This window comes from Pinus tabuliformis, chromosome 4_1, assembly GCF_031772625.1.
Source record: "Pinus tabuliformis cultivar Carrire ecotype Pingquan chromosome 4_1, CPIR1, whole genome shotgun sequence".
NCBI lineage: Eukaryota > Viridiplantae > Streptophyta > Pinopsida > Pinales > Pinaceae > Pinus > Pinus tabuliformis.
Window position 1 is genome coordinate 169,421,055 of NC_142303.1, and position 72,089 is coordinate 169,493,143.

The window sequence follows — 72,089 nt, forward strand, 5'->3', positions numbered from 1 at the left end:
GATCCCATCGACCCCAAGGACATGAAAGGAGTTTAAATTATTCCTTGTTCTTGTGGAGCCCCTTATATTGGTGAAACTGGTCGCTCTATTAATCAAAGGATCAGTGAGCACGCTCTATGAATCAAAGGATCAGTGAGCCAAGCATATGAGAACTAAAACTTCCGAGTTAGCAGAACATGTGGAGAAAATCAAACATGGAGGTAGTGTGGTTGCTAGAGTGTCCCAATTCCATCATCGGAAATTTAGGGAAGCCCTTGAGATTGAAAAAAGGCCGAACAATCTTACCCTCTCCTCCTAGTCTTGTCTTCTTTCTTTTCCCCCCTTATTTTTGTTATGTTTGTGGTTTTTTTTTTGGTGATTTCTTATTTAAACTTGATTTATTTATAAATTTACTAATTTCAATTATTAATTTAAACTTTTCCTCCTTTTTTTTAATTTAAAACTAATATTTTAATTTAAAATTTTTTAATATTATAATATTTCTTGGACGAATATTCATAAAAATATATATATATTTTTATTATTAACCATTTCTATTTATTACTAACTAATATTTTTTAACTAAACTCTTGGTCTATTAATTTTATTTCTAATTCACATAAAATAAATTTAGAATTAATCTATTTTATAATTCAAAGCTAATTTACTATTTTAATTTTAATATTATAACACAATAATATAATTTTTTTATTTATTACTAACTATTATATTTTTGAAATTAATTTATTTTACATAAACTTTTAATTTAATTCATTTTAATTTATATTCATTAATATATTTATAGCATTTATATATTAATTGACCCTTACATTTTAATTTTAATATTAAGAACCAAAAAAAATAATAATAATAAAAATAATAAAAAAAATAGAAAAAAAAAAAATTTAAAATTAATTAAAATAATAAAATGAATAAGAAATTTTTTTTTATATATATTAATATTAATTGATCCTTTATCTGGGTCAATCTAGCCGTTATCGTTGTTGGTTGTTAACCTTTACGTCATGGGGTTAACTCATGGGATTGTTGGTTGTTAACCTTTAAGTCATGGGGTTAAGTCATGGGATTGTTGGTTGTTAACCTTTAAGTCATAAGGTTAAGTCATGGGATTCTCTACCCTATCTATTTAATGTGCTTAGTAAGATCTGTTCTTCAACTTGTAATGTGCTTAGTAAGATCTGCTCTTCAACTTGTCCTGCACTGGTGGCTGGTTCTTCTATGTGATTTTCGCCAAAAATTCCTCAACAAATTGATCACAGAAATCTCAATTCAATAATTTTTTTTTTATTTCATAAGAAATAAATTTATTTAAGCATTAAAAAATAATAATAATCATAATCTTACTCTCACATGATTTAGACAAAATAACCATTTTATCTATAATCAAGCTACATTTTTATAAGCATTTAAAAATACAAAATTATGATAATTACTCTCACATGATTTAGACAAAATAACCATTTTATCTATAATCAAACTGCATTTTTATAAGCATTTAAAAATACAAAATTATGATAATGTTTTATTTACAAAAATACAGTTTACACTATGCAATATTGTCAAAATTTATTAATCCCTTCCCATTTATACGTACTAAATTATTGCGTATTAACATACTAAACTCAATATTTAAAAATAATGAATTATTTTTCAAATATTTGATATTTATTAATTTTATTTATATATTTTTTAAATATTAAGATATTTATTTAAATTAATATTTATTTTGAATATTAAAATTATATATTTTTTAAATTTTGATGCTACATTATTCGTATTGTTTAGTTTTTGATAGACCCATGCTCGTTGTCCGAATAGGAATCACATAGGATTCCCTTTTGTCCTTTGGCCACTTGCATATAGGCAACACTTAGAGATTAAAGCATGGCTAAGGAAGCTTCAATCTTCTTAGTTTCAATATTAAATATTAAATCATGGAGCCAAAGTTTAGGGCAAGCCTTCATTGTGGATGAGGCAGAATATATTCCAATTATAAAGTAGTCCATCCTCAATTTGATGATTCTTGCCTGGATTATTTGTAGCATTCAATTAATTTTTTTTTAATGGGTTATGGCCATTGGTATCTATGCTTTAGGAATGGGTGTGTTAGACTAAGTCTTCCATTACATAATTTTTTTTATTTGAAGGGTTTCTATGTGGTGTATTTTAAAGATTATCAAAGGGTTTTTTAATCAAGGACCTTGGTTTTGCGGTCCTTTTGGACTCTAGCCCAAGCCATAGTGTCCTAGCTTTAACCATCTTTCTATGTCAGCTCTAGCCACTCCAGTTTGAATGAGACTCTCTAATTTGCTTCTTCAATTACTACATTAAGATATTTTAGCTGATGTGGGTAAGTCACTTGGTAGTTTCATTAAGGTAGAGACAGGCTTAAGAGGGGTATTGTAACCTTTTCTCACATATGTGTTGAAATAGATCTTAGCAAAGGGTTGTTGGACAAAATCCTCTAGGATTTATTTATTTGTAGCAGGTGGATTATGGAAATGTAGTTTTCGAGTGCATGATATGTCAATATTTAAGATCCAAAAGATTCAAAAGGATCTAAGAAATCTTTAGCTCGCATGCAGCAACAAAAAAATTCTATTGGTAATTCAAGTCCTTTAGCTCAGTTTTCCTTTAGCTTAGCTCAACCACATGCATTACCATATCATCCCTCAAATGTTAGGGTCTCCCCCTTAAATGGTGATGCAAGAGACACATCCATATCTTTGCATAGTCAATGAGTGGGCATAAAAGTTCCCATGAATCAGATCACTCCTCCCCTTAAATGGTGATGCAAGAGACACATCCATGATCTTTGCATAGTCAATGAGTGGGCATAAAAGTTCCCATGAATCAAATCACTCTATTAGGGATAAGGAAGAAATCAACATTGCAAACCCCCCATAATTGGAATTGGCTCAAGGAAAAAAAGACCTTTGAAAAAATCCATGATCATTCCTAGACTCAACTAGTATGACAGTAGTAAATGTAGTGGCATTGTCAATTTTAGGCTATTTTTTCTTTTGAGTTTGGTTTTGGTCAATTTTAGGCTATCTTTTCTTTTGAGTTTGGTTTTGGTTGGACTCCCGTGTAACTGAACAATTCAAATTCCTATATTTTCATGTAATCTTTTTTTTTTTTGCTAAAACAAGAGTCATACCTTCTATTCATTAGAAACAAAGAAACAAATTATATATAATACAACTACCCAAAGAGACTTGAGGGACATAGAATCAACTATCCACTCAGGGCTTGGGTACCAAGCCAAAATCTTAACAATCGAGCCACGGGCCCACAAAGTTAACTGCAAGACCTTCAAAATACAAACCAATGCCTAAACCGCCTGATCTAGTTGTAAAGATTTCTCGGATGAGACGCATATCGTAGCCGAAAAAGGCATATTCTTTGATTCCAAAAACAGACCCGATGAAAAAATAGAAACCATACTAAACAGATTTCGAATCCGAATGGTGGAATAAATATCACGCATGTGATCCGCCTGAAATCCACCAATTCCAACCTCAAGGCTCAACATGCACAGAAGATAACAGTGAATCTGGACTCGAAATCCAAATAACCCAAAATTGCAACCCACCCCATGTAGCCCGTGAGATCTCCTATAACTCAGTCCCCGGAAGAGTCCCTTTGATCTGAGTCATCCATTCCGACGCCTTAACACACGGCCAAGGATGATATTGCACAACAAAGATGATTGAAGTTTAACGGACTGCCCCTCCAAGCTGCGCGAACAATCATAACCGTTGATCCATACAGAGAGATCCAACGATAGAGAATAATATCGCCCCGAACAAGTTAACGAGACGTTAGTGTGCGATGGAGGGCAGTTTTCCAAACCCTCACTCTGCCACGTGTAGGATGTTGGATGGGATCACTGCAAAATCATTAAAACTGTTTCCCACTTTAGAGCAGTGTAATCATCCAAATACAACCAAGGAAGCGGTTTTACTCTCTGAGGCCCAAAAATGCAAAGATTTTGGCTGCCGGTAAAACAAGGATTCCTTCCACACCTACTCGACTTTCTTGCCTGAACCTGGACCCCAAAAAAGAAGAGAGGCTCTCCATTAATTAAGGAACTATGGTATCTTCTACGCTCCCCCCCATGAACAGTGATGACCATCTCGCTGACTCTGGGGATATTAGCAACCAGCCATGTTCGTCCCCCCACCAAAGACCAGTTAGCTAGAAATTGATGACACATACGAAGGCCAAAATGTTAAGATCTTGCCTCCATGGCTTTGTGTCTAAACACTTTCATATCCTCTTCCTATTGCTCACATCAAAGAGTTCTCAGTCTGCTTCGTTACAACTCTTGCAACTTCATCGAAACCTTGACCTCTGTACTGCTAACCCCTTGATTGACAAGAAGATCTGCCAGCTTGTTGGCATTTTTGTGAACATGATGGAAACTGACAGTGCGGAGGCTTTGGAGGTGATCTTGAATTCTCTGGAAAACCATGATTAATTTCCAGTGTTTGGAGACTTTCTCCGACGTTGTTCCCTTTTCACTGAGTTAATTACAAGTCCAGAGTTTGCTTCTACTATCACATTGCAGCAGTTATCCCAACTTAGAAAATCTAGGCATTGCTCCAAAGGCATTAGTTCAGCCATTTTATTGGTAGTTGTTCCTAGGTGACAATGGAAGATGAAGATAATACTTCCTTTAGCGTCCCTAAGGACTCCTCCATACCCAACAGTTCTCGGGTTTCCTTTTGACGCTCCATCAATGTTGTATTTCAGATATCCTTCTCAGGGAGGATGACATAAATCCTTCTTCGTGTCCCTTGCTGTAATCTTCCTATCAAGACCTTGAGGAGTGAGCCCCTGCAACCCCAGCTACCTGAGAATTTTCTGATCCATATCTGAGGGAGAATTTTTAGGGTGGTTGCGAATAGTGGTACTCATTGTCTCCTTAAGTTGTTTCAAGATCGTCTCAAGCAGGCGATATGGGGGATTTTTTTCCTCCTTAAATATTCTTTTATTCCTCTCCTTCCAAACATGTTGTATAATGAAGCTTGGTGTAAGGGCCCAAGCTGAGTTGAGAATTTCATAGTCCGAAAAATTTCCTCTCCAACTATTGTGGGTATTAATGATGTTCCCTCTATCCCTGTCTGATTTTTGAATGATTTGGAAAATATGTGCCATAACCAGGAGGTGAAAATGCAGTTATTGAGTAGATGCTCCATTGTTTCTTCTTGTGCCCCACAGAGTAGGCATTTAGAAGGCCCCAAAACACCCCTCTTCCTGATGTTGTCCCAAGTCAAGATTTTCTTGTGGTATACCAACCACATGAAGAGTTTGATTTTCATCCACCCTTGGTGCCTCCAAAGGTTTTGCCAGACTTTGTCTGAAACCTGTGGATCCAACTCAAGGAGAATGCCTTTTGCTTCTTTAAGATTAAAGGTGCCCTCTTTGTTATTGCCCTATCTTAGTTGGTCTTTCCCCCCTGAAACTAAGATCATCCTTTGTTCCACCATTTTCATTAACTCCTCTGCTTTTGTTTTCAAGGGGTTGTCATTTCTGCAATAAATGTTTCTCCAGATTCTCCATTTCTCCATCTGTTGAGTGTTATCCTAGAAGTCCTTTACTTTAATTAATCCTTGGGAATCTGTTTCATGTTTAAGGTCGAGTAAATCTTCTTTTAACAGTATTGGTTCTTGTTGCCACTTATCTTCCCAAAAAATAGCTAGATCCCCTTCTCTAATTTCCTAGAAACTATTTTCTTGAACTAATCTTCTATTTTCCCAGGCTTTGTTCCAGATGTATGAACCCTTAATATTACTTGACATTCTTATAATATCACCAGTTTGCCAAGATCTTGCATCTTTTTCTTTCCAGATATTTGCCCATTGAGTCTCTTGATTCTAAACCCAGTGCCACCAAAGTTTGGCCCCTAAAACCTTGCTGAGTATTTCCTAATTGTCGAAGCCAAGCCCTCCATGGTTTTTGGGTCTGCAAATTTTTTCCCAAGACACTAAGGCCCATTTCTTCCTCATCTCCTCCTTACCCCAAATGAATTTTCTTTGTATATTTCTAAATTGTTGAAGGGCTCCTTTTGGAGCTGGGAGGGCAGATAACATAAAAATAGGGATGACTTGCAAAACAACTTTTGTAAGAACCGACCTGCTTGCAAGATTTAAAGATCTGAGGGTCCATTTGTTGACTTTATCCTGCAACTTGTTGATAAAGGGTTCCCAAATGCTTTTCAGCATTGGTTTCGCAGTTAGAGGAACTCCCAAATATTTTGATGGAAGGGAATCCCTTTGAAAGCCGAGAATTCTAGAAATATTTCTTTGAATCGCAATATTGGTAATAGAACAAAAATTTTTTGATTTGGAGAGATTAAATTCCATACCTGTGGCCATGGCAAAGACGTTAAGGATTTGTTTATATGCTTTAGCTTCTTTGACTATGGGGACTCCCTGTAGCATTGTATCATATACAAATTGTTGATGAGTTGGATCCTGACCATTCACAGTTAGTTGAAGGCCATTAATCTTTCCTGTTAATTTAGCATACTTGATGGACCTACCAAGTCCTTCCATCATGAGAATGAAAAGAAATGTAGAGAGTGGGTCTCCCTGTCTAAGGCCCCTGGAAGGACTAAAAATATTAGAGGGAGAGCCATTCACCAAAATTGAGAAGCTGGAGGAAGTTACTAAGGCCATAACCCACCTGACCCAATTATGATCAAAACCAAAAGCAATAAGTACCCTCTTCATATAGGTCCAGTTATCTAATTGCATGATCATTCCAGCTTACCTTTTTCTACTTAATGAGTGAACCACCTCTTGGGCTTGAATGATGTTGTCTAAAATTTGTCTGCCTTCCACATAACTGGATTGTTCCCCTGAAACTAGGGTAGGAAGCAGAGGTTTAAGTCTATTAGCCACAACTTTGGATATTATCTTGTAAACCAAATTGCATAGAGCTATGGGCCTAAACTTATCCGGTCTTTGAGAAATGTCCTGCTTAGGGATAAGGGAAATAAAGAAGGTATTGAGCACTTTCAAAATAGTTCCATTCAACCTGGAATCCTCCACTACATTCAAAATATCCTGTTTAACAATATTCCAACATGATTTAAAAAAATCCACATTGAAATCATCCGAGCCTAGTGTTTTTCCATTTTGCATTTCTTTGAGGACATCATACACCTCCTCTTTAGAAACTGGCCTATTTAGATTGAAATTTTCCTCTCTAGATACAAACTTTGGTATGTTTCTAGTTACATCACTGATGGACTATTCTTTGTCTGAATTATTTTCATGAGTAATTCTTCGGAAGTGCTGAACTAACGTAGCTTCAATATTCTCATGGGAGGTGAGATGATTCCTGTCTTCATTCTTAATTGAAGATATTCCATTGTGCGTTCTATTTGCCATGGTGGACCTGTGAAAAAAATTAGTGTTACACTCCCCTTCTTTTAGCCATTGAACCCGAGACTTTTGTCTCCAAAAAAATTCCTCTTGTTTACACAGATTATCCCATTCTTGATGATATTTGTCCACTTGGTTACTTTTAACTCTGTCAAATCCATCCTTGATTAGAGCTTGGTTGAGAACCTTCATTTTGTTTTCAACAGATTTTTTTTCCACAAAGATATTGCCAAAACCATTTCTGTTCCAATCCTTTAGTCTGAGTTTGATATGCTTTAATATTTTATGAAGGAGAAACATTCTTGTTCCCTGAATCTGTAAATCTTCTGACCACCATTTTTTAATATTGTTGATGAAATCTCGGTGGGAGAACCAGATATTTTCAGATCCGAAAGGTCTATTTCTGAGAGTACCCAATGTTTGATCTCCAGTTGAACCGGCCAATGATCTGAGCCTCCAAAGGGAAGAACTTCTGCTATTACTTCCTTATTTGTTAGCATAAGATCCTCTGAGATAATGAATCTGTCTAATTTTGAGGCTACCTGAGACTCTCCTCCTCTTTTATTATTCCAAGTAAAGAGGCCAGTATTCAATTTAGTATCAACAAGGTTCATATTGTCTATAAATGTTTGAAACTCTAAAGAGTCTTTACTTAAAGTTTTGATTCCTCCTTTTTTCTCCGAAAGAGATTTGATCATGTTGAAGTCCCCTCCCATGATCCAAGGTATTCATGCATGTCTGTTCCTGAGATCCACCAGTGAATCTAGAAACCTGAGTTTGTCGTCTATTCTCTGAGGGCCATATACATTTGTGACCAGATAGGTGTGCCTATCTTCTACAGGTTGAATAACTACTGATAGATAGTTCGTAGTTGCCTCAGCATCTATTATGCTAATTTTTTGAGTGTTCCAAAGAGTGATAATTCCTCCCACTGTGTCTTTTGCTTTAACTTCTAGAAACTCAAATCTAGTGAGCCATTTGCTATGGATTTGTCTTAATTTTTGAATGGAACATTTCATTTCTCGGATAAATATTATGTCCAGCATGTCTTCTTTCATCCTATTACTAAGCATTCTGTGCTTTCTCTTACTCCTGATACCTCTGATATTCCAATATGTAAACTTCCTAATTAAATATTTGTAAAGGAGTAGCTGGCTAGATCTTTTATCTTACCTGAATCTATCATTAGCTTGCCACACTCCATCAAGAGTTCATTATGCTTTTTCCTGCCACTTTTCTTACCTAGGCTTCTTGTTGCTAGTCCCGAAGTTATTTTCATTGCCTTCACCCCTCTATTATCCTCCTTATCAATATTTTTTCCTTTTTCCAACGCATTAGCCTACGTTTTCCTTAAAAATGACTGTTGTATTCTATTGAGCTCTTCTTGAGGTATCGAATCCACTCCTCCCATAGTTCCCTAAATCAAGAACCCTTCCAGATCTAGGTTTTCTTTATCAAGAATCTCCTGTAGCTCATGGTCCTCTAGGTCCATTTCACTCTGGATCATTTCCTGATCCATCTCGAGTTCTGTTTCACTCATCATGGTTTCTTTCTGATAATCAGTTTCTTGAGTTTGTTCACATTCTTTTTATTTTTTCTTTCCCCCAAGATTTCCTTCCATTGATTGATCTTCCTTTGTAATTTCTTCGTCTTCCTCAAGAACTTGGAACTTATTTTGACTGACCTTTAACCCTTCATCTTGATGTTGCTTTGGTCCTCTTTTGCGGCCTTTTCCTCGATTTACCACTTTCTGGAAGCTATCTATTTCCTTCGCTGTGCTAGCCTTGCTGTTATTTACCACTCTACTGAGTGGAAAGTCGCTAAATAGATGCCCATGTTCATGACATCTATGACATCTGAATGGAATATGCTCAGAGTCTATTGTTTGCACCCATTCTTCATCAAAAACTTCCAAGATCACTTCATCTGGTAGAGCTCCTGATAGATCCATTTCCACACATATCCTAGCAAAGGAAGTGTATTTCCCTCTTCTTGTGGCTTCAGAAGCTTTGACAAAATGACATAATTTAATGCCTATGGCTGTTAACGATTCATTTTTCCAGTAATCAAGAGGTAAAGAATAGAGTCTTACCCAAACCGGTACCGAAGTAAAAGTCTCACGTTCTAGGACAAAATTCATCATCCATGGCCTCATGTAGAGTCCAGCTGCTGCATAGAAGTAGGGTCATCCTTCAAAAACTTTGTCCTTGTCTTCAAGTTCGTGAACACCATAGTGAAGAATCCCTTTGATCCAAGATGAAAGTCAATGCTCCCTTAGGTTACCAGTGATATTTTATCCATGTTTGTAATGCTTTTTTAGTGGCCATAGTCCATAAACTTACAAATAATAGCATATGTCCGCTTGTGATCCTTGTGCACTTGCAGAGCAGGATCGTTTAAAATAACTCTGGATGTGATCTCAGCTTTGGGTTTGTAGGGTCCCTTTTGTTTCTTGTCTTTAGTTCCCTGTTTTTTGTCTTCTACCTCCTTATCCTTTATGCCATTGTTTTCCTTAGTATTGGCTCCTACTGTCTCCTCTTCCATATTCCTTTTCCCTTCCTCCGAAGTGCCTCTAGCATTTTCTAGAGGTTTCTTACGTCTACTAGCAATGGTCTCCTTTTAGGAGGGAGTAGCACTCCCTCCTCTGCGACCCTCCATGAGAAACTCTGTCTGCAACTCGTTGAAAATGTTCGCCTTCGTTGTTCCTGCCCTCCTCATTCATTCTCCATATTGGATAATCGAAAAACTCTTCATGTAATCTTATATTAGCTGGTCAATTGATATTGAATTTGGCTGGATTTCCTTTTAGGCTCATTAATTATATGGTAATACAAATAATACCATCTTTAATTAAATATATATATATATATATATATATATATATATATATATATATATATATAAAATTAATTTTGTTTAATAAATACATATTTTGTTTAATATTATAGAGTTTATATTTGAAAATAACATGTAAGAAAAATAAAAAATAATAAAACCATCTTTATTGATTCAATTTTAAAAAACAAATAAAACCATATGCAATTTTTTCATGTATTCAATTTTAAACCATTCTTAATTTCAATTTATATAATTAGGACCCATCCATAATGTAATTTTATATATTTTTAAATAAATAAAAATTAATAAAACCATCTTTATGGGTTCAATTTTAAACAAACAAGAAAACCCTATGTAATTTTTTCATCTATTTAATTTTAAACCACTCTTCATTTCAATTTATATAATTAGGACCTATGCATAATGCAATTTTATATATTTAGGGATTACCAAACTCATTCTATGTGAATCATAATTTATGTATTTTAATGTAAAATTAATTTAAAATAATTATTTATAAGTATATATATATATATATATATATATATATATATATATATATATATATATATATATATATATATATATATATATATATATAATATGATTATTTTAGAATAGTTTTTTAAATCTTAAATTTAATTATTAATATTTATTAGATGAAAGGTAAGAATTTGATTTTTATGAAATATTTTAAAATATTTTTAATAATATTCACAAATCAGAGATTGAGAATTATCTCTAAAGTAGTTATGTTATTTTTATAAAAAAGCATCATATCAAATGAAAGGTTTTTAGCTTATATAAAATGTGTCATGAAATTAGTTTTTTGTGTTTACTATAGCTATGTCTATTAACAATTAGCAACCATCACTACTACATAATGGGGGATTTTAAGACAATATTTGAGACATTTTTTAGGTATATTGTCTTAACTTGAGACAGAAAAACTTGTGTATTGTCTTAAATATTGTCTTTAAGAAGGTGTCTCAAAAATTATTATCTTAAAGATTATTGTCTCAAAAAATTCTCTATAAAGACAACATATAACACAAGAATTATTGTCTCTCTTGAGACAATTTTATTTTTGTCTCTCTAGAGACAACACTCAGATTAGAGACAATATGTATTTAACACTAGCTATTGTCTCTCTAGAGACACCAAAATTTTTATTTAAAGATCACTTTTGTTTCTCTGGAGACAATATAAAACAATGAATTCATAAATATCTCACCATTGAAATAAATCGATATAAAAAACATTTAATTAAAAATAAACTACAAAATCGTTGATTAATTCATGTTAGCACACAGTGGAATCGAACCACCAACCTCCTGCTTGTAAGGCAGGCACTCTTCCATTGAGCTAGCACACTTTAAAGAATTATGTGAAGAGTTATGGCAATCCTGAAAACTACATTTATAGCCATTGATTCCTCATTCATATTAATATGTCCCTTCTTAAGCTCTCGATTCCTAATATTATGGCCTTTTCCCCCTCGGAAGCTCCATATAGGGGGATTGCAAGGATTTGTTAGTGCGTGGAATAAGGATGGGAATAAGGAATGAACGGGAACGAAATGAACGGGAATAGAATGTGTGCTACAGAATGGAATGAGAATGGCATGTGTGCTGCAGAATAGAGGGAATTGACGGGAAATGTGTGCTACAGACTAGGTTAGGGGCCCAGCTACCTTTAAGTCAATTCTTTGAAAGGGTGTTGGTCCAGCTCATGAACTGCTTCACCGTTCACGTCATCTTGCGCATCACGGCATATTAACGTGAGGCATGATTGGTCACATCTAAAACCTATTCCTGAGCATAAAAGAGTCAATTCTTTTCAGATAGAAGAGGTAAATAAATGAACACGGACTAAGGAAGGAGGATCATATCTAGTGAAATAAGGAGGATACTCTAAGGAAGGATAGTTACCGAAGGAAGGGTTGTACCAGGAAAGCTGTTGTACCAGGAAATATGACTTGCCTTATGACTTGCTATATCAAATGGCAGGAAGGCGCAGCCGCACCTCCATTCTATGAGTTGATACACTTTAGGGGCCTTAATGGATAGTGCCTATAGGAGATGCCTATAGGAGATGCCTATAGGAGGTGCCTTGAGTATGTGCCTATCACATCCTCTAGCTGGTACGTTCATCCGTCTCTCCCTTCTGCGACCTCGTCCTGATATACACTTTTTAGTTCATGGCAACTACTTTATAGGGGGGGAACGAGCCTCTAAACAAGAAGTGACCGGATAAAAAAAATTGTATATTAGTTAGCTGGAGTATGGCTGTAACACCTATAGCTGTACCAGTACTAGTACCTATAGCTCTCCTTGTACCAGTAACTAAGTGTATGTTTGGTTGATTGGGTGAGGTAGGTAGGGATAATATCTATTGGTAGTAGGTCTAGTGAGATGGATAGGGGGGTATGGGGTTAACTAGCTTGGATGTATGGCTTGTATGGTTCGTTGAAATCAGTTCAGGTAGGGAGGTAAGGTGGCTTGGGTTAGGTCATTACTAGCTTGACTTGACCAACTGTACAGTCCATATGAGTATGCTTTGGTCTATTTGGTTGGCTAAAGGTTCCACGCGCTGGTGTTTCACGAGGTAACCAGCGCAATAGCAGCACGAGTGACGTGTCCCAGTGATAATCCCGTAACTACTTGCTTGGTCAGATGGGATCGCTTACTTGCTGTAAGGAGTGGCTGTACGGGCTGGATGGGATGGATGGACTAGCTGGGGTGGATGGGGGATGGTACGGCTGGTCTGGCTGGGATGGCTGTAGAGGATGGCTGGCTGAATGGCTGGCTGGATGGATTGCTTTATCAACTTTCTTTATTGGTTGATGGCTTACACAAAATTCTCACCATAAGGTACATGATAGAGAAATCAACAGTATGATATGAAGCATGGAGAAGCAAATCCATGGCTAATATGAGCTCAATATCAAAGTAACTTTTAAGACAAGGAGTAGGATTATAACTGCACAAAAAAACAACAAGAGTATGTAAAATGATTTATTAAAAACATAACTGTAAGACTTAGCATACAAGTAGGTCCCGAGAAAGGTGCATGGGTTTTTGGTTTTTGGGTGTTGCAAGCCCATGCTTCCTTAAAACAAATGTTTGATGTGATGCTGCAAGAAATTCAGCAGCCACGCATACAAGCAATAGAAAAATTTTATTATAATTATACCGAGACAATGGAGATGCTGACAAAGAGAGGCCAGATCTTTAAATGTCAAGGAGCATTGCTACTTGATACTCACCGAGCAGGTCTCACCCAAAATGTCATCTCTTCAGTATGTAGTGAGGAGGGGCTTGTAAGGTCCCTTAAAACAACGGAGCTACCAAAAATAAATGCTACAGTTTCTTTTATTTGCAAACAACGAGGACATTTTCTACTCGTCCAACAAGCCATCCCAAATGTTAGATCTTTTCAGTATCGGTAGTGAGCAGGCTTGTAAGGTCCCTCAACAGGAACATTGATATACTCTGCCTGATCAGGAGAAAGCTTTGTTATCTTGGCACCCAACTTGGGCAAGTGCAGAGCAGCCACCTTCTCATCTAGATGCTTAGGAAGCACATAGACCTTCTCATACTAACCTGATTTCTTTTTATACCAGAGCTCTAACTGAGCAATGACCTGTAGAAAATGGTAGAGATTATGCACCATTTATGGAACATACACCTATGTAGCAATGGATCATATGCAACAATATAATCAAGGGATTGGTATGCCTAAGCAATCTAGTATGTACAAGCAATGGTTGCAAGGAATTAGAAATATTTACCTAGTTTGTAAAGGAGCAAGACATGACAAAACTTGGGTGGCCAATTGCACAACCCAAGTTCATCAGACGTCCCTCTGCAAGAACAATGATGCCACTGTTGGTGTCAGGGAACACCCACCTATCAATTTGAGGCTTGATGGTAATCTTCTTAACACCAGGGAAAGTTTCAAGGCCTTGCATATCAATCTCGTTGTCAAAGTGACTGATGTTACAAACAATGGCATTGTTCTTCATTTTCCTCATGTGATCTACCATGATGATGTCCTTGTTGCCAGTGGTTGTCACAAAGATATCAGCAGTGCTAACTACATCCTCAAGGGTGAGAACAGGAAGGCCTTCCATAAGTGCTTGCAGGGCACAGATAGGATCAATCTCTGTAACAATGACCCTAGCTCCAGCGACTTTCAAGGCTGCAGCACAACCCTTGCCAACATCTCCAAACCCACAAACAACAGCAACCTTACCAGCAATCATGACATATGTGGCTCTCATAAGACCATCTGGGAGAGAGTGCCTACATCCATACAAGTTGTCAAACTGCAAAAGAAGAAAGAGAATCAGAATCAACACAAACTACATCTCAAATAGAAAAATTTTGAAGAAAAAAAAGATCTGAGAAATCTGGCCCTGGATCTATAATTCACAATAATTCAAAACTTCAATACAAGTCCAATAAGCTTTCGCTAATATTAACCCATCACAGTGAGATAATTGAATATATGTAAAGGTCCTTGATTTTAAATATGAAGATGCTTCTACACCCACCATGAACTCACATTGATTCAGCACCCTAAAAATTGAATTTTTTTTTAATGTAGTGGAAACTAGTGAATCCTAAAATGTAATGTAATGCAAGCTAACTATACCAAAAGCATCATGATGTGATCTCAATGACACCGAAGAATCAAGGAAACTAACAAGAGCAATGCAACTCATAACATCATGAATGAGACCAAAATGCCCCCAAGGCCATATCATATCCAACATCAAGAAGCTAGTATCACATGATTAAGATTAACATTAAGATTAAGATACTTCTTAATGCTCTAAACAGATATAAGATAATACTGTCAAAACTGATAAATAGCGGTCTGAAATTTACCATATTATACTATAAATATGTATAACAGTTTGATGATGAGATCCTAACTGCTTTAAAACAAACACAAAACTCATTGTTAGAACCAAAAACACAACAACTAATCAAGATTCCACATCTCAAACACCCTGACAAGATCTAAACAACAAAAAACCCACCAGAAAAGTGTGAGTTCAAAAAGAAATGAGAACAAATTTCAAATCCAAACCACAACACCTAGACAAGATCCTACTTCAAAGCACCCTGACCAGATCTCAAAAATCATGCATCTACCTGAAAACATCTATTAAGAAAAAACAAGGGGCAAAGAAATGAGGCAAGGATCTAAATCCAGATCACAACATATAAGCAAGATCACATTTAAAAAAACTCTAGACAAGATCTTAACATCCCCACCACGCCCAACTTAAAACATCTATTAAAAAACAACATAATGTTTATGAAAAATCACAGAGGGCATGACTATGACATTAATTGGTGAAAATCGACACTACTATGAGATGAATGACCCACTCCACCATATGTTGCATGATTTTTAATGTAACGAGGCTAGGTACAGGGAATGGGGATTTCTGGCAAATAGCAATGGATCATACACAACAATATAATCAAGGAATCGGTATGCCTGCGAAATTTGGTATTTACAAGCAATGGTTGTAGGGCATTAGAAATATTTACCTATTTTGTAAAGGAGCAAGACATGACAAAGCTTGGGTGGCCAGTTGCACGACCCAAGTTCATCAGATGTCCCTCTGCAAGAACAATGATGCCATTGTTGGTGGTGGGCTCCAGTATTGTAGCAATAATTCTACAACTCCTGGAGCTTCCTATCTCTAATTTTATCAACCCGGTAGTTCGTAACAAACTTGGAAGCGACGGTGCTGTATGCACAAGTACTAGCTCTTGTCGCAGCTGTCACTTGGTCAGCTGGCACAAGTCCGCTAGGGCTCCAGCCAACTTCTATATGTTCTCAGAAGAAGCTTTCTAAATGATGGACGAAGGCTATCTCAAAGGAAAGTAACCTACTTTGCAAGAATGAACTGAAAGCCAACCAAAACATGTAAACCCTAATAACCCTAATCTGACTAGTTTAATCTCTATGATGCAATGGTGGGAGTGCAAACGTCTAGAAATGATGCCATTACTTCTAGTGAGATGAGATGCATGAATTTAAACTACTTTCATTGAATAGAACTCATTTTTGTATTTTTGCTCAAGTGGGTGGAGTTATTGTGATTGTGCTTCTTACTAGGTCTTGACTGTGCAGGGGTATTTCAAAGGGAGGAAGGCTTGAGAAAGGTCAGGAGGGCTCTGAGAGGTTCCAGGGGATCCATCACATCATTCCACAGAAGTCCACAACGTTCAGGTGCTTGGCAACTGTGTTTGCAGGCTTCTACAAGATGTCTGCAGGGGATCCTACAGGAAACTCGGGATTTCTACAGGAAGTCTGCTAACTTCTACAGGATGTCCTACAGTCGGAGTTTTAGGTAATGGAGGAGTGAAGGAACTATATGGATGGATGGGTAAGATGAAAGAGGAGCTTGAGATGGCCTATGGACAGAGAGGTGAGGTGGAAAGAGAGTGGATAGAGCTGGTTGGTCGATAGAAGGGTAGAGGCAATGAAAGGTCAAAAAGATTGGGCAATGTGGATAATAGAAGGGTTGGAAGGCAAATGAGCTGAACAGAGGATGAGTAGGTGGCTTAGGCACGGTTCAGAAAGATAAGAACACGATGAAGTGGGGCTGCACAGTGTAAATGAAACAAATCACCCTTATCTTGCATGTAAACGAAAGTTCACCAACCTATTCTAACTGTTTTATTAGGAATCAAAGAACAACAACGTAAGCCGAAAGGAATTCGTGCATGATGATGAACCAAAGAGTCATTACTCAAGATATAATCGTATGAACAATTCTTCAATCGAAAACATTACATCAATACTTGCATGCATATGTTAAATCAGTGTTTTTTTGGCAGTTGGCACGGTCTACACTTCCGGTCCCCAAACAGAGGTGAAAGTGAGCATGCATTCAACCTTTTTGAACTCAACTTAACTTCAATCCCCCTACGCTAATTCTGAACTAATGAAACAACTGCATTCATGAAACTAACCTACGTAACCAAACCGAAACAGTCAACTCAGCAAACTGTATTTTTCAAGTGCAAGTAAAGGAAAGAAATGCAATGATAAAATAAAGACAAGTAACAATACAAAGAAAAGGAGGTCTATTGCTCTCAGGTTGGGCCCTTAACCTGAGAGCTATAGCTCCCTTAAGAACTAAGAATCGAATCCCAAATCTGACTGCCTTTATTAAAATACCATGATCATGAGTCTAACAACATGCCAAAATTGGCTTACAAAGAGAAAAAACAGAGCTACAGCTCATAATCCAAAATCTATAACAAAAGTTCAAGAGTCTCATCGAAGGTTATAGCCTTAATATTTATACATGATGAGGGCCAAGCTGGCCTCCTCAATTAGTGGAGCTTGGCTGTCCAACTACAAGTAAACTGCTGTTCCTGTAGAATCCGTTGGCTGCCTTCTAGCGCGGTGGTGATAGTTGTTAGAGCTTGGAGCTGGGGTGGAGATCAAGAGGGAGGTCATTCAAAGCTGTGGACAACCTCCCTATAAACTCGCAATGCCACCTTGGCTGTCTCCTTGTCTCCATCTGCGTGGTCTTTGCTCCCTTTAATGCCAAAAAACCTGAAATCATCATGTATTAGCCACATAGACATAATGCCTGCCCTTCTTCCTAGAAATAACACGAATATACTAAGAAAAGATGCATAAGTGATAAAAAAGGAAGGGTTGAGCAAGGTAAGTAGGCCAAATGAGCCCAAATTGTTACCAAAAATTGGGGCTCATCAGTTGGTGTCAGGGAACACCCACCTATCAGTCTGAGGCTTGATGGTAATATTCTTAACGCCTGGGAAAGTTTCAAGGCCTGTCATTTTTAATTAAAGGGGTACTTGGAAGAGTTGATGTCAAGATAGGAGAGTATCTACTAATGGCCATACAAGAAAACAAGTCAGAACGTTTTTAATCTATATTTGAAAAATAGAAATCAATTCTGCCAAATATCAGAGAATATATAAAACCATAAATGCAGGCTTTGCAAACTTAGTTTTCCTGTGAGAGATTATAGAAACTTCAAATGTAAAATGAAAATGTCCAAATAAATATTCTAATTTGACATTCATAATGCAAAATTTAGAGTATCTTACAACGCACTGAGGCACACCAAACCTCTCTGGTAGTGAAATGGCAACAAGTTTGACCTACAAAATCTAGAGCATATAAATTCTATTAATGTCTAAAATGGAGCCCTATAAAATCCTTGTTAATTGTAAGGGAGGTTATTCTTTAATGCAATTCATACATTGTACAAGTAGAAATATAGCACAATACAAAAGCAATGAAGCAAAAGGATGAAGCTTAACTAACATGTGCATTATGATGTTATGGCAGGAGGAGGTTGCATGAAAATTTCACTCAACTAAAAGCCTGGAACAAAGAAAGACATGCGTTGATTTGGATCTATAATCCCTAAATAAAATTCCAGCTAAACTAGATATGTCCACCACTTCTCATATAAGTTTAGCTTCCATCTTCGCGCAACATGAATTTCAGTAACAACAGGCATGAACTCTAGTAAGTGTGCTTCAGTGTATGTAGGTTGGGTTGTGGTCTAACAGAATCTTGATGTGAGTCTACCCCAATTAACCCAGGTTCGATTCTTAGATTATACATGGTTGGGCATCAACAAAGTGACACATGCCAAGAATTTTGCACCCACTAAGGCCAAAATTTGCATAGCCCAGTAATAAAGCATCACAAGAATATTATCAGTTCAGAACTTAGCTTTCGATACAAATAAATCATCTCAAAAATATTACCAGTTCAGAAATCTTTAGATACAAATAAAACATGACAATAATATTACCCATTCACAGAGTTCTAAGTACAAATAAAACATTACAATAATATTACGAGTTCACAAAGCTCTAAATACAAATGAAACATCACCATAATATTATGTGGTGATAGAGGTCTAAATACAAATAAAACACTAATAATATTACCAGTTCACAAATATGTAAATACAAATAAAACATCATAATATTAGAAGTTCACAAAACTCTAAATATGTGTTCCAGGCATGCTCTTGTCATTCCATAATCATCCCAAATTGCTTGTTCCCACCAATCACGTTCCCCCATCAATATTGTTAAATTCCCTAAGCTTTGCATGTCCATACCTAACCTCCTCAACGTTGGGCAATCCTGAATATTAAGGACACGAAGGGTAGTGAATGACCCCACCATACTTTGTAAGTAGGACATGGATACCAAATCCACCCTCTCTAGCATTGGAAATCCACTTGGGCTTTATATGAGGTCCCTCACCTGTGTGCATGCTTTTACTTTGAGAAATTTTAACTTTGGCAATGTCTACAATGAAGGAAATTTTGTCATTTGATCACACCCAAACAATTTTGTTCTCTGTAGTCACTGAAACTCACAAATCCAGTCTGGTAAGTTTACTCCCTTATAGCTGATCAACCTGAGAGTTTGTAGTTTCTACATATTTTGCATACAGTGGGGAAGATGCATGCTCAGCTCTTGCGAAATATGTGCGTTACACTCCAAGGATAAGTGCCTAATTTCAAACAATGTTCTTAAATCCATACCTATTTCATTCTCTTCAGTCCTTGGCATTATAGTTAGAGCAAGCTCTGTTAGATGTGTGAGATCCTTTAAAGGCTCTGAACTTTCTGAATACAACTGTAGCCTTTTCAGGGAAGTGAGCTGAGATATCTGCAGTGGAATCACCAATTTTTCTACGCCCAGTAGGTTAAGATCTTGAAGCCTTGAATGATTTCATACGGTGGGAGGCAGGGATCTTATATAGCAGAAGGAAAGATCTAAAAATTGAAGCCGTGGAAGACTACATATGGTTGGAGGGAAATCACAAATGTGAGTACGACTCAATGGGAGAAACTTTGGAAATGTGAGTTGACTAAGAGATGTTGTCACTAACACCATACTGGTGTTGGAGAGATCAAGAACCTGCAGATATGTGAGGCTGTGGAAAAAGATTTGTGGAACATGACGAGATAATGGATTTTCATACAAGTTTAAACTTACAACTTTTGAACCACTGAAATCATTTGGCAAATCTTCAATTTGATTCCAGTGTAGAAATATTCTCTTGCAATCCCAACTTTGAGCATCTGTAAAGAATAACATGCGGCACTCTTATGTGCTTCAGTTTCCACACATTATCTGTTTTTTTAACATTGCCAATGAGCTGCTTATCAACAAGCAAACCACGATCTATAAGATGCCTTGAGTAGTTGCGCGCGGTGACCATGTCCATTTAATAGGTAGCCTATCTGCTCTTGACAAGGCCTTCAACAATCCACATTCTCATCAAGATATCCACATCAATTTCTTCATCTTCTGAAAACATGGCACAGTAGAGAAAACAATTTTGCAAGCTTGAATTGGAAAAATCATCATAGCTCCATTTTAGTGGCAAATACAGATCTTTATGAACATGGGGATGCATATCTCAAAAATAAGGATCCTCACTTTTTATCAGAGATACATAATTATTCTACTCATCTACAATTGTTTTCCCAATCATAGATTTAGCCAATATAGTTATGGCTAAGGGAAAACCTTCGCACTTGTCTGCAATATTTTGGGCACACTCCTTTAACTCCACTGGAACATCGCTACCTTTGAAAGATACTCTCTCAAACAGTTCCCGACCTTCTTCCATAGACAAGGGCTCCAATTCCAGTGTCATGTACGCCTCCATTAATGCTAGATCTCTGTTGTGTGTATAGAATAAAAAGATGCTACAACGACAACATTCCCTGACACCTACCTCTTCCAGTAGATCCAGGGGAGTCCACATGTCATCTAATATCAAAAGAAATTTTCTATGAAAAGTGTTTGAGAGAATATCATCTTCTGGGTATTATGACTAGAAAATCCTGAGAGGTCTAAATTGATTGTCTCAGCAATCTAACTGTGTAAGTCTGAAATTTGATAGGTTCGAGAGGCTGTGAGCCAAATCACATCTTCAATCCAACTTTGGAAAGGCTTCTAAAAATTGTAGACCTGTTTTAGCAACGTCGTCTTTCCAACGCCAGGTATTCCATATACACAAAACCTGAGAGTTTCCTCTTTCCTAGCTTCCTATAAATAAATAAGTAGATTAATCCTATGAAGAAAGTTTATAAATAAGAAGATTAATCTTATGAAGAAAGTTTATAATGGGTATATACCCCAAATAAAATAATAATAATAAGCTTTCAAACAGTTTAATGGCTAAACTACACTGGCTCCTTGTGCACCACCTTCTACCTACTTTTCCTTTCCATAGTTTTAAGGTCTACTTTATGATTATTATTAATAGTCTCTGCTACTTCCCAACTATTAGTTGTACAATTCCACACGTTTTTTCTACTATATATTAGACTAGGAAACTCCCTCCCCTGTATGATACCGTGGAAATTTGCATAAGCATTTTCTATTTAAGCCTTCTTGAGTTCCTTGCCAAGACTTCCCCTTGGCCTTCCTAGATGCCTTCCTAGTGTTGTTGTTGTGATTTCTGTGCCATTCTATGTTGGGTTTATGGTTTTAGCTTCACTACAAGCCTTTAGGTATATTTTTTCATTTGGGTCTATGCTTTTAGCTCTCCAATACTAGTCTTTAGGCATGCTTTCTGCATAAGTGTTTTTTGTTCTTTGTATTGGGTTTATGTTATTAGCTCTAATACTGGTCTTTTTCATGTTGAGGTGTGTTTTCGTTATACATTTCTCCATTCTTTGTATTGGGTTTATGATATTTTCCTCCCATACTTGCTTCCCAATTCTAGGTTTTAGACAGAAGCAAACTCGCTTGCATCCCTCTATTGGGTGTACAGTTTTAAATCTTTAATTTTTATTTTCTTTTTCCAAAAATTGATATTGGATGCACTTGTGATTCTACAGAGCTGTTGCAAAATCAAGAAGCCTTCTCTGAATCAAATAGCCTTCTCTCCAGAAAATACCAAATAAGCAAGTTGAGCAATTGCATCAGATCTAGATCCTACATCTAGTTCCCCACAATCTTTTCTAAAGGCAAATTCATTTTGATGCTGCAGAGCTATTGCTAAATCGAAATAGCTATCTCCCTTCACATAAGCAGATAGGGAAATTACATCAGATATAGATCCTACATTTAGCTTTACACAATCCTTTCTCAGGGAAAATGTAATTGTGACGTTGCAAAGCTTTTGCTAAATATAATTAGCCTCTTCCCCACCACAAGCGCAAGTAGGACCAGTGCATGAGATCTAAATCTCACGTGTCCACTGCCCATTTTTTCACGGCCACCATTCACACATCTAACTCGACTAGCTGACTGGTCGACGTGGCCAATCGATTGACCATACCACCGCTCAACCCATCCATTTCACACTTTGCAAACATTTTCAAAGTAAAATTCATGCAATTCGTTGGAAGAAAGGGTCGAGACACTTACCTGTGCGGCCGCAACACGATTGTTCAGGCTTTTAGATGACGATGAGTGAATTTGGTTGTTGCTGCTTGATTTGCACAGGCCCGAAGGTTCACATTCATAGGCCGCTAACGATGGATTGGATGCTTCAGCTGCATGCGCCCGCGTTTTCCTTGTATATGGCGTGCACTCTAGCGGGCTTAACTGTTACGGGACTCCTACAGGATGTCATGTAACAGTTTCTTCCTCCTCGGGTGCATGCTACACGACGAAGGAAATGGCCCCACGATCACGCTCACAGAGCTCATGGACGGCTGGGATGGATATGGTATGACATCTCAGCATTTTTTCATCTTAAAAATTTCTTTTCTCTTGATAACTCAATGATCTGCTTTGATGGTGCAGGTAACTTCATTGCATGTCGACGGGGATGGTAGAAAGAGGTGACAGCAATGTATAAGGGTGCCAACAGTAGCTTGCATGCGTCCCAACCGACCCTTGGTCGTTAGATCTCCTCATAAAATGAATTCTGGCCCGTCCCGAACTTCTATAGGAAGTTTCCTGTAGAAATACAGAACTTCCTGTAGAAGGGTTGCCTTTCCTGTAGAAAGTCTGCACCTTCCTGTAGAAAGTCTGCATCTTCCTGTAGCAAGTCTGCATCTTCCTGTAGAAGACTCAAGCCATGATGAAATTGTGCACATACCTTGGAGGAAATGAGTATTCTTGGAGGAGGTGCTGTTGAGGTCTCTTGGCAGCATGATAAGGATCTTTGGCTTTGCGTTAAAAGACCTCCTCTCCTCCATAGAACACCTGCATCCTGCATGCATTTTCACATTATAAACTTGCTGTCCCTATCTTTTTGCTTATTGTTTTTTTCTTTTTCTTTTTTTTTCTTTTTTTTGTGAAAGATAACAGGGGCGCCTCAATGAGGTTTTCACCCTTGCCATCTGCCTTAAGTGCCTCAGAGAGGTTTTCACCCTTGCCATCTGCCTTAAGCGCCTCAGAGAGGTTTTCACTCAAGGATCTTTTCAAATCTCTCTCTCTTTTTTTTTTTTTTTTTGAAAGACAGTAGGGGCGCCTCAATGAGGTTTTCACCCCTACCACCTGCCTTGGGAGCCTCAGAAAGGTTTTCACCCAAGGATCTTTATTATTATTTTTTTTTTTTTTTTTTTTTTTAAATCTTTCATGGTATACCCAAAGCAGAGGCAGAACCCTTCTCTATGACCAATACAGATTTCTCCATAGTTTTGATGAACTCTTGTCTTGAGAGAGGTTTCCTGTAGATCTTCAATCGATGCCCATTGACAAGCATGGGGATAGCTTCCTCATCAATGGTTCGAATAAGAACAGATCCATTGTCATGGCATTTTTCCACTGCATATGGTCCTAGCCATCTGGTTCTCAGCTTCCCCTTGAAATCTTTGTATTTGGAGTCATACAATAGGGCCCAATCTCCCGGCTGGAATTGCTTGTCATGGAGATGTTAGTCATGCCACACCTTTCTCTGAAGTTGAACCACTTCTGATTGAAGGAGGGCCTGCATCCGGTGCTCGTCCAGTCCATTCAGCTGAAATAACCTTTCTTGTTGTGCATGGCTGAGATCTAGATCTAGCTGAGCTGCCATCCTCAAAGTGTTGTACTCGAACTCAATGGACAGCAAAGCTTTCTTCCCATAGACCAGCTCATAAGGTGTGAAGCCGGTGGTGGTCTTCTAGGTGGTGTTGTAAGCCCATGTGGCCTCAACCAGGTGATCTGTCCAATCTTTCCTACTTCTGCTCACCACCTTAGTCAAAATCCCTTCCAACGCTCTGTTGGTGACTTCCACTTGCCCATTTGCCTGTGGATGAAAGGGGGTGGAAGTCCTATGCTTGATCTTGTGGTGAGCTAGCATGTCTTCAATCAATTTGGATGTGAACTGGCTCCCTTGATCGGTGACCAGCTCTCTTGGGTAGCCAAATTTGTAGAAGATGTTTTCTCTTAAGAACTCGACCACCTTCTCTTCTGTTGCTGCCTTGATTGCTTTAGTCTCTGCCCACTTTGTCAAGTAGTCAATGCACACAATGATGTAAGACCTTTGCCTCGAAGGAGGGTTGATTGGACCCACAAAATCCATACCCCACTTCTCAAATGGCTCAAGAGTCACTTGAGGTTGGAGAGGCATCTCATCCCTTGGAGTCGGTTTCCCCATTCTTTGGCATCGGTCACATTGGCTGATATATCTTCTGACATCTTGATGAAGTGTGGGCCAATAGTAGCCTGCCTACAGGATTTTGAAGGCAGTCCTCTTTGCTGCAAAATGTCCTCCACAAGGCCCATCATGACAGGTGAGGAGGATATCAAAGACTTCCTCCTCCCTTACACAATGCCTTAAGATCTGATCAGGGCCAAGCTTGAACAGGTTGCCCCCGATCCAAGTAAACGAGGCACTTTTTCTGATGATTCTGCTCTTCTCTCTTGAAGATAGGTGCGGAGGGAACTGTGCGGAAACAAGGTAGTTTGCTATATCAGCAAACCATGGAGAGAGTACTGAGATAGCAAATAGATGTTCATCGGGCATCTGGTCATCCACTGTTCCATCCTCATCTGTAGACAAATCCAATCTAGATAAAAAGTCAGCAAAAACATTTTCTTTACCTGGTTTGTCAACAATGGTCAAATCAAACTGCTGCAATAAAAGTAACCATCTAATAATACGAGCATTCACATCTGGTTTATTCATTAAATATCTAATTGCAGCATGATCCGTATGTACAAAGGTTTGATAGCCAGTAATATAATATCGGAACTTGTTCAGTGCATGGACCACATCCAAGAATTCTTTCTCGGTTACAGTGTAATTCAGCTCGGCTTTGGACAAGTTTTTGCTAACAAAGTAAATGGCATATGGAAGTTTCTGCTCAACTTGTCCTAAAGCTGCCCCTATGGCTTTGTTCGAGGCATCAGTGTGGATGTGGAAAGGTAGGGCCCAGTTTGGGCCTCTCAGGATTGGGGCTGACACCAACTTGTCCTTTAATTCATTCAAAGCCCTCTGACAATCGTCAGTCCATTTAAACTCCACATCTTTTGCCAACAGGCCAAACACTGGCGAGGCTAGCTTGCTGAAGTCTTTAATGAATCTCCGGTAATACCCTGCTAATCCTAAGAAACTCCAGACATCCCTCACCTTTTGGGGAGGTGGAACCTTCTTGATGAGAGCAATTTTGTTAGGATCCACTTGTAACCCTTGGCAAGAAATGGTATGGCCTAGCACAGTCCCTTCAGTCATCAGGAATTCACATTTTTCAGGACTAAGGGACAAGTTCATCTCAATGCATTTGGTTAGGACCTTCCCTAGATTGTACAATGCTTCCTGGAAGTTGGACCCATAAGGAGTGAAGTCATCCATATAGATTTCCACCGCATCATGGACCAATTCCGAGAAGATGCTCAAGACAACTCTCTGGAAGGTAGCAGGAGCGTTGCATAGCCCAAAGGGAAGAACTCGGTAGGCAAAGGTACCCTAAGGACAAGTGAAGGTGGTCTTATCTTGGTCTTCCAGGCTGATTTGGATTTGGTTGTACCCGCTAAACCCATCAAGGAAAGAGAAGAACTTCTTTCCTGCCAGTCCATCCAACACTTGATCTATGAAAGGTAGAGGGAAATGGTCTTTCTTGGTAGCCATGTTCAGTTCTCGGTAGTCCACATAGATTCTCAACTTCCCATTTTTCTTGGGAACCAATACTAGAGGGGACACCCATTCACTATCTGAGATGGGGTAAATGAATCCGGCATCCAACAGTTTTTGCAATTCTTCCTTGACAATGTCCTTAAGGGCTGGATTCATTCTCCTCTGAGGTTTCCTAACTGGTTTACAACCCTCTTTGATGTATATATGATGGGTACAGACCGAGGGATGGACTTCTTTCATCTCCTTATAGCTCCAAGCAAAAGCATCTAGGTGACTGGCCAACAGGCTACACAGCTCCTTTTCCTGGGAAGGAGATAGGGAGGAGCTGATCTTTAACGTTCTCTCAGGGCCGAACTCCACATTCTTGACTCTGGGAGTGACAGGGTTGGTGGCACAAAGGTCCACCAAGGTGTTGGCTTGGGCATCCTCCACCAATTTCTCTAAGGATAGTGCACTGGAAGGTGGATTCTGGATCAAAGTCTCAATCAAGTCATCCTCGGTTGGGGGGTCTCTTCTAGTGGTATCTAGGGTGCACAAAGGTGTTGAGTACACCTCATCCTCTTCTCCTTCCTCCAACCACAGTGGTAAGTCATGCTCTAAGGAGGGTTGGGCAGGAGGGTATAGGACTAGCTGCTTGGACATAGGACCATTTTTGATGGTCATGTTTCCTGCACGGCAACTGATGTAAGCATTTGCAGTGGCTAACCAAGGCCTTCCCAAAATAAGAGGATATCCAGTAAGCTTTGCCTTGGGTTGCAGAACCAAGAAATCTGCAGGGTATTCCCAAGAGTCAACAGAGACCAAGACATCCTCCACAATCCCTTCGGGAGTCATAGTGGAGCGATCTGCTAGTTGCAGTACTGTCGAGGTCTTCCTCAAGGAACCCTGAAGATTGAGCTTGAGCATGGTATCCCTGGTCATCACATTAATGGCAGCCCCCAGATCAATCAAGGTGTGAGGTATGATGGTGCCATTGATGTGGACATCTACTACAGGACTCCCAGGATCTAGGTACTTTGGGCAGATGACTTATCCTAACATAAGATCAGACAGTTGCCCTAAGACATTGATGGTTGAAGCATCTCTCTTTCGCTTGCCTGGGTGTTTAAAACACTTTTCCTTAACCAGTTTGTTGTACATTGGCACATCCTTGATGGCTTGGAGAAGTGGTATTTTCACACACAACTGCTTGAGCTCTCCCAGAAGCTCATCCTCCTCTGGGTTGAGTTGTGTGGTGGCTATTAGTCTCTTAGGAAAGGGTGGAATAGCCTTTGGTTCACTTTCTTGTTTATCCTCCTCGTCCTCTGGTGGAGGAGGTTGCCGATCTGGAAGATTCTTTCCAGATCGAAGATTGATCTCCTGGATCTCCACAGCATAGGTAGGACATGATGTTTCCCCAGTGTATACCTGTTGGGCCTGTCTATTGTTGGGGTTCGGGTTCGGTTGAGCAGGTATTTGAGGTTGCCTTGGAGGAGCAGGAGGTAATGGCTGAGGTTGAACTGGTGGTGGAGGCAAAATGGCGGGAGGAGTGTTGTACTGGGGCCTCCACCCCGACTGAGGTGCATTCCATTGAGGCTGTGGCTGGGCATGTGAATGATATGAATGAGAAGTAGGTTGAGTAGGGTACTGAGGTGGATAAGACCATGGAGGAGGCATAGACCAGGAAGGATGAGCAGGGGGACCCCAGGAAGGCATAGGAGTCGATTGGTTGGGGTTGTAATAAGCTTGAGGTGCCCCTTGCATCCCCTACTGGTAAGGTCTAGGTCCTTGTGGCCTCCTTTGGTTGAGGTGATAGAGAGGTTCAGTGGGAGCTTCTGTCCCTTGGTACATAGCTTTAAACCCAGGTAAGGTTGGACATTAATTTGCGGGATGGTCCTCCTCACAGACGAAGCACACTTCAACCGAATGCAATGGGCATTCGTTCTTAGGGTGTATCCTTGTACATCTAGGGTAGAAGATAGCCAAGGCCCTCTCAACTTCTTCCTTCTTCTGCTGGATCCTGATTGTGTCTAGTTGCATGGCGATGGTCTGTCTCACCTCACTCTTAAGATCTTCTAATTGATTTGCAAACTCATGCTTGGAGAAAGGAATACCAGCTAAGAGAGGGTTGCCTCTACCTCATTTCCGGGCTGCCCTAGAGTGGTTTCTGAACACAGTCTTGATGTCCTCATAAGGCAGCTGGTAAATATCCCCCCCAGCTAACATGTGAAGGGTATCTAAAACGTCTTCAGGGACTCCTCAGAGCAGGACCAACTTGAGGGATTCAGGGTCAAGTGTGCACCTAGCCCGCTTATAGCTAAGTTGGAACCTCTCCTCATAATCCTCTAAGGACTCATCATTTCCCATGGTCATCCGAAAGATTTCTCCCTTGGTTTCCTTGGACCTACAGTAGTCCCGGTACTTGGCATTGAAATCTTGCTACATCTGAGCCCAAGTGGTGATACTATTCCCAGGTAAGCCCATGAACCAGCGTAATGTTGCATCCTTAAGAGTGGAAGGGAAGAGTTTCAGCTTCTGCTCATCTTCAGTATAGTCATAGGTTCTACAAAGGACAACAAACTCAAACAGGAAGGTATCAGGATCTTCAGTAGTCAGTCCATGGAAGTGAGGTAGAGCGGAGGGACTAATGTTTTTCATTTTCATGTCTCCATTGGTCTCTCGGATGGCGAAGGCACCTTCTATTCTCTCATCTTCTCTTCTATTGTCAGCCATAACTTCAAATGGGATGGTCTCTAATTCTTCTTCTGCTATAGGATCTTCGTATATCTCAAGAGGTTCACCTATAGGTTCTTCTGGATCACTGTCACCTAAGAAGAGAGAAGGGTGACTCATTGATGTGGTGGGGGTATTGGGTAGGAATTTGCCTGTTTTATCTCGGTTCCTACGAGGCATGAAATGGAAAGACTTTTTGATTGCTTTTGTTTTTTCTTTGGTACCTGCAAAACTGAAACAGATTGATCTACAACTAACTATCTTGCTGAAATAAAATGCAGAAAGGAATTGAAAGCAGGAAAGAACTAGTCTACTTTGCTCAAATGAAATTGCAGGAATGAAAATACTAGTCTACGCTTGCAGAATTGAAAGGCTAATCTATGCTTGCAAAATTGAAATTGCGGAATTGAAATGCTAATCTATGAAAGAAGGAAATGTCTATGCTACTTTTGCAGAATGGAAATGAAATAAACTACTTGGCAGAAGGCGAGAGTAAGCAAATAGAAGAAAAGCAACAATTACTAATACTCTGACGCTTCCCCGACAACGACGCCAAAAAGATGGTGGGCTCCAGTATTGTAGAAATAATGCTACAACTCCTAGAGCTTCCTATCTCTAATCTTATCAACCCGGTAGTTCGTAACAAACTTGGAAGCGACGGTGCTGTATGCACAAGTACTAGCTCTTGTCGCAGCTGTCACTTGGTCAGCTGGCACAAGTCCGCTAGGGCTCAAGCCAACTTCTATATGTTCTCAGAATAAGCTTTCTAAATGATGGAGGAAGGCTATCTCAAAGGAAAGTAACCTACTTTGCAAGAATGAACTGAAAGCCAACCAAAACATGGAAACCCTAGTAAACCCTAATCTGACTAGTTTAATCTCTATGATGCAATGGTGGGAGTGAAAACGTCTAGAAATGATGCCATTACTTCTAGTGAGATGAGATGCATGAATTTAAACTACTTTCATTGAAGAGAACTCATTTTTGTATTTTTGCTCAAGTGGGTGGAGTTATTGTGATTGTGCTTCTTACTAGGTCTTGACTGTGCAGGGGTAGTTCAAAGGGAGGAATGCTTGGGAAAGGTAAGGAGGACTCTAATAGGTTCCAGGGGATCCATCACATCATTCCACAGAAGTCCACAACGTTTAGGTGCTTGGCAACCGTGTTTGCAGGCTTCTACAGGATGTCTGCAGGGGATCCTACAGGAAACTCGGGATTTCTACAGGAAGTCTGCTAACTTCTACAGGATGTCCTACAGTCGGAGTTTTAGGTAATGGAGGAGTGAAGGAACTGTATGGATGGATGGGTAAGATGAAAGAGGAGCTTGAGATGGCCTATGGACAGAGAGGTGAGGTGGAAAGAGAGTGGATAGAGCTGGTTGGTCGATAGAAGGGTAGAGGCAATGAAAGGTCAAAAAGATTGGGCAATGTGGATAATAGAAGGGTTGGAAGGCAAATGAGCTGAACAGAGGATGAGGAGGTGGCTTAGGCACGGTTAAAGATAAGAACACGATGAAGTGGGGCTGCGCAGTGTAAATGAAACAAATCACCCTTATCTTGCATGTAAACGAAAGTTCACCAACCTATTCTAACTGTTTTATTAGGAATCAAAGAACAACAACGTAAGCTGAAAGGAATTCGTGCATGATGATGAACCAAAGAGTCATTACTCAAGATATAATCGCATGAACAATTCTTCAATCGAAAACATTACATCAATACTTGCATGCATATGTTAAAACAATGGTTTTTTGGCAGTTGGCACGGTCTACACTTCCGGTCCCCAAACAGAGGTGAAAGTGAGCATGCATTCAACCTTTTTGAACTCAACTTAACTTCAATCCCCCTACGCTAATTCTGAACTAATGAAACAACTGCATTCATGAAACTAACCTACGTAACCAAACCGAAACAGTCAACTAAGCAAACTGTATTTTTCAAGTGCAAGTAAAGGAAAGAAATGCAATGATAAAATAAAGACAAGTAACAATACAAAGAAAAAGAGGTCTAATGCTCCCAGGTTGGGCCCTTAACCTGAGAGCTATAGCTCCCTTAAGAACTCAGAATCGAATCCCAAATCTGACTGCCTTTATTAAAATACCATGATCATGAGTCTAACAACATGCCAAAATTCGCTTACAAAGAGCAAAAACAGAGCTACAGCTCGTAATCCAAAATCTATAACAAAAGTTCAAGAGTCTCATTGAAGGCTATAGACTTAATATTTATACATGATGAGGGCCAAGCTGGCCTCCTCAATTAGTGGAGCTTGGCTGTCCAACTACAAGTAAACTGTTGTTCCTGTAGAATCCGTTGGCTGCCTTCTAGCTCGGTGGTGATAGCTGTTGGAGCTCGGAGCTGGGGTGGAGATCACGAGGGAGGTCATTCAAAGCTGTGGACAACCTCCCTATAAACTCGCAATGCCACCTTGGCTGTCTCCTTGTCTCCATCTGCGTGGTCTTTGCTCCCTTTAATGCCAAAAAACCTGAAATCATCATGTATTAGCCACATAGACATAATGCCTGCCCTTCTTCCTAGAAATAACACGAATATACTAAGAAAAGATGCATAAGTGATCAAAAAGGAAGGGTTGAGCAAGGTAAGTAGGCCAAATGAGCCCAAATTGTTACCAAAAATTGGGGCTCATCAGTTGGTGTCAGGGAACACCCACCTATCAGTCTGAGGCTTGATGGTAATATTCTTAACGCCTGGGAAAGTTTCAAGGCCTGTCATTTTTAATTAAAGGGGTACTTGGAAGAGTTGGTGTCAAGATAGGAGAGTATCTACTAATGGCCATACAAGAAAACAAGTCAAAACGTTTTTAATCTATATTTGAAAAATAGAAATCAATTCTGCCAAATATCAGAGAATATATAAAACCATAAATGCAGGCTCTGCAAACTTAGTTTTCCTGTGAGAGATTATAGAAAATTCAAATGTAAAATGAAAATTTCCAAATAAATATTCTAATTTGGCATTCATAATGCAAAATTTAGAGTATCTTACAACGCACTGAGGCACACCAAACCTCTCTGGTAGTGAAATGGCAACATGTTTGACCGACAAAATCTAGAACATATAAATTCTATTAATGTCTAAAATGGAGCCCCATAAAATCCTTGTTAATTGTAAGGGATGTTATTCTTTAATGCACTTCATACATTGTACAAGTAGAAATATAGCACAATACAAAAGCAATGAAACAAAAGGATGAAGCCTAACTAACAAGTGCATTATGATGTTATGGCAGGAGGAGGTTGCATGAAAATTTCACTCAACTAAAAGCCCGGAACAAAGAAAGACATGCGCTGATTTGGATCTATAATCTCTAAATAAAATTCCAGCTAAACTAGATATGTCCACCACTTCTCATATAAGTTTAGCTTCCATCTTCGTGCAACATCAATTTCAGTAACAACAGGCATGAACTCTAGTAAGTGTGCTTCAGTGTATGTAGGTTGGGTTGTGGTCTAACAGAATCTTGATGTGAGTCTACCCCACCTAACCCAGGTTCGATTCTTAGTGTATACATGGTTGGGCATCAACAAAGTGACACATGCCAAGAATTTTGCACCCACTAAGGCCAAAATTTGCATAGCCTAGTAATAAAGCATCACAAGAATATTATCAGTTCGGAACTTAGCTTTAGATACAAATAAATCATCTCAAAAATATTACCAGTTCAGAAATCTTTAGATACAAATAAAACATGACAATAATATTACCCATTCACAGAGTTCTAAATACAAATAAAACATTACAATAATATTACGAGTTCACAAAGCTCTAAATACAAATGAAACATCACCATAATATTATGTGGTGATAGAGGTCTAAATACAAATAAAACACTAATAATATTACGAGTTCACAAATATGTAAATACAAATAAAACATCACAATATTAGCAAAGCTCTAAAGACAAATAAAACATCACAATATTAGAGGTTCACAAAACTCTAAATATTTGTTCCAGGCATGCTCTTGTCATTCCATAATCATCCCAAATTGTTTGTTCCCACCAATCACGTTCCCCCATTAATATCGTTAAATTCCCTAAGCTCTGCATGTCCATACCTAACCTCCTCAACATTGGGCAATCCTTAATCTTAAGGACACGAAGGGTAGTGAATGACCCCACCATACTTTGTAAGTAGGACATGGATACCAAATCCACCCTCTCTAGCATTGGAAATCCATTTGGCCTTTATGTGAGGTCCCTCACCTGTGTGCATGCTTTTACTTTGAGAAATTTTAACTTTGGCAATGTCTACAATGAAGGAAATTATGTCATTTGATCACACCCAAACAATTTTGTTCTCTGTAGTCACTGAAACTCACAAATCCAGTCTGGTAAGTTTACTCCCTTATAGCTGATCAACCTGAGAGTTTGTAGTTTCTACATATTTTTCATACAGTGGGGAAGATGCATGCTCAGCTCTTGCGGAATATGTGCGTTACACTCCAAGGATAAGTGCCTAATTTCAAACAATGTTCTTAAATCCATACCTATTTCATTCTCTTCAGTCCTTGGCATTATAGTTAGAGCAAGCTCTGTTAGATGTGTGAGATCCTTTAAAGGCTCTGAACTTTCTGAATGCAACTGTAGCCTTTTCAGGGAAGTGAGCTAAGATATCTGCAGTGGAATCACCAATTTTTCTATGCCCAGTAGGTTAAGATCTTGAAGCCTTGAATGATTTCATATGGTGGGAGGCAGGGATCTTATATAGCAGAAGGAAAGATCTAAAAATTGAAGCCGTGGAAGACTACATATGGCTGGAGGGAAATCACAAATGTGAGTACGACTCAATGGGAGAAACTTTGGAAATGTGAGTTGACTAAGAGATGTTGGCACTAACACCATACTGGTGTTGGAGAGATCAAGAACCTGCAGATATGTGAGGCTGTGGAAAAAGCTTTGTGGAACATGACGAGATAATGGATTTTTATACAAGTTTAAACTTACAACTTTTGAACCACTGAAATCATTTGGCAAATCTTCAAATTGATTCCAGTGTAGAAATATTCTCTTGCAATCCCAACTTTGAGCATCTGTAAAGAATAACATGCGGCACTCTTATGTGCTTCAGTTTCCACACTTTATCTGTTTTTTTTAACATTGCCAATGAGCTGCTTATCAACAAGCAAACCACGATCTATAAGATGCCTTGAGTTGTTGCACGCGGTGACCATGTCCATTTAATAGGTAGCCTATCTGCTCTTGACAAGGCCTTCAACAATCCACATTCTCATCAAGATATCCACATCAATTTCTTCATCTTCTAAAAACATGGCATAGTAGAGAAAACAATTTTGCAAGCTTGAATTGGAAAAATCATCATAGCTCCATTTTAGTGGCAAATATAGATCTTTATGAACATGGGGATGCATATCTAAAAAAAAAGGATCCTCACTTTTTATCAGAGATACATAATTATTCTACTCATCTACAATTGTTTTCCCAATCATAGATTTAGCCAATATAGTTATGGCTAAGGGCAAACCTTCGCACTTGTCTGCAATATTTTGGGCACACTCCTTTAACTCCTCTGGAACATCGCTGCCTTTGAAAGCTACTCTCTCAAACAGTTCCCAACCTTCTTCCATAGACAAGGGCTCCAATTCCAGTGTCATGTATGCCTCCATTAATGCTAGATCTCTGTTGTGTGTATAGAATAAAAAGATGCTACGACGACAACATTCCCTGACACCTACCTCTTCCAGTAGATCCAGGGGAGTCCACATGTCATCTAATATCAAAAGAAATTTTCTATGAAAAATGTTTGAGAGAATATCATCTTCTGGGTATTATGACTAGAAAATCCCGAGAGGTCTAAATTGATTGTCTCAGCAATCTAACTGTGTAAGTCTGAAATTTGATAGGTTCGAGAGGCTATGAGCCAAATCACATCATCAATCCAACTTTGGAAAGGCTTCTAAAAATTGTAGACCTGTTTTAGCAACGTCGTCTTTCCAACGCCAGGTATTCCATATACACAAAACATGAGAGTTTCCTCTTGCCTAGCTTCCTATAAATAAATAAGTAGATTAATCCTATGAAGAAAGTTTATAAATAAGAATATTAATCTTATGAAGAAATTTTATAATGGGTATATACCCCAAATAAAATAATAATAATAAGCTTGCAAACAGTTTAATGGCTAAACTACACTGGCTCCTTGTGCACCACCTTCTACCTACTTTTCCTTTCAATAGTTTTAAGGTCTACTTTATGATTATTATTAATAGTCTTTGCTACTTCCCAGCTATTAGTTGGACAATTCCACACGTTTTTTCTACTTGATATTAGACTAGGAAACTCCCTCCCCTGTATGATACCGTGGAAATTTGCATAAACATTTTCTATTTAAGCCTTCTTGGGTTCCTTGCCAAGACTTCCCCTTGGCCTTCCTAGATGCCTTCCTAGTGTTGTTGTTGTGATTTCTGTGCCATTCTATGTTGGGTTTATGGTTTTAGCTTCACTACAAGCCTTTAGGTATATTTTTTCATTTGGGTCTATGCTTTTAGCTCTCCAATACTAGTCTTTAGACATGCTTTCTGCATAAGTGTTTTTTGTTCTTTGTATTGGGTTTATGTTATTAGCTCTAATACTAGTCTTTTTCATGTTGAGGTGTGTTTTCGTTATACATTTCTCTGTTCTTTGTATTGGGTTTATGATATTTTCCTCCCATACTTGCTTCCCAATTCTAGGTTTTAGACAGAAGCAAACTCACTTGCATCCCTCTATTGGGTGTACAGTTTTTAATCTTTAATTTTTTTTTTCTTTTTCCAAAAATTGATATTGGATGCACTTGTGATTCTATAGAGCTGTTGCAAAATCAAGAAGCCTTCTCTGAATCAAATAGCCTTCTCTCCAGCAAATACCAAATAAGCAAGTTGAGCAATTGCATCAGATCTAGATCCTACATCTAGTTCCCCACAATCTTTTCTAAAGGCAAATTCATTTTGATGTTGCAGAGCTATTGATAAATCGAAATAGCTATCTCCCTTCACATAACCAGATAGGGAAATTACATCAGATCTAGATCCTACATTTTGCTTTACACAATCCTTTCTCAGGGAAAATGTAATTGTGACGTTGCAAAGCTTTTGCTAAATCGAATTAGCCTCTTCCCCACCACAAGCGCAAGTAGGACCAGTGCATGAGATCTAAATCATACATCTAGATTTGTACAATCTTTCGTTAAGACGCTTAGATGCAATTCCATTCCTTTGGAGTGTAGGTCCCCAATGTTATAACATCCTCCTTCACTCTACCATTAACATCACTAAGTGCTTTTAGTGTCATGCCTTGTGGGCCCTCTTTGGTTTGTGGTTGTTACCTATGTGATGCTCATAAGAATTGCAGGTCTTACTACTACAATGTAGTATCCCTATGTTGGGAGTCCATTCCACATTAATAACCTTCTCCTTCTTCCTATGATTACTTTCCACTACTACAAATGTGCAATATATGAAGTCACAATGTAGGTCTCCAATGAAGTTGGGATATAAAGTCACAACACATGCCTCCAAGGAAGTAAGGATGGATAGCTAATTTTATTGCAAACTATAGTCACTACACTACACTACACTAGCCATTATGATGGTAGGATTCCCAAATATGTGGATTTTGAATATGTTTCCATACATGTTCATTAATTCAATACCCAAGAAATATTTTCATTATATCTCAAATGCATAGCAACATGAATAAATAAATTGAAAAACAAAAAAACTAATATGGGTGCAACAATGCAGAACTACAGAGAACTAAATTTGATACCTTGAAATTATTTTTTGAAGGAAGGGACCACCATCGGAGGTCTTGAGTGGAGAAATATTTTCGAGAGTTTCTCCAATGAATGGAAATCTCATGCTACCAATCAGTAGCTTTGATTTCTCTCCCAGATTTCCTTCACAAGTTTTATCTTTCAACACACTACACATCATTACCTCTTAATTTCTTAAAAATGATAGATTTTGACAACTTCCCCACTATTCTAGCAGCAGGATCTTCAGTAGTCCTCATTTTAACCAAGCTCCACACATTGTCTATCTAGTAGTAGCACCTAAAATGAATATTGCAGGTCGAATGTTACCTTATTCTATGTGGCCTAATTGCCATATTTTCAAGAAATAAAAATCCACTGGCCCTGAATGGCTTGCACATAAATGAAAACATAAAAAGACTTGGAAACAAATTTTCAATCTGGAAATTACAAAAGAAAATAGGCACAAACCATTCATTACTGAGAATGGGCACTGTGCCCTGCTCCAGATCCATGTTTTGGGGAGAACCTTTAGACATGAAGCCCAAATACCCAAGAAGACCCTGTCTATAAGGCAAAAAGCCCTGTCTATAAGGAAAAAAAGGATTTTTTCTTCAGCTCCTCATATTGTGCCCTATTGGCAGTATAATGGAGCTCATGAAGTGAAATTGGCATCTTCCTAAAAGAATTGGTAAAACTTCCCCCGGATTGAGGTTTCATAGTACAATTCTTCAATCCTCCTACCTCTTACTTGAAATTGATTTAACATTGCAACTGTTTAAATCCTTCTAGTGATTTGTCCCTGAATTTGAACTTTTCTTGGTGGGTTTCAATTGCTTATATTTCTCACACTCCCAAGCTTATTGGATTTCTTCACAGGGGCAATAGACAGACACCATAGCCTATTCTTTCCCTGGGCCATCCCTCACTAGCACTCCGCAAACTATTCCTAACCCCTCAGTTCAACACTGCACTTCTAGGCCCTATTTCAAAAACCCTAGCACGTGTGATTTTACCAACTTTGACTTAATCTTCTTCACTCTAGAAGGAGACATTTTTTTTTCAAGCTCTACTTGAGATTCACCTTAGCTTCCTCCTATGTTTGACCTTCAAGTATGACTGTGATACTTCAGCTCTTTCTATAGTTTTGACATCATAGATTCTTCGCACATGTGGAGGATTTCAATCCTCAAACAAACCCAAACAACTTCACTTTTCCTTCCTTATTCTCACTGGCTATGAGGCTATCTTCCTTCACCTTTTCACACTTCTTCCTTGCTTCAGACCTTCACCGAAAATCTATCTCAAATGAGGCTGAGCTACCCTATTTATAGTAGTTTTCTCATGTAAATAAGTCGACTTGATTTGGAGACTAGGTCGACATGCGTTTTGGATATCATCTTGAGGTCGTCTTCTTGGAGGAGCTTGAGCTTGGTCTTAGAGGGCTTTTTTAATTTTGCATTGACTTGTATACAAATGTAACATGACCAAGAAGGGTCATTCATACATGACATTGACTCAATTTGACTTTTATGACTTCATGACAAAACCTATAGGCTCACAATGGGAACCTTAACTAAAATAAAATTTCTTGATCATGAAACCCATGATTCAAGCATTACAAAAATAATTTTATTTTCTTCTTTACATCAATTACATAAAATCACAATTGCACATGTTATTACGAAAATCGAACCTAGTTACACTTTTCAACAACCCTAAGACTCAAGCTCTCTATTTACAATATTTTGCTAGACATGTAGATTAAAAAAAATGAAAAAATTTGCACAAAGAGAATAATGAACAAGGAATTCCTAATTACCCTACATATATAACATGGAAGTCTAAATAGCTATGAATTGCTAGAGTCAAAACTCTCTTACGCTAAAAGCCAATTCTGGTAGGAACATGTTATGTTTGAGTAAAAAAACGGTTTGACCACCAATTCTTCTTTCAAATAATTGTTTCGAAAACATTCAAACAGTGATTTAAAAGATGTATTTGCTAACTTCATCGTTTAGGGTTTACCACTCACTTTGAATCTGACACACAATAGGGAAGGTCTTCTCTATATCCTTCGTTTATGATATTGTTGCACACTTTTTGTTGAGAACATGCCTTGGTATTAAACATAAAATGTGTACAATGAATAGAGATAAGAATAAGGAGCAGAATTATGTACAAATATCAAAGACAAAAAAAAAAACCTCTTCCTCAAAGCTTCTAAAACTGAAGGATTTTTATTCCACATTCATAACTAATCATACAAAATATCTTGTCATTCATCAAACAGAGAGTGCCATACAAAATAAGATGTAAATAAATTCATGTAATTTGTTGATCACTTGTATGGGTTCAATTCAAAAGAAGAAAAAAAAATCAACTTCAAACAATGATGTCCCAATTTTTTTTATATCATATGGTGGCCAACATTTGCAATGCCCACATTTTCCACCTTCTGTTTACATATATTGGACTGCATTGGTCAATCATCTACTTACCTACATAAGCAACTAGCATTCATAACAATGAATGGAGTCAGATTTCAAAGTCCTAGAATCATTATCTGAAGGATGAAAACCTCAGGAGTTTTTCTCTTAGGTAATTACAATATTGTGTTAGACATGTAGATTAAAAAATATGAAAAAATCTACAGAGAGAGAATAGTGAACAAGGAATTCCTGATTAGCCTACATATATAACATGGAGGTCTAAATAGCTATGAATTTCCAGAGTCAAAACTCTCTTACGCTAAAAGCCAGTTGTGGTAGGAACATATTATTTTTTAGTAAAAAAAACAGTTTGACCACCAACAATTCTTCTTTCAAATATCAGTTTTGAAAACATTCAAAAAGTGATTTAAAAGATATATTTTCTAATTGTTTAGAGCTTACCACTCACTTTTAATCTGACACACAATAGGGAAGGTCCTCTCCATATCCTTCATTTATGATATTGTTGCACACTTTTTATTGAGAACATGCCTTGGTATTTGTTGTGGGGAAAAATGCCTATGCAGGACGATCCTATCCACCTAAGGTGTGACAGTGCCTTAGGAACAAACAGATACAACTATTCTGGTTTCTTCCTTTATGAAATATGAAAGAGGGGAGATCGATAGACTTACCGTTGTCTTCCGTTTGTCCCTCGATCTAGGTCCTCTTCTCTTTGGGTGTTCACAGCTACTTGCCTCCTCGTTTGCTCAAGAGAACAGCTACTTGATTCCCACGAGATCACAAGAGAACAACTACCTGTGACAAGAGAACAGCTACTTGCGACAAGAGAAGAACACAACACAAAGGCAAATATTCATATTCATAAATGATTCAGGATTAGAAGTAAATCAAATACACTAATGCAATCATACAAAATACACCAGCATATAGGAAAGAACCAAGATAGCTTTATTGATTGATAACAAGGTTCAGGAAGAGATACAACCTAGAGGGCTCCAATCCAGCATCTCCTTCCCAGCAGAATGGAATTCCTTCTTTAGCTCCCTTCAAAGCATTAAGCACCCAATGATCCAGTCTCAAACCAACATCAATTCTTTGCAATAACAAAATTCCAGCCTCTAGATCTCATGGAGGAGAGATCTATATATAGTTATTTTGGAGAGAGGATGAGTCAGCTTGAGATCTGACTAGTGTCCTCTCCCTCTCTCAGTTCTTGAGTCCACTTGGAGGTTCTTGCTTGCACTTGGAGATTTGGAACCTCTTACTCATCACCAGTCGAATTCCCTGAGGCAAGTGTCATTTTGGAAGCTTCCTGAGCATTGACACATTGAGGAATGAGCCTGCCACTTGTCCAAACTCGCTCAACGCAGGTAGCCTTTGTTGGAGTTGACATTCAACGCAGGTAGACAGTGGAGCAGTTGACATTCAGCGCAGATGCTCAGTGGAGCAGTTGACATGATCCTGAATTGACTTGTTTTTGAGCAATTTCAGGTGGAGAACTTCTGTGAATTGTTGTGGTTTGCTAGCCTTGTTCCTCTAGGGGTAGGAACAACATGTTTAGGGACTTTGGATCCCTTAGATTATGGACATTTCATGCTCAATGCTATAAGGCACAAAAATGTCTATAACAGTATTAAACATAAAATGTGTATAATGAACAGAGATAAGAACAAGGAGTAGAAGTATGTACAAATATTAAAGAGCAAAAAGAAATCGAAATCTCTTCCTCAAAGCTTCTAAAACTGAAGGATTTTTATTCCACATTCATAACTAATCAGAAAAAATATCTTGTCATTCATCAAACAGAGAGTGCCATACAAAATAAGATGTAAATAAATTCATGTAATTTGTTGGTCACATGTATGGGTTTGATTCAAAAGAAATAAAAAAAATCAACTTCAAACAATGATGTCCCAATTTTTTTTATATGATATGGTAGCCAAAATTTGCAATGCACACATTTCACACCTTCCGTTTACATATATTGGACTACATTGATCAATCATCTACTTACCTACATAGGCAGCTAGCATTCATAACAATGAATGGAGTCAGATTTTGAAGTCCTAGAATCATTATTTGAAGGTTGAAAAACTCAGGGTTTTTCTCTTAGGTAATACAGTCTTGCTCTCCGAACTTTCTTGTGTTTCACAACCTTAATTTCTTTAAGGTTTGGCGAGTATCTGAAACAAACCAGACAAAAAAAAAGACAAACCAGAAAAGAAAAAAAATAGACAGCCATGAACTTCATCGTTTAGGGTTTACCACTCACTTTGAATCCGACACACAATAGGGAAGGTCTTCTCTATATCCTTCATTTATGATATTGTTGCACACTTTTTGTTGAGAACATGCCTTGGTATTAAGCATAAAATGTGCACAATGAACAGAGATAAGAACAAGGAGCAGAAGAAGTATGTACAAATATCAAAGAGCAAAAAAAATATAAAAACCTTTTCCTCAAAGATTCTAAAACTGAAGGATTTTTATTCCACATTCATAACTAATCAGGAAAAATATCTTGTCATTCATCAAACGGAGTGCCATACAAAATAAGGTGTAAATAAATTCATGTAATTTGTTGGTCACATGTATGGGAGGAAAAAAAATCAACTTCAAACAAATATGTCCCAATTTTTTTTTTAAAGTATGGTGGCCAATATTTTCAATGCCCACATTTGCCACCTTTTGTTTACATATATTGGACTGTATTGGTCAATCATCTACTTACCTACATAAGCAACTAGCATTCATAAGAATGAATGGAATCAGATTTCGAAGTCCTAGAATCATTATTTGAAGGTTGAAAACCTCGGGACTTTTTCTCTTAAGTAATACAGTCTTGCTCTCCGAACTTTCTTGTGTTTCACAACCTTAATTTCTTTAAGGTTTGGCGAGTATCTGAAACAAACCAGACAAAAAAATAGACAAACCAGAAAAAAATAGATAGCCATGACCTTAAGAATAAGCCAGTTGAAAACAAACGCAATCAATTTCCTACATCTAGGTCTCGAGTTGAAAATAACGGCCACATTAAAGATACCACTAGGTACTATAGAGAATAAAGACACTTAACAAAAATTCAAGAATCAAAACTATTACTTGAATGAAAAAATAATTATAAACCATTCAATTAAAACAGTTGCATAATCAATTCAAATAGATAGCATCAAAGAAAGTATTTAGAAAACAAACGTATACTGATTAATAGCAACAGATAGCAATGTCAAGTATGCATTAGGGCTAACCTAGGAAAGGACTTGAAGGATATTGCCTACATCCAGGTTGGGTGCAAAGTTTGGAGTCAACATGTTCTCAAAACTTGAATGGCTATTGTTGTACGGATGGAACTTGGCAGCCAGTGCGGCTCGTCCCAATCCACAGGAATCTTTCCACTAAGGGAAAATCAACATTAATCGAACAATAATCCTCTCAAAATAAGCCCCCATCATCGATGGCAAACAATTTTATGCAGTGAATGGTGTTTCCTACATGCGTTCCAAAACACCATTGTAGCTTGCAGGTTACTACAACATAAGCATAGTGTTTGTCGCTAGTGCATTCCTAATAGTCCCAACGTTATATTATTTGCTCACAAGGCGACGGTTGTGCTAAAAGTGGAAGTTCGCACTTTCGTTGAGAATCCGAGAAGAAAATACGAAGGGCTGTGACCAAATTCCACTAGAAATCGCTACCATTAGAGGGTAATTCGGATGTACTGAGGGGCTTATGTGTTGAGGAGCTGTGTACAAAACTACAAAGTGTAGTCAAGGTATGAGAAGGAGAACAAGTAGGAAAACTTGAGGATTTTCCTGCTATAAATAGGGCTAAGATTTTGCAAACCCTAGTCAAGGCCTTAATACCTAAATCCTACAAATTTGGTATCGAAGTGGCAACATCCTTCAACAAAGTACATTTATTCACAAACCCTAGATTTGAAATACATTCCTGTGGTTGGTCAGGGTTCCCTAACTAGGTTTTTAAGGGATTTGGAGGCCAACTGGATATCTTGGTCCTACAATTGATCCATACATTTAGAAAGATTTAAGTATTTGATGTGTTTGAAGAGTGAAAACGAGAGAAAGGAGTGCACGGGACCTGAGCTTTTGGTATTTTTGCATGAGCACTTCGATCCAGACTCTGCACGCCATGGATGCTGAGAGTAAATCCTGCAGCCCCGCTAGCAGTGTCGTGGTGAGGAGGGACAACAGTTCTGTGGCTCCTGGAAATCTCCACACCGCTCTCCATTTTTCCCCTTTAGTTATGGGCTCCCCTATAGAATCAATTGAGCGAGTCGAAAGAATAGGAAATCGAACTGGGTATGGGAAACTAAGAACAACCCGAAAAATCATTTTTATATTTATTACTATTTTATTTAATATTAAGATAATAAGCACAGAACTATTATAGGAAAATACATTTAGGCGACTTGAAAAAGAGTTTGAAACAAAATAATTTTTTATCGTGTACAATATATAAAAGGTTAGATATATATAAAGGGTGTTAAAGTTAAAATTGGTTTTTTTTAGAAGAATTCAAATTTTTGAGGTTGTATTTTTTATATCCATTATTATTATAGTAAAGGTTAATGTATATTTAATATTAAGATTTATATGTAAGGATTGAAATGTTTTTAGGAGGATGTATTAAGTTTGGAGTGACATACGATCTGTAAGCAAAAATAAAAGAAATATAGACAATATCACATAGTAGTGTGAGCATCATGTTGGGATGAAGATATTTTTGACAAAACGTATTGTGTTTATTTGGGATCATCTTCATTAATAGCTCCTCTAGGGGGTCTTATTAATATTTTTATCTATGGAATGGTATGTTTATATTTTTATCACAAGACAAACTAGATAAAGTGATGAGTGACATTGATTTTCATCATCTATAATTAATTAATATATCACAAAAAGGCCCTTTGCATGTACACCCACTTCTCTAATGATTTCGCATAGAAAAACATAAAATAATGACGATTGGTTGTCATAATATATCTAAAGGATCTAATATACATGTAAATATGCAAGCCGTTTTTAAAGACCTAACTATATGGAAGAGCCCATTTACCTTCAAGCCTAAGATACTTATTGAAGAAAATGTTGATATGGAGGGCCATGACTATGAAAGTAATTCCATGTGGTACAAGATATAATATCTACACTAGTGAAAAATTGGGTGTTAATTTAATTTAGTCTATGTTGGGATACATGCTTCACCATATCATAGGAGAAACGCCTAAGAGAATTAGGATATAAGGGAGTGATCTCACACAAAGTCCAAGGTTTGTTAATTTCATGGTCTCTCATTTGGATGTCATTTCCATTCCTCAATTGCATACTTATATTAATAAATGGAAACCACTAAACTAATGTGATAATGTATTTGGAATTTCCTTGCAAAAAAAATAACTTCTTGTTTGCCCCTTTTCCGTAGTGAAAGTAGATTTCTTTCTCCCGACTTAACCAAAAAACAAATGTATAATTTCAATGCAAATATGATAATAACCAACCTCATTTTAATTGTTTCTCTTTATATGTTGTCACTTGTGTAATTTGAATTAATATATTAAATTTATTGAAGTTCCTTTACTAATCCTAATGGGTAAAGCTAGTGGACTACAATTCCAATATAAACAAATATCATTCCATTGTTGAGCTTTTTATATTTAGAAGTCATTAATAAATGTTAGTGTTTGATATGTTTCTCGAAGAAAGGAACCTATTGGATTGAATGGAAAAGCAAAATGCATTGAGGTATAAAACAAATTCCATGCACACCATATAAATAAGCTACTTCAATAATATTTGTCTTCATGCCATTGATAAAATTTTCCCTTATTAACTAATTGATATTGTGATTTTTAAGTTAGTTGATAAATTGGAATATATCAACCACTAATTATACATGTTTTTTATTTCAATGTTTTTAATAATAAAGTGTCAAAGGTTTATTTAAGGGCTAGTGGAAATAAGGATTAGTTCAATTGGTAAATGATCTTGCGAAGGAGTTCATAGAGCTCTCGATACAAAATCTTATTAATTCCCTTATGGTTACTAGTTGGTATTTAGTTTCCAGTTATTATTGTGCTCCATTTGAAGACCAAGAAAGTGGGTGAATCTATGGGGATTGAAAATGTACCACCAGCATCCCTTAGCACTTTTAATACATTGGTCTATAAGGGAAAACATTTTGTAAGCAATCCACTTCTAGACAAACTGTAAGCAGACTCTCGCTATGGCCTCTCATCATGGCACCTTCCGCATATTTAAAAAAAATTGCCTCTCAGTACTTATCTGGGATTTCAATAAACCAAGTACCGTATTTAAACAAATGTCAAATTGTGAGAAAAAGGTGTTAAGGGTGTCAAGTTGAGAAGAAAATGTGTCAAGCTACAGGAGAAGTGTAGAAGAGTGGGCATAAAAATTTGTGTTAAATGTCAAATGGAGAGGAGAAGAGCGCATAAAAATGTGTACCAGATGTCAAATGAGAGGAAAAGTGTAGACAAAAATGAGAAGTGAAATGATTCAAAAAAAGGCCTATCAATTCCACTACAACACACTTGAGATCTTGCCTTGGTGCTTTTCAAAAACACGGGAACTCTTGTGCTACAGTTCAAAAGTTTAATGCGCCTATCTGTTGATCCTCTGCATGATGCCAACAAAGATGTGTCATGAGGACACTAGGCCAACTCTCTCAGCGCAACCTTGTGATTCTCCATCTATAATAGGTACTTATTCGAATTAGCATGTGTCACGTCCCAAATCCATGGTGCATGATCATGCCCACCACCTGCTAGAAGCTTTTTGCATTCTGACCACTTCAATGGTTTAAACGACACTTGAAGAACCCTATACAGGACAAATCACGTATTGAATTTTGATGTGAGGGAATGACGAAAATGGAGCAAGGAGATTGGTTGCGCTTAACAGTGTTTTCCCATCGAACTCCATAGAGAAAATTTATTTTAGCATAAAAATACCATTTTAAAACACAAAGATAAAAGAGATTTGAGAAAATACGGGATCAAATAATTGATACCATGTGTACCTTTATTCTTCAATGTTTGTATGAATATGTACCTCAAAAGGATTTAATAAAAGTAGTGTGGTCTGATTTGGTTTGTTTAAAATCTTTATTTAATAAAATGAATCAACATCATGAGATTATATGGATTAAAATTCAATGCTCAAATTTAGGATTCCAAGAAAACTTTGCTAAATTTAATTTTAAATCAATTGAAATAAATGTTCAAAAATATTTTATTCCTCCCATGGTCACTAACTTGATTCATTGCACCCACCTAATTGCATACCCATGGACGATCAGGTTAATTTTTATTGTTCAAGTTCGTTATATTAGTGTGAGTTGGTGGCCACAATTTATCCTAATTCAACGTGGAACTTATTGTACTACACATCATATTGGCATCTTGAACATCCAATAATGAGAAACAAGGACAGTATGAAAGTATTGCAAATCCACGACTCCATGGATTATTCAAAGTCCATAACATAATATTAGTAGTAATTGCACTGAGAGGTGCAAAGGAATGTCGATAGGAAGAATCGAGAATGTGGAAGGCAATAATGAAGCTAAATATATGGACAATGAAATGCCATCGAAATTTGAGTTTCTATATATCTTCTAAAGAATGTAGTAGGAGGTTAAATTTAAGAAGAATTTTACACTAACATAAATCTCACAGAACAATAAATGTTTTTATTGGAATATTTATCCTGGGTTTATTCTCTCATTATGAATTCATGAAATGACCTTTTCATATTCAAAAATTGTTTACTTTTATGTAATGAACCGGCTACCTATAAAATCATCAGTGGTACTCATAATGTTCCCGTTAAGTCGGATGCTTCATTTTTGTTGAATTTACAATAAGTTTATGTTTATTATCACTAATTAGCTTGAGGATTTGTGTATTGGACTTAAGCATGCTACTGCGCTTTTATTTATTTTATGTCCTTTGTTTAATAGATGTTGTGGTTGATGCAAACCAAGCAATAGAATTGGATCCTTCTATGGAAAAGGCATACTTTCCTAAGGGGTAAACATTTTGTTCTAAGTTCATATTGTGACATGTTTCTCTTTTAGGGTTTGGTGGTGTGAAAATGCAATCACTGATCCACTAGCCACACATGTTTATAGATGAAATAAGGGTTGATACAAATTTGTCAACAAATTTCATTATAATTTAATTTATCCTTTTACCTTATATTATTGTGTTCTTTTCTCTGGAGGAATATCAAACAACTATGGTTGCATTTAAGGTAGGATATGTTCTTGATGCCAACAACCCAAACTTTAAGACTTGGATGATAAATGTGATGCATGTCTAGTTGGTAAATTGGCTCTAGGATAACGAACTGATCTTTAAAAGAGAGAGTCTTTCTTAGTTGTAGAAGAGTAATAATCTTTGATTACTCTTTTTTCTTTAGCATTTAATCTCCAAAGAATTATAACCATTGATTCTGGTAAAACAAACTTTAAAATCTCTTTTTCTGGAAGGATATTCTAGTCGTTAATGTTCGCAGGAAATTTCAAAAAGGAAAAAATTCATCTTCAATGAATAAATTACCTCAAGTTTTTTGTCATTGTGAACCTTCTTTGCACCCTTTATGGTTTGAGAAAATTTTTCTTCCTATGTTATTTAAAAAAAAAAAAAGTCTTCAAAAAAAACTATCAAAATTCCTGCATTTTTTTGTCTAGGGCACCTAAAGAAAAGAATCTAGGTCAACCGCACATCTAAAAATGTGAATATTTTTCCTAATGCATAATTCTCGCTCTCATAGGTAATTTTTTGTGTCCTTCTTGTCCGAGAATTGTGACTGTTTCTATAGGTGAACACTTTTCCTAGTGCATAATTCTTGCTCTCAGAGGCAATATTGTTTGCATTCTTCTTGTCGGATTATTGTGAGTGTTTCTTTGTTGAGTTTTTGTGCCTTTCTAGTTATTCAATTATAATATTAAAAAATGTAGTCTTCATCTCCAGTTTTCATGAATATATTCATGGGTCACTGTTTAATAATAAACTTGTATAGATTCATTTTAACTTTAGATCTCTTAAGATGAAAAGTTAAAATCTCTTAAGACTTGATCTCGGTTAAAATAGAACTATGCTAGTTATATTAAAAAAGTATTTTAACTTTTTTTTACAAAAAAAAAAATTGTTTATGGGATGGCCACATGCCAAGTCTATATGGGACCAAGTGGCGGTTTTGCTGAAAATAAGGGTTGATAGGATTTGGTCTTCCATCTTGGATTGCCTAGTGTACTGGAAATTGGAACAGAGGCCATTCCATGCTCTGCCCTTATATGTTTTTTGGTGTTTCTCGCATTCCAGAAATGCCTCTATTTTTTAGAATGTTTTCTATGATTGCGAATCTACCAATGTTAAAATTTTCAGCCATTTCTTAGAAATATGCCCATGGGTCTCCTCATCTCCATGACGCTTTGTTCTGTTTAGGGATTTGGGTGATCATTTTCCTTTGGACTTCTTCGATGGGGCCTCCATTTATGGTTCATGTGGATGTGGCGCTATTATCCATCTCTACCCTAGTATGGAATATCATTTCTTCTGGAATGGTGGCAAAGGAACTAGCAATAGGGCTGAGATAGCGGCGTTGTGGGGAATTCTCGAGAATGTTGTGGATTTCCATTGATTCCTTTAGGGTTGCTGGAGACTCTAAGGTGGTCATAGATTGGCTGCTAGGCAGAACTCCCTGGAGGTTCCTTTTCTTCACCATTGGATGGTCAATAGTAAGGCTCTTCATTCCTACTTCTCTGGTATATCCTTCGTGCATGTGTACAAAGAGCGACACTTGGTCGTCGATGTTCTATCTAAGAGAGGGATCACTCTCTTTCGTGGTTTTATGTTTTTTGAGCTTCAAGTTGATGGCATTATATAGGAAGTTGGCTCCTTCTGTTTCTGATCCTCTGTTTTGTTTCTTTTGGGGATGCCTTTGCTTCTTTATTTGGTCTCTCTTTTTCTCCTTTGTCTTGGCCTTGCCTGTATTTTTCTCGTGCTGCCAATGTTGGTTTGTAGTGATCTCCTCTCTACTTCTTTGGTCTGGTGTTGGCTTGATCCAATGATTTTCCTACTTCTCTTTGGTTTTTTCTGTCTATAAAGCCATATGTAATCTCTTATTTGATTAATGAAGAATTAAAAAAAATCGTCTAAAAAAAGAGAAAGTTATATTAAAAAAGTATGTAGAAAAAAACAATGGCATACATGAGATTCAACAAATCCTCTCTCTTTCTTAGGAATCAAAGTCTCAAAGATGGGTTGATGTAAAAATTTTATTCTAGGAACTAATGGAATCCCTTATGATAGTATATTTAAGATCTCCCAAATGGAATCCCTTACTATAGTAGCCAACAGAATTGTTGCCCTTGTATTGATTTATTAGATAATGGTATCCCAAATGTAGGATATGAGCAATCGAATTCCACATATTATAATAATAATATTGGTGAGCCTCAGCAATCAAATTCCACATACAATAATAATAATAATAATAATAATAATAATAATGGTGAACCTTTGCAACCAACTAAACTTAAATTCAGGTGAAAAATTCTAGTGTGTATATAATGCTTTAAATTTTAATATTATATGATGGATATTGAAATATTTGATGTCATTGTGTTGCGGGATATTAAATCATAGGATCGTTATCAGTTCGTGCTTGTTAAACTCTTCCAATTTGTCAAATAGTTTTTATTTGAATTGGATGAGGCTTAATAATGGTGCATTTCAATCTGTGCACATAAAACATAGCTTTTGTCTTTGCATGACTCCTCTAAATCTATTGTTATTCTTATGGTTTGAACATGATCATTGTTTCCTATGCAGAAATGAACATTACCAAAAACCGAAAGAAGTAATTGTTACTGTGTTTTAAAATGGATTTTCTAAAGAAATTTCTAATGTTGTGTTTGAGAAATAGATTGCATGTTTTCTATGCTAGAGGATGATTGGTTCTTTTTGTTTCTTATGTTGTTTATTTAGTGCTTTTAAGGATTCTACTCCAAAAGAACTTCTTCAGTACCGTGGGACAACTTCCTAATGTTGTCAAAATGAACGCCATTGAAATTTATCAAATAAAAAGAACACAATTTGGTGCTTGGTTGTCCCAAGATATTGGTTCACAATCGCCTTCATCGACGACATCGAAAGAAGAGAAATTCAGCTGATGGGATTCTTTTCTCTTTATGACAATCATGCATGTGCTTGTTATTCCATAAAACTACTGGCAGCGGCTATCAGGTGGGCTTCTTCATCTTCTATTGCTTCACATTCTTCTTTTAAAACATCAGTCCAAATGTTACTACATTCATTATGCCAGCGGAAATCTTCTCAACAAGGATTCGTTGAACATGCATCGATATATCGGTAGCCACAGGAAGAGTGGAGTCATAATCATAACTTTAGTTGAACCCAAGGTTATTGGCCTGAGGAATACTTTGTTATGCTTAGGAGTAAAAAATGTTGTCGATTTTATTTGTACATTCCCGATCCTTGAGAAAATCCTCGGGTGAGATATCCCTGAGTACGAGGACGAGGAAATGTGAAGGCATTGAATTGGAATGCACCCGCACGTAGAATGGCACCCAGTTGCACCAATTAAATTATGGGAAAATGGAGGGTGAACGTCCACATGTGAGTTTTGGATTGTAGCAAAGATGACAAAAATAAAGTCCTCTTATTGGTTGGGGTGTACAATGTCTGCTCACCTGAAGCCCATAGAGAAAATTCCTTTCGGTTTAATTATGGACCACATCGATAGTTTTGGAGGAGTTTTCTAATAATAATACTAGTCCCTTATGGTTTTTCATTGACTTCAAGAAAACCTTTGAGCTTAACTAAAATTATGTCATTGAGGAATGTATAAAAGGAGGGTGTACTTGTGATCCATAAACTGTTGTGGATATTCCACTAGATAGTTCCTTCCCCTACTTTGTGAGGAAAGAGCTAAGAGACTACTGGTAGCAGGTAACCAAATCTGACAAGCAGTGAGGGTACATGCAAGATACAAAGCAAGGATTATTGCAAAGGAGTAGTGAAAAGGAGTGTACTAACTATATACATATCATCAAACATCTTTCATCCCACTTAGGATGCCTTGCATCGTGCCTAGTTAGTCAAAACATCATGTTGGTCACAACCTCCGTAGCCTAAATAAACAAGTGGTATTGCTCTTCATCTTCTAAGCTATGTAATAAACAAGTGAAAGGGAGCAAGACACATAGAGGAAACACATGGAATGACTTTCAGTTCTTGCAACTATGAATTTCATTGAAGGCAAAATGATACGACAATGATAAGCAAACTTTTAAGCTACACTAAGAGGTGTATTTCAAAATATGTGCTTTGTTTTCCATACCTAGCCTCCAAAGGGTTATGAATTAGATGGAGTCTTCATGTGCTTCTGATATTCTATCATACCTTGGGTTCCTTGATCTGCTTATTTGTCTCCTCATCTCCTTGAGAGTTATCTATCATGTCATCTTTCTTCATGGCCCCTGAGAGACATAATTTTGTAGTTTCAGTGGGCAATGATTGTTGCAAGATGAGGCCTTGGGAGGACACATTTACACAGTTTTAGCTGGATGAAATGTACTACTATGGGATGAGGCCCTCGAAGGACACATCTATGTAATTTCAAGATTCAAGGCAGACTGGGTAGTCAAGGGACAAAACAACACAATTTCTAGAGACATTGGGTTCCAGTTGAGGGAAGGACATTAAAGGAAACCACTGTGCAATTTTGAATGCTAAGGGAGGTTGGGATTTTTGTGCATTGCACAATTCCAATAGGAAAGGGAAAAGCTTGAGGGTTACATATGTGAAGTGCACAATTCAGGAAAGTTGGATGAGGCTAGGTTGATAAGGAAACTCCAAAATTTGACTAAGTGTGGGATCAATAAAACTGATGTGAACAATGATAAAACTTGACTACGTTCACACACTTGAAAAAATATCAATACAACATAGACCATCCAGAACATATAAAACATACTTTGCTTAATGCAACAACATTTGTGGCAACTTACGACAATTGCGGCTCCGACAATAGACTTTGGGAGGATAAGGGAAACACTTGTGTAAGAGTGTGTGAAATGAGTGTGAAACATGTCTATGTGGTGAGGACAACCCATTCTCATAAAGGTTTCCCCTTGAAGTAAAACAAACCTCCCTTTTCATGACAAGCAATAACTCCCATGCCGAAAGATGACACATTGTATGTAAAGATAAAAGCATGAACGACTCTTAACATTGAAAAGGGGAGCTTGAGATCATCAACCTACCAATAAGTGACTAAGGAATGATCGATCACAATATCCATAGTAGGCTCTGAAATTTAAGTGCAGGCCAAAATTTTGGAGGGTGTTGCAGCTGCTACAACAGAGCCTGCACCTTCTTGCTAGCTTCTTTTTCAACGAGTGTTTTGAATTCTATGAACTTGGAGAATGTCTCATCTTTCTTCCACATGAAGAAGATCCAGCACTTCCATGAGAAGTCATCAATAAAAATGACAAAATATTTTTGTCTGACACAATAGGTTGTCAAGAAAGGTCCATAAACATCATAGTGGATCCTTTCTAGGATTGCATGTGCTTTGTTGTCCCGATCATGGAATGTGGATTTTATGTACTTCTGCAACGTACATGCTTTACATACATCCTACTCCTTAAGTGCTCCTTTAGGGAGTCCAATGGTTATTTGTTGTATAACATTCAAGGTACCATGATGCAAATGGCCAAGTATTTTGTGCCAAAGTTCATCGACATCGCAACTTGCAGTTTCTCCGCCTTAGTGCTTAATGCAACATAGTCGTCCACATCTACCTTATAAAGTTTCTTCACACAAACCCTGATCTGCTTCACCTGTCCCATGGCTATGTGTCTCAAGAATGGTTTTCCTTTGTTGAGTATCACTTCACAACCATGGTAAACCAACCACTTGGTGAATTCTAGTATACAGACCCCTAATCCTTTACCTTTACCTTTTTTTACTAGCATCTCATATTGAAAATTTGAAGACAAAATATTTAGTTTCTCTTAAAAAATTGTCTTAAAATCCCCCGCCGTCTAGCACTGCCGAATGCAATGATAGACAAGTTGCCTCTAATCATGTCAGCAGATATGAAAGGGATAGAAGAGGAATTGATTTCCAAGAAATATTGTCAGTAAAAGTTGTCGCGTTCTTCTTAGTCGACTACCCCCACAAAACAAAGAGCGCAAAAAATCATTATCTTTATATAAGATAATGTGAATGGTAAGTAAAATAACAACCTCGGTATAGGCACAAGACAGTAGTTGCCTCCAAGCTGGCAGACTTAGGGTGCACTGTCAGAGTCAATTTTGCAGTTGTTAGATAATATAGTCTTAAATTGATATGTTTGTGTCTTAATTGTTAATTCTATTAAATAGGTTTCATCTAAAGTGGCCATTAGCTTAAATATAAAGTTTTGTCTTAAATTATTTTTGTCTTAAACTGATTTTGTCTTAAATATAAAGTTTTGTCTTAAATTAATTTTGTCTTAAATTAATTTTGTCTTTAATTGTTTTTGTCTTAAAATAATTTTGTCTTAAAATAATTTTGTCTTTAATATAAAGTTTTGTCTTTAAAGGTTTGTCTCAAACTACTTTTTTCTTAAATATAAAGTTTTGTTTCAAAATATTTTCATCTTAAATTGTTTGTCTTAAATATAAAGTTTTGTCTTAAAATAATTTTGTCTCAAATTGTTTTTGTCTTAAACTATTTTTGTCCTAAATATAAAGTTTTGTTTTAAAATATTTTTGTCTCAAACTTTTTTTGTCTTAAAGTTTATATTTAAGACAATTCAATTGATATTAAATTTTAATGTAAAATAACTAAAATAAAAAGTGATTTTTTAAGACAAAAGATTTCTTTTGTCTTAAAAGTACCCTTGGTATAGTAGTGCATTTTTATTTATATAACTTTACTAATATTATTTTTCAACATAATCCTCAATATTAATTATAAATTTATGTATAAATATTTACTTATTTATGATGGTTATCTTATGTTACTGTTGGGTTTCTTTGTACTTTTATATATATAGTAAGAATCCTCTCTCGTATTGAAGATAAAAAAATAAAAAAATGTATATTTTAATTATTATTTTATATTATAAAGTTTAGACTCATTTATCATGGAAGTTAAACTAGCATACCTACATTGTATCAAAGCCAATGTTTTCTACTATGCTTGGTTGGTTATGTGAAAGTGTATTCAGCACCATCTGTTACTTGTTGTCTAATTTCAACAATAAAGACCAATCCTTTTATTTCTTTGGTGTTCTTCATTCCTTTGATTTGCAGGTATATGTGAGATCTTTTACCTTCTCTGTGTAGATCTATGTTCAATCAATATGTACAAGCTTTATATGTCAAGTAACATGTACGTGTTGGTGTTGGTCTTAATTTTATAGTTTACTTGTGTGATTGCACTGATCTTCAACGGAGTGCACTCTAGGGTGGGCTCAAACGCATTGACTACATCCCATTAATTTGCATGGTGGCCTATACTCTCGAATCATGGCCTTTTAACACTTATCTCATTTGTCTGTTGGGATTGATTATGTGATGGTTCTTTTTTGTAATTCAGTTTGCTATGTTTTATCCTTCAATTTGTGCTTGGTGAGAGATTGATTCTTTATACGTTGAAAAAGGATTGCTATGGGGAAATTGTTAGTGTAACGTTGATTGCGAGTGTGACAAAAGAACCATTGATCTTTGTTTCAGTAAGAAGAGAAGACATTGGAGTAAGCATTTTTCAGAAAGAAGACATTGGAGGCAAATATTATTAGAGTTTCATTGGGTGTTTATCTCCATGACCAGCCTGTCGAATTTGGATTTTTTTCATGGTTGTCTAGCATTGATGTCACTTTCAACTAGTAGCTCTATATTTTTCCATCATTTGTCACATCCATTTCCATCATCTATAGGTACCTAGTTCATCATGTTGAAGTATATTGGGAAACGCTTCCTCAAGTGATTCTTTATGCTTCAATATTTTGTTCAACATCAACTATCATCTAAGAGTGAGCCTTGCATCAAGAACCAATTCCTCTTTTGATTTAATGGTTGTAGTGGCTAGAGACCCATGCACTTTCATATGATGAATTGTGTCCATAAGGAAACTCATTTTATGATGTTATTGTACATGAGTACCTTATTAGTTAGGCTTTTTGAGTTAAGGCCTTTATGAAAATTTCAAAATAAAGCTACAAATGGCCTATAAGGCAAGACCAACATGAGTACCAAGAGTATGGGAGATGCTCAAGGGTCCTACTACTAGGAAGAGGAGGTTAGATCCATCAATATTAGCATGGGTAATGCTAGAAAAGAATCAAATGGGCATGGAATGGGTAGGCTAAAGGACAGAGATCTAGAGGAAACCATGAGGAGCCTCAAAATGGAGGTGGTCAACTACAAAGTTGATAATGAGAGACTAAGAAGGGAACAAAAAAAATTAATGCTCAAAATTTATAGAGTCTAAATAATTTACAGATGGCGATGGACTAGAAATTTGATTCTAGGCATTGAGATGACCAGGACTCAAGGGACTCTAGGAGATGTTGGAGACTCAAGGCACTCTAGGAGTGCTATTGGGAAACATCATCATGCATCAAGAAGGTCAATTGAGATGACTTATGCTTCCCTCATAATCAAAAAGTAGCCTAAGCATATCACCACTAAGGAAAGTGAGGAGAAGATTTAACTTGGATTGTCTGCAAGGAGAATATCTTACTTTGATTGTCTCCAAGGAGAACTCAAGGAAATTAAAACCCCCACAATTAATGACTAACGTAAGAAAGGAGAGGAGGCTCAAGCATGGCTATTAGAAATGAAGACATACCTTCAACTATATGATTACTCCAATTTAGAGGCATCAATTTCCAAGGCGAATTTGTGGTGGGAACAACTCAAAGAAGTAAAATATCTATATGAAAGAATAATCTAGTGAAGGAAATTTAAAAAGTACTTCCAAAGGAAATACCTATCCAAACATTAATATGAAAGAAAAATACTGGAGTTTTTCAAGCTTAAGCTAGGAAATATGACTATGGAAGAGTATGTGGCCGAAAAATCACTAAATTGTAGAGGTATGTAGATTTAATCAAGAATGAAATGTTGAAGATACAAAGATATTTTGGTTATCACCATTCTATGTTAATATAATTAAATTTGACGAATCAAGGATGTTGGATGAATCCATGAGGAAGGCGAGTACCTCTATGAGCAGAGAAAAAATAAACCAATCTTCCAAAGGACTTTTGATGAAAAGAAGAGAAGCAAGATTGAGCAAAGGAAAAAGCGGTTAAAATCCTCATTCTTGAAGAACAGTTCCTGGGAAAATCAGCAAACATAGCAAGCCCATAGTGAACCAAAGGGTGTTCATTCCTTGAGTAAGAGATCGAGATTTCATCCCATTAGGTGTTGGGTTTATGGAGAAGAGAATTTTCATAGGTACTACCCTCACAAAGAAGGAAATGTGAGGATTGTAGACCACGTCCAAGGAGATGATACAGTGGAGGATGTGGGTAGAAGCATGCTCACGATCTATCCACCATTAGACATTAGGCATGTGGAGCATAAAGCACACATGATCGAAGAGGAAGGTAAGTGATCAGCCTCGAGATTGCAACAAGAATGCTACAACTCCCAAGGCTACTGACTTTAATTATCAACCCGAGGTTCGTACAAACTTAAGAGGTATGAGCACTATGTGTGCAGCACACAATGTGTCCTTCCTTTGTTGTCATGATGTAATGGAGTGCATGTACTGAAGTCAAATCCTAAACTAATTGCATAAAATGAAATGTTCGAAATGGAACCTTAATCTATTGCAAGAAGGAAAGTACAAGGAAAGACACTGAGATCAAATGCTAAAACACACCATTTTCTAACTAACTGTTACGAGGCTTTGCTTCAAAATAATGCTAAGTTAACATGTATGCAATCCTACTGTCCCAAGCATGCATATTCAAGCCATCAAACCTTATACCATTGTGCATGTAAATGAATAAAATAAATTTCTTTTTATTTTTGTCTTTTTTTTCATGTGAGAGTGTGAAATCTAATCTCTTTTGGTGATGTGGAAGGTGGATTGGAGATGATGGTGGATGGTTGAAAGGCTTGGGGTACAAGTAGGGACCCTTTTCTATCTTTCTAGAGGATTTTTCCACAATTCGGCCTCAAAACAGGCTTTCCTACAGGATGCTACAGTGATTTCCTATAGGATGTACTAAAAACCTAAAGGATCCCCTTAAAACCTATAAGACACAACAGAGAGAAAAAGGATGGATGTTGAAGGTGATGTAAAGCTTAGGGAGGGTGGTTGGTGGATGGAATAAGTTAAGGGAGTGCCTAGGACCACTTCAAAACTCAAAACGAAAGTGGGAGATGGATGGATTTGCTCAAAAAGTTTGGAGAAGTTTCCTTGTGAAATGATGAAATTGGTGAGGGTTTAATGACCAAGCAAATCAAATCCAAATTGGATTGGAAAACTTTTGTTATTAACTAGGATATATTAGGTTCCTATTCCAAGTGGAATCACTCAAACAGACCTCTGTTAACCCATGTAAAAATAAATAAATAAACATTACTAGTCGAAAATCTAGAAATTCGAGAATTAGTGAGCTAGTAAATCTGAAAAGTGTCTAACCAAATCAAGTGAAAATGAAATGGGGCAATTTTTGTTATGAACTATAATGTTTTTTTTTTATCAAATGCAAGTGGAACCAATCTAAAAAATTCCTAACCAAATCAAGTGAAAATGAAATGGGGAAATTTGTGTTGTGAACTATATTTTTTTTTTGATCAAATGAAAGTGGAACCAACTTGATTGAAGCTTGTTAGCATGCTCTAAAAAATAGCAGAAATTTATTGTTATTTGCTAAAAAGGAGGTCCAACAATCTAGATTTGGAAATAAGAAGACTAATACAAGAAACTCAATGATTATTATGAACTTCCAAAGTTGTTCCAATGATGAAATAATGCTTGTGATCCTGCAAAAGAACTTAAATCAACCATTTAACTCAATCCTACAACAAGAAATCATTAATACTAAATGCAGAAATAGAAAGAAATAAAAACTAGAGATGCATGTGAATAACCAGTGAAAAGAAGGAAATAAAATGATACAAAAGGGATCTGAGGTTCCTAGGATGGCCAAGCCCAAGGAAACTCAAAGGCCTATGGAGGAGAACAAGATTTAGAAGCTGAACATGACACCAATCTCCAGTATTCCATCAATATGATTACATCCTTGCAAGAAAATACAATGGCGCTACAGAAATACAAGCTCTCTCCCCAATAACACTAATGAAAATCTATCCGTAGAGGAAAATTCGACTTGGTACTTATACAAAATGATTAGGAATCATTCCCCATGAATGGCGGAATCTTTCCCCACCAAAATCCCTTGATTAGCAGATTTGGTCCCCAATATTAGGAATTTGCATTAAATGGCGGGGAACACATTCCTAGATTTTCTCATTCATTCCCTAGAGGAAAATTTGACTTGATGCTTATAAAAAATGATTAAGAATCATTCCCCATGAATGGAGGAAGCTTTCCCCACCAAAATCCCTTGATTAGTGGAACACATTCCTAGATTTTCTCAATCATTGGAGTTCCACAATTTGTGCCATAATTCCATAATATCTTGTTGATTTATTATTTATTATTGATCCTCCTGTAGTAGGGAACAAGTCCCTAAATTATCTCCTCCTCCAAATCTTCATAATTTGCCCAATATTCTCATAATATTCCACAAAAATAAATAATATTAAGAACGAATATTCAATTATTCATAAACCTTCCTAATGAATATATTAAAGTTAAAAATAAATTATCTAATGCAAAAAGAGAGGTTTATTGTGTTGAAGAATGGTCATAGGCCTTAATTGATGTTTAATTTAGAGGCATGGGCCTTAATTTATGTCTAATTTAGAGGCCCATCATACCCCCTGTTGGAAGTGTTGTTCATCCTCTGAGCAAATTAGTGACCTCATTGTTCCTCATTCATGGCCGTGGTGGCCTCTAGACTCTTGTGCATTGACAATCTAGGCTATAATTTCTACAAGGGCAAGCCCAAAAACATATTTGTGTAAAGAAAAATCATTGTTTCTTGAGATCATTAACTTGCCTTCTTCCCCTTATCCAAGATGGGTTCTTGAATATTTTTCAATTTGGCAAGGTCTTCCACACCCTTATCAACCTTATGCTACCTTGTTCCACCATTTGGACACCTCTAACACCTTCAAAATGCATTTAGATGAGAACTAGGACATCCTGTAGTAATTCCTATCAAACCTATAGGAAACTGTGTTAAAACTACATGATACTAGTTTTAGCATAAATGATAGTCTGAGGTTAGGATAGACCCTCAACTTGACTCCCATACCTTTTTCCCATTTTTAAGTCTTGGAAAAAGGCTAGAAGGAGATTGGAGACCTCTTGGAAAACGTATTTTCATCACTGCAATTTGAGTTTTGTTTTGATGGTGAATGCCTCATTTCCTTTTTTTGTCTTCTTCTTCTCTCTTGCAGCCTCTATGGTTGCCTAATGGCCTTGGAGTTCTCTATTTTGATTAGGTCTCTCTTAGGCACTATCATTTTTGGTTTTAGCACAATTTTTTCTTTCTTCCTTCTTGTAGCAACATTCTACCTTCTTGTAGTAGTCATTCCTCCTCTTTCAGGGTCTTCTAATTGTATAGGAGTGATGAGAAATGATGAAGACGGATTGGATGATGATGCTAGGGCTCAAAGGGAGAAGTGTAGGTTTGTGAAAATGGAGTGGATGCTCTGTTTTTTTTTTTCAAGAATGAAATGGGATGGATGAATAATGAATAGATAGTGAATATGAAGTGGATGGAGGGCTTGGAGTGCTGTGGTGACTTGGCCTTTGCAAAAATGTCTTCTTTTAACTGTCGTCCTCATTCCTTGAAATCATCACCCTTCATAATTTGACTTTTCAACATTGCATGAGTGAAGGAGTGAGTTGCAATTAACTAGCTGAAGGAAGCTAAGACTTCTAACCCATCATTAGCTTATAAAACCTCATCTCTCATCCATTGACAACCAATTTCAAACTATAATATGCTCAAGAGAAGAGGTCAAGAATATTGCATACCTGTACCTACCTGATGGCCTTCCTATAGCTGTTGCTTGTTGGAGAGTGAAATCCTTGCTTGTATTTGCTACATCTGTTTTCCTCTTTCTTCTCTGATGTTTTTCCTTGATGTGGAGGTACTGGATGGTGATCTTGATGAATCCTCATTGTGCTCCTGATCACACTCTAATGAAGCCAACCTCCATTTTTTCCCTTTAAAACTACTCACTGTCAATCCTGTAGGTGTTGTTCTGTATCTCCCAAGATAATGACTTGTGTTGTCCATATCTCCCAAACAGTACAATGGATTGTCTTGAAACTTTCTGAGCATGTTGCCATCATCATTATGCACCTCCCCAGAGAAAAATTTTGGTCAATGGATGCACGGATCTCGAGAAAAAACTAAAAATGGTTGAAGGTGATGGAGGTCAATTTCTTGGAAACCGTTCACTGAAATTTCCTAAAATTCCTTGGGCATGTTACCATCATCCATATGCATCTCCCCATGAAATATATTTTTAAATGGATGCACAGATATCAAGAAAATGCAAAAATGGTTGAAGATGATGGAGGCCAATTTCTTGGAAATCGTGCACTAGAATTTGCTGAAACTACTTGATCATGTTACCATCATCCATATGCATCTCCCCCTGAAACAGCTTGGCAAATGGATGCATGGTTTTCAAGTTATCGCAAAAACAAATTTCTACTCTATGTATTTTTGTATCGTGTAGTAAAATAGAGCATCCTATAGTTTTTTAGGAAAGAAAGAAAATTGAGTGGTAGAAGCTTGATAATGTTGGGTGGATGGTGGAAATATATGAGGGTGATGGATTGGCATGGCCTTGGCCCTTTTGAAACATTTGAGCAAAGGGGGAGAAAGTCAAAATTTGACTTCTTTTGACTAGGATTGACCAATTTTCCTTTTGGTACCAACTTGTTCTTGTTGCTTGCAGATGTTGGAGAGTACATGCATTCATCACAAAGATGCATGGAGCAAGGATTTCTTTTATTATTTTTTTCTCTTTTTTTCTTTTAGGCCTACTAGCCGCCTCAATGAGCTTTTCAACTAGTAGGTCTGCCTAGGTGCCTCAAAGGAGGTTTTCACCTAGGATCTTTTCTTTTTTCTCTATTCTTTTTTTTTTATTTTTTCCCAACCCATTGAGCACCTCATGGAGGTTTTCAATCAATGAGCCAATTTTAGGTGCCTTAAAGGAGGTTTTCACCTGATATTTTTATTTTTTCTCTTATTTTTCATTTTTTTTTCTACCCTACCTACTTGAAAAAAAAAATCACTTTCAAGTATAAGAATACTTCCAATGGAGCCATGTGCACATCAAGATGACAAAAAAACTAATGTGAAGGCTTGAAATGTATGCTTTGACATGTACTTGGATTTCAAAGACCAAAATATTTGACTCTGAAAGGATCAAGCATAGTTGAGGAAGAGAGTGACGCTGCAACTTTGTGACTATCTAGAACCATATTTCAATATAGTTGTGTTGTCCCTAGTCCTTTTGCTGATCTTGATCATTATTCATGTCTTCTTCTACCATTACCTTCAAATCTTCCTTCTTCTTTTTTTCTGATTTTTCTCTTAAATACATGGAGGATTTGATGGTAACCATGAGGGAGCTCTCCCGATCTTTTATTTTGATGTTTACTCTTCATCAAGTGCAGCCCATGGTTCTTTCATCTTCTCTTTCGAATCTTCTTGTTCTTGATGTAGTCCTTCAATGATATCAAGAGAATCTCTTTTCTGCAATACTCTTCCTTAGCTATGGTGAATACCATTGAGCTCAAGATGAGATGTTTGGAAGTGTTGTACCTCAACATTGTAAGTGGGATGACCTACTTCAATGTGTGGGTTTCGAAATGGTGGTAAAGGTAGTTGAGTGGGAGTGTATATTTGAGATGGATGTTGATTGGGTTGTGGTTGTGGTGGAGGTGAATGGTAAGGATAACATGGAGTTTTGTATGGAGGATATTGAGGAAAATACTAAGGATATTGTGGATCACTTCCATAAGTTTTGTGCCAACCTTGTTGCTAAGATTGGTTTTGGGGTTAAGATGGCCAATGTTTCTAAGGATAGGTTGTGCTCCAATTACTTCGAGGTGGATGTGCATAAGCTTGAAATTGTGAATTAGGATCTTGGATCATATCAAGCTGAATAGGCTGCCATGTTCCTCTTGGAGCTACATAACATAGCTGCATTGGTAATCGACTTGTTCCATTATCCTCTTCGTGAACTTATTTCAACCTTAGTAATGAGGAGCAACATTTAACATCATGTGATTCTACATGGACAACAAAAACATCTTCTTTTTGCTCATTTTGTATTCTTAACATTTCTAATTGTTCGGTTAGATTTCTAAGAATTTATGTTTTAAAGTCATCAAACAAATTTCCAAGTTTAGCTTGACTTACCAATCTTGATGTTGACTTACCTACTCTTACTTTTCCTCTCAATATGTGTTTGCATGTTTCACAAATTTCCTCAAATGATAATTGATATACATCAACTTTACTCATGAGATTAAGGAGATCAATCCACTCATCCCTAATTGTTCTAAGTAAGAGGGTTTTTAGTGCGTCGAATCCTAAATGATGTAGTTTTTCCCTTTTAACATTATACATGAACCTTTCTATTATCTCCTCTAGAATCTCATCTTCTCTTGGATTCATTCTAAATATTTCTTCTTTAAGATCATGAACTTTATATTTTTCTAGAAATGCCTTTTTCATATCATTCCGTGACCTTATTGAATTAATCCCTAAACTGATGAACCAATCTCAGTTTTTGAGTTTTTAATAACCATAAGATCTACAAACAATTTCAAATTCAAAGAGAAAGGTTTCTGGATCCTCTAACCTTAGACCATGAAATTTTGGAAGAAAAGATGGAGGGATGTTCTTCATGTGCACACTACCATCAGTATCTTGGAGGGGAAATCCGAGAGGATATTCCTCATTGTCATCATCTCCATCCATTTCTTCTAAATTCTTTTCCATATTCTTCTTCCACCTGCAAAAGTGAATGGTGATGTGGCTCTTACTGCACCACATGATCAAATGGGGGGGTGGGTTGGTGGTGGAGATACCTTTTTTTTTGTTTTTATGATTGAATGAAGACTATAATGCAATGCAATTTTCTACTTTTGAAATTAAATATGCCTAATGCAAATATTTTTTTGTTTTTGCAAAAAGTAAAAAGAAATAAAACAACTAGGGCAGAAAAAAATGCATACTTTGACACCTCCCCGGCAATGGTGCTAGCAAGTGATGAGCCTCAGGATTACAACAAGAATGTTGCAACTCCCAAGGCTACCGACTTTAATTATCAACCCAACATTCGTACAAACTTAAGAGGTATCAACATTATATGTGCAGCACACAATGTGTCCTTCCTTTGTTGTCATGATGTAATGGAGTGCATGTACTGAAGTCAAATCCTAAACTAATTGTAGAAAATGAAATGTTCGAAATAGAACCTTAACCTATTGCAAGAAAGAAAGTACAAGGAAAGAGACTGAAATCAAATGCTAAAACACACAATTTTCTAACTAACTGCTAAGAGGCTTTGCTTCAAAAGAATGCTAAGTTAACATGTATGCAATCCTACTATCCTCAGCATCCAAATTCAAACCATCTAACCTTCTACGGTTGTGCATGTAAATCAATAAAATTTATTTATTTTTATTTTTGTCTTTTTTTCATGTGAGAGTATGAAAGCTAATCTCTTTTAGTGATGTGGCGGGTGGATTGGAGATGATGGTGGATGGCTGGAAGGCTTGGGAGACAAGTAGGAACCCTTTTCTAACTTCCTAGGAGACTTTTCCTCAATTCAGCCTCAAAACAGGCTTTCCTACAAGATGCTACAGTGATTTCCTATAGCATATACTAAAAACCTACAGGATCCCCTGAAAACCTACAGGATACAGCCGAGAGAAAAATGATGGATTTTGAAGGCGATGGAAAGCTTATGGAAGGTTATTGGTGGATAGAATGAGTCAAGGGAGTGCCTAGGACCACTTCAAAAGTCAAAACCAAAGTTGGGAGATGGATGGATTTGCTCAAAAAGCTTGAAGAAGTTTCCTTGTGAAATGATGAAATTGGTGAGGGTTTAATGACTAAGCAAATAAAATCCAAATTGGATGGGAAATTTTTTTTTATTAACGAGGATGTCTTAGGTCCCTATTCCAAGTGGAATCACTCAAAAAACCTATGTTAACCCATGTAAAAAAATAAAAAACATTACTAGTCGAAAATCTAGAAATTCAAGAACTAGTGAGCTAGTAAATCTAAAAAATGCCTAAACAAATCAAGTGCAAATGCAATGCAGAAATTTTTGTTATAAACTAGAATGTTTTTGTGATCTAATTCAAGTGGAACCGACTTTATTGAAGCTTATTAGAATGCTCTAAAAAATATCACAATTTTACTGTTCTTTGCTAAAAATGAGGTCCAACAATCTAGATTTGGGAATAAGAAGACTAATCCAAGCAACTCAATGATTATTATGAACTTCTGAAGCTTTTACAGGGATGAAATAATGCTTTTGATCCTACAAAAGTACTCACATCAACCATTTAATTCAATCCTACAACAATAAATCATTAATACTAAATGCAGAAATAGAAAGAAATAAAAACTAGAGATGCATGTGAATAAGTAGTGAAAAGAAGGAAAGAAAATGATACAAAAGGGTTCTGAGGTTCTTGGGATGGCCAAGCCCAAGGAAAATCAGAGACCTATGGAGGAGAACAAGATTTATAAGCTGAACGTGACACCAATCTTCATTATTCCATCAATATGATAACATCCCTGCAAGAAAATACAATGGAGTTGCAGAATTACAAGCTCTCTCCCCATTAACACTAATGAAAATATATCCCTAGAGGAAAATTCGACTTGGTAATTATAAAAAATGATTAGGAATCATTCCCCATGAATGTAGGAAGCTTTCCCCACCAAAATCCCTTGATTAGTGGATTTGGTCCCCAATATTAGGAATTTGCATTAAATGGCAAGGAACACATTCCTATATTTTTTCAATCATTCCCTAGAGGCAAATTCGACTTGGTACTTCTACAAAATGATTAGGAATCATTCCCCGTGAATGGAGGAAGCTTCCCCACCAAAATCCCTTGATTAGTGGATCTAGTCCATTGATTAGTGTAACACATTCCTAGATTTTCTCAATCATTGGAGTTCCACAATCTATGCCATAATTCCATAATATATTGTTGATTTATTATTTATTATTGATCCTCTTGTAGTAGGGAACAAGTCCCTAAATTATCTCCTCCTCCAAGTCTTCATAATCTGCCCAATATTCTCATAATATTCCACAAAAATAAATAATATTAGGCACAAATATCCAATTATTCATAAACCTTCCTAAAGAATATATTAAAGTTAAAAATAAATTATCTAATGCGAAAAGAGAGGTTTAATGTGCTAAAGGATGGTCATAGGCCTTAATTGATGTTTAATTTATAGGCATGGGCCTTAATTTATGTCTAATTTAGAGGCCCATCAGTAAGTAAAATAATCATCCCATTTGTCGGCATTATGATACAGGTGTTGTCCTTGATGGCAACTCACTCAAATGACAGTTCACAGTATAGCAGGTCAACAACAAAGGATTACAGATCAGACTCCAAAGAATGAAGAAATAGAGGTATACGCTGGTTCACTTTGTCCAAGAAGAATATACATGCGGGTTAACAGAACAAAAGTAGCATATAACGTATACATGCACTTTCACAGGCGGAAAAGTGCGTACATGTTGGAAAACCAAGTTTTTGGTCCAAGGTATTTTGATCCAACGTATTGATCCAAGGTATTTGATCCGAGGTATTTGGTCCAAGTTATTAGCCCTAGGTATTTGGTCCAAGGTATTTGTCCTAAGTGGTTTTGGTCCAAGGTATTGAGAAATGCCTTAGAGTATATAAGGAAGAGAAGATCATTTGGCCAGGGGAAGTAATAAGATTCTAAGAAATACTTCTATCTGAAGTATATTTTACGTTGCAGGGTTGTGTTTGGGACCGGATCTGAAATATTCATGTGCACCTTGAGTTCAATATTGGATCAGGAATCATGAGACTTGAAATGACTTATTCTTGAATTATCTGATATTGGTTGAGACTAGATATGATGTTTTGTGCCTATTCTATTTGTTATCTATCATCATCTAGGTTTGTCTGAAGTCTGGAATTGCAGCAAAGTTCTAGGTCAATATTTATAGATCTATACGCAAGTTCGTCTTGGCCAAAGAGCGTGTACACATAGGTTCAATTTTTCAAGTAGCGTATACAAAAGAAAAGCTTCCTTTTAGATCTAACTAGTCTATCTGATCAAATTCTGTTGTTTTATTGTTGTCTGTCAATGAAGTCTTCATAGATCTGAATGTAAAACTGAATGCATAAGGAGGTTGGCATTTGCTTGATTGATTGTATAAGTGAGAAGAAGTGATATTTTGTCCCTACCTGTGTAAAGCTTTGTAGATATTCAATATATTGATGGTTGGTACAGACTTGATTCAAAAGTTTATGTTTTCAGTAGTTTTGTAGGTATACGCAAGTTTAATTCACAGAATTAGCATATACACACAAGTTGGGTTCAGCTAAGTAGCGTATACACTCTAATGCATGATTTTTGATGTTACAGCTAGTTTTGAATGATGATGCAGGGTTCTGGGTTCAGCACAATGTTCTGGTGTTAGTGATCTGATTGTTCATATCAATTGAATATTGGTTGATGCAGTTTAAGTTTAAAAGCTTTGATGGGTCCAATGTGAAAATTTGATGAAACGTGGCCTTCAATTTCTAGTGTTGTGATCCAGGAGTATCAGTCTAAAAATTCATGAAAAGTGGTCCCTGGTGGAAGAGTGGAGTTTTCGTAGGCTGGCACCTACATACTAGTAAACATATTGGCAAGTACAAGAGCTAGGGGGTTATAGCTCCCTTCTAGTAGAAGCTGGAGAATGAGAGAAGGTTGTAACCTTCTGTAGGTAGGAGCCTGCGTACTGGTATGAATCTGCACTACTACAATATTGTAAATAGATTTTCTTATTATTAAAATAAAACAGAAACGACAGCAGCAGGTGGTTTTTACCCACATTGGGTTTCCACCTTAAAACTTGGTGTTCATGTGTGTTTTTTATGTGTGATGCTTTATTCTGCTTTTACTGCACTGTCTAATAAATCTCTGATATATTGGTTTAAGCTCAACACATGATAAATTGTCTAAATCACAAGTTCTTTGTATATACATTGGTTTCTTTAAGCACAATAGCATATACACACTAGTTCACTTCACTGAAGTAGCATATATAAATATGTTTGGGAAATAAAATTATTGATCTAATAATACTAATTCATCCCCCTCTCAGTATTATTTCCAACACCATTGTCATTATAATTGATTATGGAGCTATTCATAGTTATATGTATTCTATGTTGTTTAAAAAGTTTAACTTAAAGAAAACCAAGTATCACAAGGCTTGGTTAGTTCAGTTAGCTACATGAGCTAAAGGAGAATAACAAAACTTGTAAAAGAATTTCCCATCAATATGAATGGATTAGATACAAATACAAATTTAAATGTAATACCATTTGGATCATATGATTTCCTAATTGGCATGGAACAATTGGAGAACTGTCATGTAATATTATACTATTATAATAAAACATTTACTTGTTTTGGTGAAGAGGGGAAACGAGTCCAAGGACAGAGAACTCTAAAGTCTATTTCTATTACAGAAATATTATCCATGCAATTGAAGAGAAAGTTTAGAAAATGGTGTCAAATTTATGCATCCCACATGAGGGAGATAATTAAGGATGAGGAACCAAGCCTTGAGGAAACCTGGTACTTAAATTATTTGAAGTTGTGTTTGCCGAAATTCCAAGGTAACCTAAAAGATGCATTGAGTTATCTATAGACTTGGTACTTAGAGTTTATTAAGTGTCCAAAACATAATACAAAATGAGCACACCAAAACATAAATAATTACAAATTCAATCAAGAGAACTTTTAAAGAAAGGGTATATAGGCCGAAGTTTGTCACCGTAGGGTGCCTCGATTCTCTTTGTTGAAAAGAAAGGTGGTATAGTAAAGCTACGTATTGATTTCAAGAACTTAAAAAAAGTAACAGTGAATAATAAATACCCCTTGTCAAGAATAGATGACTTGTTTGACCAGCTAAGAAGCTAAGGTGTTTTCAAAAATCAAACTGAGATCAAGGAATCATCAACTAAGTATTAATGAGGAGGACATTAATAATATGGAATTTCAATCTCAATTGACATGGATTGGATCATTATATTATTTTTCATTTGTCTCGATGCTTTTAGAGTGGAAAAAGTGGAGCAATCAGCTCATGGGACCGTTTTTACCAGCGGAACACAATTTGGAAAACCAGGGTCTAAAACCTTCTCAGAGCATTTTGAGGTATCAAATTACATCTTTTGGGGGTTAAAATTTTCTTCTTTACTGCAGCACCTTTCCATGTTATTCTACACACATGTACCTTTATAATGATGCAATAATTGCATCAATCGGACTTTGTATGCAAAAATTTATGCCACTCAGAAGTTGACCTTCCTGTTTTCACCACCATAATTCGACAGGATGTCACATCATCCCCCATTATTCATGGAAAATTGGCTACCTATGTGATTATGATGTATAACACTCTAGAAGAGTCTATATTATAACTCTAGTTAAGAGTTGAGGTAGTCAAACCTAACCACTAGTAGGCTATGAGATTGTGTTATAATCGGGCCACTAGGAGGAAAGGGGGTTCCCATTCATTGGAGTGCATTTGTTCCATATATGAGAAAAAATAGCTAAGAGGGATCGGAGATAGAGCACACAAAGAGTATTTTTGCACTATAGCATCCCATGGGCCACATGGCACACTTCTTTGCATTTGCATCCATATTTCCATTCAGAAAAAGGGAGTGGAGTGACCTCACCACCCAGCTGTGTTTTTCTCCCAAAATGGTTTTCCATAACATATCTTATGTTAAATACGTATGTGATATTTTATTTTTTTGTTCTCTATTTTCTACATAATTTTAATTTGCATACTTGCACTATTAACAGTAAATCTATAGATCTAGAAATATAATAAAACTGTAATAGTGTAAAGTTTTAGATTTAAATATAATTTTATCAGATATATTGTAACGAATTGTCCAATAGAATATCCATGGTATTTTATGGATCATATTGGTATCAGATCCAGGTTTTTTTCAATGTATTATGTATATTTGCAAGCGATTTAAATAGGCTACGCCAAAATTCATAAAACCCTAATCACGATCGATGAATCTGTGAATAATCGTCGTGATCCTACAGAAGGGAGGTTTTTGTGACTAGAAAAACAAGTTGTTGATATAAATCATAATGTGAATATCCTCATGATAGCCCTGAGTAATAAGCTTGGATATTTGCATAATATGGGGGTTCAAATGCAGAGGACAAATTAGAAGGGGGATCATGAGATCAGGATGAAATGAAGAATTAGCTAAAGAAAGAATGTTGGTATGTTCTATTGGAGTCATCGTGGACTTCAATTATTCTAAAGAATCTAAGGATGCAGGTAAGAGAAACCAAGCCTCTTCGACAAAAATTAAAGAGAAGGATTCTTTCAACATGGAAAGATTGTCCAAGTCTTTAAAGTAACTTACTAATGACATAACTGAATTGAAGAGGAGGTCAAGAAAGGCATCCACCAACAAAAATACTTCCAAGCCATTTTTTATTAAGAGAAATAACAATAACCAATTTTCCATATGCTCATAGCTCAAATGTTGCATTAGAGGAAACTTCATCCTAAAAGTGCCCATGAAATTTTCACATAGTTTCCATGTCATAATATGTAAACCAATAAAAATCCTTTAAATTTAAAAAGAGGTACATGTAAATATTTTGGAGGGAAAAGAATAAAAGCTACCTTTTTTAATTGTATTTTTGGCTTATCTCCCTAAAGGTTTACTCAAATTTCATGTGTAGACACTCATTGGATGTAAAATTAAATTCCACATTCAATGAGTTCCCATTATGCTTACTTTTGAGAAGACCCACATTGATAAAAAATTAAATTTGAGTGTATACACTTGAAATTTGAGTAAACCAATAAAGAGATAAGCCAAAATTATAATTAAAAAGGTAGTTTTCATCTTTTCCCTCCAAAATTCATAACTCTTATTTTGTTATTTTAACTATTATTTTATTATTTTTACTTAGGAGGCCACTTTTAGGCTGTAATTTCCTCTAATGTTTTTAATGTTGAAAGTTTTAGCATGGACAACTATTGCACCTTCCATCAGGAGAGGCACTTAGAGAAGATATGCCCACAGTGGAACCACAACACGAAAGCTATGGCAGCTCACATTGTTGATACCTTATTAGCAGATGAGCAATATGAGCAGATCGAAGAGATAAATGAACCTATTGTAGCTGAGGAAAGTAAAAGTGTGGGACACTCAATTAATACATTTGACATCATATTCAAGGTTGACAAGATAAGTGTTGAAGAACTACCTATAAGTAAGCCTCCTCCTCAGTCTACAATTGGTCGATATAACATGAGGAATAAAGGGTCAGTTTCCAAGTAGGAGTTGAAGAAACAACTGTTAAGAAATATTTTACCTCCAAATCAACCTGCTCAGAATGCACAAAACAGGCTTGGGGTTTCTTTGACTTCTAAGAATGCTTTCATAGGAAATAAAAACAAGCATATCACTCTAGAAGTTTCTAATAAAGTTACACCTCCAAATACTTCAACATTGCCTGCTAGAAATGAAAGTATTGATTATAATATTATATATGAAAACAGCTCATGCCAACATTTCAAGCTTTTATCTCACTGAGATAGTAGGCCAAGTAAGTTGATAATCCAAGCATTTTCATCATATCCTTTGTCAAGTAACAAAATTTCTTCTCCTCAATTTGTGTCTGGTAAGTCTCTTGGTATTCTCGAATCTGTAGTTAATGTTGTATATTTAAATACTAACATTCTTTGCGCCCATTTTCTCTTAACGTTTGAAATTTTTAATTATAATGTCCCTAATTGTTTGGTCAATTTTGAAGCATCCGCAAATGTAATGCCTTTATCTGTAGCCACAAAAGTTAATTCTAAATAGGATAAAATCAATGCATAGATCATACAACTGGTCCAGGCTATTTGTGAACTCAACAATGTTATCATTCTCATGTCATCAAAACATAGAGTTCACAAATGCATCAATATCATCATTGTGGACGTCCCCGAAGCCTATGTTTTACTCTTGAGTAGATATTGGTCGAGTAAACTACAAGGATATTTCTCAACTAACTAGACACATTTATGGCTTCCATATAAGGGTAGAAACAACCAAATTTGAGTAAAAAAATGAGCCTTATATGAAGAACATTGTGACACCACTCATCAACTTTGCTAACCTTATTCTTGGAAATTTATTTTTAGAGATTGATCATGGGTGTTACCAAGTGTAACCATCACCCATCCCATTAGATTCACAGTTGGAGCTCCTTCCTTGTATTCCAAATGGTGCAAATGAATCTTATAATATAGATGTACACAATAGTAGTAATGTAGGGACTACCTTAGTAGCTACTAATTTTTGGATTGTGTACTTTGATGGATCTAAGA

At 36.8% G+C, this 72,089-nt stretch overlaps 1 protein-coding gene across 1 annotated transcript; it reads right to left on the reverse strand.

Annotated features, from left to right (window-relative positions):
* Positions 1–14,028: 14,028 nt before the first annotated feature.
* LOC149174716 (adenosylhomocysteinase 2-like) lies at positions 14,029–43,496 on the reverse strand. The gene is made up of 4 exons (XM_089420943.1): positions 43,347–43,496; positions 22,667–22,846; positions 22,194–22,316; positions 14,029–14,565 (listed from the first exon to the last, which is right to left on the reverse strand). The coding sequence occupies exons 1-4, from the start codon at positions 43,494–43,496 to the stop codon at positions 14,029–14,031; spliced, it is 990 nt and encodes a 329-aa protein (XP_089277069.1).
* Between the last annotated feature and the right edge of the window lie 28,593 nt (positions 43,497–72,089).

Coding starts and splice junctions, on each gene's coding strand:
- LOC149174716 (XM_089420943.1), bottom strand. CDS start 43,496: ATGGAGAGCGGTGTGGAGATTTCCAGGAGCCACAGAACTGTTGTCCCT. Junction 22,317..22,666: donor ATCGTGTTGCGGCCGCACAG/GTAAGTGTCTCG, acceptor GCTTATGTGAAG/GGAGATAGCTATTTCGATTT. Junction 14,566..22,193: donor TTGCTCAACTTGCTTATTTG/GTATTTTCTGGA, acceptor CTTCTTTTGCAG/TTTGACAACTTGTATGGATG.